At 46.2% G+C, this 71,175-nt stretch overlaps 2 protein-coding genes across 2 annotated transcripts; one reads left to right on the top strand and one right to left on the bottom strand.

Moving 5' to 3' along the window:
- The first annotated feature begins 14,368 nt into the window (after positions 1-14,368).
- Positions 14,369-37,979, top strand: TMEM86A (transmembrane protein 86A). The gene is made up of 3 exons (XM_086472008.1): positions 14,369-14,812; positions 33,030-33,294; positions 37,552-37,979. Exons 1-3 carry the CDS (start codon positions 14,369-14,371, stop codon positions 37,977-37,979), a joined length of 1,137 nt encoding a protein of 378 aa, XP_086328134.1.
- An 8,248-nt stretch (positions 37,980-46,227) lies between these two features.
- On the bottom strand, positions 46,228-70,180 carry IGSF22 (immunoglobulin superfamily member 22). The gene is given in 30 exon segments (XM_086472007.1): positions 46,228-46,304; positions 49,711-49,731; positions 50,270-50,291; positions 50,293-50,454; positions 52,329-52,351; positions 52,544-52,834; positions 53,728-53,829; positions 54,193-54,247; positions 54,812-54,881; positions 55,324-55,456; positions 56,299-56,399; positions 56,401-56,584; positions 58,290-58,404; positions 59,502-59,669; positions 60,626-60,775; positions 60,778-60,882; positions 60,884-60,924; positions 61,165-61,439; positions 62,680-62,768; positions 63,396-63,499; positions 65,265-65,322; positions 65,324-65,541; positions 65,949-66,107; positions 67,198-67,258; positions 67,344-67,396; positions 67,676-67,698; positions 67,700-67,739; positions 68,820-68,894; positions 69,610-69,744; positions 70,138-70,180. Coding segments are annotated over 30 exon segments (3,153 nt in total).
- Positions 70,181-71,175: the final 995 nt, after the last annotated feature.

Raw genomic sequence — 71,175 nt, 5'->3', positions numbered from 1 at the left:
TGAGATCACACAGATTGGCTACGGTCCAGTGAGCAAGGTACAACTCTTGTATTCTTTCCTAAAATGAAAAGTGCTTGTTAAAAAGCAGTCTTCTGGTGAGGCAGTCAGAGAAGCAACCCTGAGAAGGGAACACCGGTAACCAGATTTTTAAGTTTCTCAGGGCCTGAAATTGTTTTGCAAAGACATCAGCTAACATCAGCTTTGCCTACTTCTGGTCTTGTTTCTAATGTTCCTCTGTATGTCACCCACAGGCAAACGTCTGAAGCTTGAACATTTCTAAGGTATACCTCCAGAGGAGCTGAAAAAAGACCCAAATGAGCTTAAAATATTTCCATACTTGCAAGAACAAAAATTGATTGAATTACCTCACATCCCCATGTTCCTGGGACAGAGCCTTTACAGGGGCAAATGTGAGCTTGCTGTCCTTCCTCTACCTGATGCCTGGGGAGCGTGAGGTGGGTCAGGAGGCACCCTGGCAGCCTTGCTGTGCCAGCCTGGTGCTACCGCACTGCTGCTTGACCTAAAATCTCCTTTTGTCTTCACTCTCCGCTCTTGGCAGCTGTGGTCAAGCCCTGGTGCACCAGGTGGGAAGGTCTGGCACCAGCACCTCCCCTTCCCATTAGGAGCCTCATGCCCTCTATGTGCAGCATTTGTCCTTCCTGCGCAGATGTAGGAACCACAAATGCTAAAGCAGTTTGAAGTCTAATGGCTCAGTAGCATACTGAAATGTAAAAAAAAAAAACCAACCCACTAAGGGTAGCAGGGGAAAATAATTGTCTTTGAGGTTGCTATCACAGATATTTCTGGTAAAGAAATGCTGTCCCAAATTCAAGGCTATGCTTTCCAGCTTAGCAGCTTAAAGCAGGTGAAGCACAGGGACATTGAGGCTGAAAAAGGAGCTCCTCCCCAGTTTGTGTACTGCATCATCTAGGAGACTCATAGACAAAACCTGCTATTCCAGGTAAGAGGGCAATGCTAGTAGCCATCCTAAGCCACTCTCCCATCTCTCCCTTCCTGAGACGTTGGCACACTGATAGTTTCTTTCTGAGGGGAGCTGCATGTGGATTCTGTCTCACTTGCCTTTTCTGAACACGCTTCTGATTAGAATGAGCAACGAGCGTCACCATGGGTGGCTGCATGGGTGCATGTCTGTCTGCATTTGCTTATTGAAAACTGCCATCGTGCACTTCTGGAGGAAACTGGAGCGCCCATGCTGCGAGCAGAAGTTCCCGGGCTGGGGCATGGCGCGACCAGCAATGCTGAACTGCACAGCCGGCAAAGTGCCCAGGGCCTGACAGCATGCCCAGGAAAAGAGAAAACCCTAAGGGAGAGAAAGCAAAACAGACCAAAAATAAATGTGAGTGGAAGGGGCCTGCAAAGGCTCCCTTACACGGGCTGGTAGCTGCTGGCTCACGCCTTTGGTCCAAGGGTTCCTGGGAGCTCAGAAAGCCCTTTGCACCACTGACTTAATCCTCTCCGACAGTCCCTGACCGTGTCATACAGGTTCCCACCTGCAGACAGTATGTTGGCAGCCTCTGACATTTGGACTGGGAATCACTCTGGTGCTCCGGAGCAGGGTCTGCACCATAATTCTGCGCATGAGCAGATGCCTCATTGCAACAGCACCTTCCTATGTGGACTTGCTCATGGTTCTCCCTGGGCTTCTTGCAGGTTCTCTGCAGAGCTTTGGGGTCCATGGTAAGATGCTGACACAGCAAGTAGGAAGGGGTGGTGAAAAAGCTTGAGAGGTCCAAGCAAGGCAGCATGGCCACATGATAACAAGCTGCATTAAGTTTGTTGGAAAAGGCAAGCCCAGCAGCTTACTTCTACTGCTTTTATGGGTCAGTACCATAGGGTGCTGTAACATTTCTGTTCTTCCATTTCTTTGTCCTAAACATGAACTTTTTGTTTCAGGATGTGATGAGGGAGTGTGGTTTGGGTGCTGAAATTTCAGAGAGAGAAGGAAACACCGTGCCTTGTCTTTCCAGCCCTTTATAATTACTTGGCTTTGTGGGTCTTCCCTGGGGGAGTCTTCATTTCCTTCTGCCAATTGTATATGGAAATTAATTACACTGATTCACATCCTGGACCCTGGCACCTGATAATTAGGTGTCTGTAAGGGCTGCAAGTGGGGTATGCCCTACGTAGGGCTTCCTGAACTCATCCCACAAAGGTAGTTAAGTGAGGATTTCCTCTAGTGCCGAAGTTCACTCAAAAACCTCCCTCCCTCTTTTCTCCACCTCAGGCTGCTCATTGACCCCCTCCTGGACTTCTCCAGCCCTCAGGTTTTTTTCTTCTTAATTCAGCAGAGTCCCACAGAGAGTTACATGGGCATGATGACAGATTCAAGGAGAGGAGCAAGCAGAGAAGTGCCTGTCCTCACACCGAGCCTCTGCAAAGGGCTTGTAGGTTCTAGTGATGCCTCCAGGGCTGAAAATACAGGTTGCAAGTGCTTTGCGATGACTAGGTGACAGTGTTAGTGTCAAGATTCAGGTGTGATTCTCTAGTGCTGGACAGCAGTGCATAAATACTGACCATTAAAATGCAGGCTGTGCCACCAGATCTAGTCTGGGACCAGCACCCACATGCGGGTCTCTTGTGATTTTTGCAGCGAGAAGCCTAAAATTCTGGGTTTTCCTTTCACAACTGGCTCACTGGAGCCAGGCATGACCTATCCAGAGTGTTATGAACACAGCTGAGTGAACTGTAGGCTCCAAGACAAAGCCATTTTCACTAAGCCTACCCATGGAAAGAAAAACCCTGTTGGTTGTCTTTATCTCCATTGGGTTTGAATTAGACTGCGAAAGGCCTGGCAATCAGGTATGCTGGGCACACACACAGGGGAAAGCCTCCCCATACTGTTATCCTGTTCCTTCAATAACAGTAGAGTTTGCTCCCACATCTAATCTTTGGCAAGACCGTAGAGAACAAAGCAATTTAAAGAAACATCTCCCAAAGTTGTTTAATGCTCTCAGATGAACCTGTCTGAGCTGCCCACAACTTTATTTCATGCCCCACGACTGTTGCTGGTGGGCCACATAATGGCAGGATGGACAGACTACATGTGTTACTTTGACACTGGTTTTGGTTCCTTTCAAGCTATTTTGGGGGTCTTTCCTGCTGACCTAACAGCTCTTGTGGTTTATGCCCATATCTGTGGAAAAATCAGCTGCTGATTCAGCTGTGGCTCTCATGAAGGGGAAGCCGTGTTTGGGTTTTCAGGAGGCAGGCCAGCCTCCAGGAGCCTTCCCTGTTCCCAGGGGAACCCTAGAGCCAGAAACGAAGACAAAGCACAAGTTTTGGTTTCAATTCACTTTTTTAAACTAGTGCCTTTTCAAAAAACAGTTTCCATAGTGACAGGGAACTGTGGCACCATTGTGAAGGTCCAAAAAGCTCCAGCCGGGTATTAGCCAGAAATTCAGCAGTGCAGCCAGCTCCAGAGCAACCTGCCCCCAGCCTCTGCTGCATTCACAGCATGGCTCTGCTTCAAGCACCTTCCCTGCCCACCAGCCACACTTCTAGCTGCCTGTGGGCTGTACTACCCCTGAGCACAGCTTCACGTATTCACAGGTAAAATGATGTATTTCCAAAAAAGGAATATGCTTTGGTTGGGTTTAGTTGTACTCAAGCTTACTTTGCTATAAAGGGAAAAGGCAGACTTGAAGACAGCTTTCAGCCATTGTTTCCTGATACAGGCTGGTGTGAAAAATATGAAGCGTGCTCATGATCATACGGTGAGTCAGCAGAGGAGCCCGGCTGAAAGCCCAGGTCCCATTTCATTCTTATTTACTAGAACACAGTGCCTCCCACCTTCCCTCTCGCTATCTGTCACACAGGGTACTTCCACCCTTGTGTATAATCCAGACCTCCCAAAAGGACCTAGGAAATCTCACACAATCATATTATTCTTCTGATCCTTGCTGTAACACCTAAGTGTGCCAGAGTGGCTCACAACATCCACCCAGCTCAGCTCAATGCCAGGCAGTGGAGGTTTGCAAGTGATGGGACACCATCACTTATTCAAAGGGCTCGTTTGCCCTCATCCTTCATTATCTGCTGGATTATGGTGCAGCCCTGAGTATGCAAAGAAATACAACCACAGCACTCCTACAAGTCACATCGTGGCTAAAATTACAGGTACCTGTTAAGTGCTTACGTTACTTGTGGCTTTTAGGTAATGTGCATTACACGTGTAAGAGGTAGAGAAGAGTGTGGTTGTGCTATTTGTACAAATCTTAGGAACCCTGGCACTTAACATCTTTCCTCAGGAATACTCGAGGCCACGGACATCAGTGAGGGTCTCTACGGCCTGTGGTGACATTCAGTGCACATACTGCTTTTCAGCAGACCCAGCCAACCAGACAGGGACAAGATTGCCTGCCTGAGCGCCACAGGGACATAATGGCATGGAGCAATTCCAAAACAGAAAGGAGCCATGGCATGGAGCCGGCCAAGGCTTTTCTGGCACAGAAGGCAGCCACCAGCCCAACTCAGAGTGTACACCAGCCACCTCATCCAGCCCCAAACCAAGCACTATCCCTTTCAGTTTTACAATAAACTAACATTTTTCTTAAATATTTTACAATCATTATTCCCTTCCTACTCCTATTTTTGCCTGCATATCCATCTGTCTACATTTAGCCTGCACCCAGGGCTAACGATAACAGTGGCTATCACCCAACAACCCTTCACCAACCAGGGAGGGGAATCAGGAAACAGGAAAGCAAACCCAAGGGTAGAAGTGAAACAGATTTAATGAAACCACCACCAATACCAAAAGAGATATACAAAGTTGTACTTAGCCCAATGACTATCCTGTCATCACAATCAACCAGAGAGCAGTGCTTGGGAGAAGCCAGAGGAGGCACAGGAGAAACCCCAGCAGGACTCCAACCCCTTCAGCAAACCTTCCCCCTTTATAATGACCATGACATTAGGGTATGGGCTACACCTGTAGTCAACTCAGGTTTGAGTTAACTACAAACTTTTCAAGTTTGGCTGACCTGAAACAGCTAATCACCTGCCTAGCATGGCTGGGCTGTGATCCTGTCCCAGCCAAACCAGGACACTGTGTGACACTTCCAGAGCTGAGATCACAGGCAAGGAAACAGCAAGATAACAAATGTAGTTTTTGTCAGAGAAGAATGTTTCACATATTGTTTCCTGTTAACCGATTGGAAATGGTATAGCCAAACAAAAAATTGTCCTTCTGGTGCAAGATTTTCTCTCAAATGAAAAAGGCCATGCTCTATAGGAAAGAAAGCAGAAATAGAGGTATGTTTAGACCAGTTCTTACAACAATTTTTCTAATGTAAGGGTAGATGTACTGCACCAGACCAGGGGTTCGTCTGTCCTGCGGCTGACAGCAGCTAACTGCTGCAGAGCCCCAGAAGAGGCCAAGAGGCTACACATACTTGCTTTGTACATGCCCAGCCTCCAGCAACCAGCAGCTCAGGGATTTAATAAGACAGAGGTGAAACTGTGTCCATATTGCCAAGACAAGCTGAATAAAATAGGAACTCCCCAAGTCCTGAAAATTAATCATTAGGATTCACCAAAACTTGAGAAGTGCACCACTCTGACTGTCTTATGATTGTGAGTGAAGGCACTGTCTTAGGGAGGCATTTCCTTGAGACCTTCAAGTGACCCTACTGAATTGTTAAAATTCCATTAGAAAGGGGCTGCTGGGAACATGTGCAATAAATAGCTGCTAAGATCAATGGCAGTCTTGATGATTTAAAATCAATGTATTGCTTGCTGATGGTGCTGGCAGTGTTTTCCTCTGGGAAATCTAACAGTGATTGGCTTTAAATAAACATAGCGGTAAAAACCTTTATCTGAACTCATTAGTGATTCAGACTGATTTCAGAGTAATTCAGAAAATGCCTGTTGCCCACAGACAAGACTTTGAGATGATCAGCGACTTTGGATACTGCAATTTGTGGTGGGCCACTGGAAAATATCATAGAACAGAGCAGAACTTCTGAAAATGCTTTCTGAAAAATTGGTACTTAAGGTACCTAGAGCATCCATGGAAAGCCACTGGTGAATTCTGAAAACCTGAGATGAACAACATCAGGTTACTAAGGCGCTAATGACCACCGTGCACCTTTTTCAGGTCCATTCCATGCTCCCCTCCCAGCCTCTGGCTGGCCCTCATCCTGTGTGATACCATGTATTCACAATGGGTATAAGCCCACCAAAAGCTAAAATGCCATGAAAAGTTGGTCTCACCCACCAGCTACCACCACTTAGCTTTGGGTTGGGCTGGAATCCTCTCCTGCTTCTCCCTCATCATGAGTACAGTTTTTCTGCCAGATGCTTAGCTAGATCGCTTTAATGAAAATAGACATTAAAGCATTTGCCCTGCCTATATTCTGTTTTGTAATCTAACTATTTAATTGCATCATGTTCTTTCCCCACGAATCATCTGATGATGTTTCCCAGGACAAGCCTTCACCTCTTTTTGTGCATGTTGTAACTCTCCAGCTATTACCACCTCCTGGCTGTAGAGAAGCGTATCACTAAATCACTAGTGAATTGATCGCTAGATAAATCAGAGCTCTTTTTGTTGGGTTTCTAACCTGGGAAATGGGGCACCTGAGTGAGGAACAGAAATTGTAACTGCATCAGAAATTTTATTTGAGGTAGGCTGTTCTGGATTTTTTCGTTTATTCAAGAGCTTCCATTGAATCCTTCTCAATTTCTTTTAACTTGCTACATGTTACATGCAATAGCTTTAAGGGATAGTACAGAGATATAAAACTGTTGGGTAACAAACAGGAGGAGTTGGAAGCCACCGTGCAGCTAGAAAGCTATGATCTAATCGCTATCACTGAAACGTGGTGGGACCAACCACACAACTGGAGCTTTGCAGTCGATGGCTATAAACTGTTCAGAAGGGACAGGCAAGGACATTGGGGCATGGGGATAGCTCTCCCAGTAAAAAAATGGATTGACTGCACAGGACTGTCTTTGAAAAACAGCGATGAACAGGTTAAGACCTTATGAGTGAAATTAGGGGCCAAGCCAACAAAGGAAACCTTGTGGCTGGTGTTCACTGCAGGCCACCCGAGCAAGGGGAGCCTGTTGACAAAACCTTCTTACTTTGACTACAGAAACATTGTGCTGTCATGCTCTGATCCTGCCAGGGCACTCCAACCACCCTGGTATCTCCTGGAAAAGTGGCACAGCAAGCTGTAAGCAATCCAGGAGACTCTTGGAGTGTGTGGAAGATAATTTCTTAATCCAGGTGATAGACAGCCTGACCAGAGGAGAAATGTTACTAGACCTGTTGCTACCAACACAGATGAACTGCTTAGAGATGTCAAGATTGGTGGCAACCTGGGCTGCAGTGATCATGCCCTGGTGGAATTCACAGTCTTGAGGGATATGGGCCAATGAAGAGCAGAGTCAGGACCCCGAATTTTAGGAGAGCAAAATTCCATTTGTTTAAGGAATTAGGGGATGGGACCCCTGGGAAACAGCCCTCAGGGATAAAGGAGCTGAACAGAGATGGCAGCTCTTCAAGGACATCTATCTTAGAGCTCAAGAGCTCTCGATTCCCACAAGTAAGAAATCAGGAAAGGAAGGCAGGAGACCAGCATGGCAGAGTAAGGCCCTCCTGGTCAAACTAAAGTGTAAGAAGGCAATGCACAGGCAGTGAAACCAGGGACATGTATCCTGGGAAGAATACAAGGGTGCTGCCTGGATGGATAGGGATGGAATCAGGAAAGCTGAGACTCAGTTGGACATGAATTTGGCAAGGGAGGTGAAGAATAATAAGAAGGGCTTCTACAGGTACGTTGGGCAGAAAAGGAAGATTAAAGAAAAGGTACTACTACCACCCAGCAAATAAGACAGGAGAAGTCATGACAACTGACATGGAGAAAGCTGAGGTACTCAACAATTTTTTGTCTCAGTTTTCAACGTTAATCTCTCTTCTCACATCTCTCAAGCCACTGAATCTCAAGGCAGGGACTGGATGAATAAAGTCCGTCCCATCATAAGTGATCAGGTTTGAGACAGCCTGAAGAACCTGACCATACATAAGTCTATGGGACCTGATGAGATGCATCACAGGGTCCTGAGGGAATTGGCTGATGTAGTTGCCAAGACTCTCCATCATATTTGAAAAGGCATGGCAGTCAGACAACGTCCTGTGCAACTGGAAAAAAAGGACTTTTTACCCATGTAAAAAAGGGTAAAAAGGAGGACCAGGGGAACTACTGACCAGCAAGCCTCGCATCTGTGCCTGGGAAGATCAGGGGACAGATCCTCCTAGAAGCTATGCTAAGGCACATGGAGGACAGGGAGGTGCTTTGAGACAGTCAGCATGGCTTCACCAAGGGCAAGTCCTGCCTGACCAACCTAGTGGCCTGCTATGATGGAGCGACTACATCAGTGGACACGGGAAGAGCTATAGATGTCATCCGTCTGGACTTCTGTAAGGCCTTGGTACAGGCCCCCAACTCCCAGAACAGCCATGTTTGGCCACATGCATCCCCATCACAGTGGCCTGCTGAAGTCACAAGCCACCCACCTCGCTGCTGTTTGTTCTGGGCCCTATAAATAAAGCTGGCCCACAACTCGCTGAGCTTTGAGGCCCTCAGGTTCCAAGGATGCCTGGAACCCAGAGGTCCAAGAGCAAAGCGGGTGGCTGCCCATCTTTGCATGGGGGGAGAGGAGACACGTGGCTGCAGGAACCACAGAGGAAGCGGCTTCAGATGGGGGAGCACCACGTACCATGTGGCTGATGGTCTGGAGCCCATGGAGGTGGATCAAGAAGAAACAAATAGAAGGGAATCCACCTCCAGCATGGCTCCCACCATGTCAGGGCTGCCTTCCACGACACCACAGCAGTGGCATTGCTGGAGCACCCAGCCCAGCCACCGCACCCCCCATTAGCTTCCACACTGGGCCATCCCGTGGCCCACCCGTTCCTCTCCTGGCATCCGCAGTTATTGTGTTGAGTGCCACGGGTGGTGTAAGCCCTTCTTTCCCATCTCCCATTCCCTCCTCCCAGCTAAAAAAAAAATCCACCTCCAATAAACCAGTAAAAAATGCTTTCCTCCTCTCCTGTTAAGTACTTTGGCAACTGCATCTGGGCTCCTCTGTCCCCTCAAGGTTCTGTACTGGGACCAATACTATTTACTATCTTCATCAATGACACAGACAGTGGGATCGAGTGCACCCTCAGCAAATTTGCAGATGACTCCTAGCTGAGTGGAGCAGTTGACATGCCTGAGGGATGGGATGCCATTCAGAGAGCCCTCAACAAGCTTGAGAAATGGGCCCATGTAAACCTCGTGGGGTTCAACAAGGCCAAGTGCAAGGTCCTGCACCTGGGTTGGGGCAATCCCAAGCACAGATATGGGCCAGGCAATGAGTGGATCGGGAGCAGGCCTGGGGAGAAGGACTTGGGGTGGTGGACGAAAGACTGAATACAAGCCGGCAACATGCACTCACAGCTCAGAAACCCAATTGCATCCTGGGCTGCATCAAGAGAAGTGTGGCTAGCAGGCCAAGGGAGGAGATTCTGCCCCTCTACTCTGCTCTGGTGAGACCCCACCTGCAGTGCTGTGTTCAGCTCTGGGGCCCCCCCAAGACAGACATGGACCTGTTAGAGTGGGTCCAGAGGAGGGCCATGAAAACGGTCAGAGGGCTGGAGCACCTCTCCTGTGAAGAAAGGCTGAGAGAGTTCGGGTTGTTCAGCCTGGAGAAGAGAAGGTTCCAGGGAGACCTTATTGCTGTCCTTTAGTGTGTAAGAAAGAGAGAGAGAGACTTTTCACCAAGGCCTGTAGCGATAGGCCAAGGGGCAATGGTTTTAAACTGACAGTGGGTAGACTTAGATTGGCTACAAGGAAGAATTTTTTTATGATAAGGGTGGTTACAAACAGGTTGTCCAGAGAAGTTATGGATGCCCCATGATCAGAAGTGTTCAAAGTCAGGATGGACGGGGCTTTGAGTAAGCGGAAGGTGTCCCTGCCCATGGCAGGGTGTTTGGACTAGATGATCTTTAAAGGTCCCTTCCAACCCAAACCAATCTATGATTCTATAAACTGTAAACATTTAAGATTTTGTTATTTAATTCCACGCTGTAGAGAAATTTAAAAACCAGAGAATATTTTTCCTTCCCTATTAATAATTTTTATAAGATTTTAATGTTTGTTTTGATGACTGTTAAGGTATAAACCAATTACAAACAAACAAAGTCCCATAATGGACCTGCACTCTGGATCCTGCTTAGCTATACACATGCTCATCTCTAGAAATACTAAATTTTTCATACACACACGCATACACACGTCATTTATTAATCCAAAATAGCAAATTGATTTTATGCCTGGGAAGAAAATTTTCAAATACAAAGTCTATGAATAGATGATGTGTTGCCTTTCTGGCTCAGGAAATAGCCTGAAGAAGTGCTATCAGGAGGCATGAATTTGCATTGTCCCCCCTTTATTTCACTGCGATGTTAATTCTGCAGTCTAAATTTAATACTTTATTCTCATTAAGGGAATTGCCATCATGTGGGAGACAAAGGCACTTTCTGAATTTCTCTAGGCATCATGAAGCAAATCTGTATGGAAAGGAAACATCCCAGTATGTCCTCCTGTGCAGGGGGAAACACCAGATTACTCGACATGAAAAGTGTCAGGAACTAGTATAGTGACCAGTGTGCAAACCACAAATGGGCCTAAATAGAGCTGGATATGACAAAACAGAAAGCCCCACTGGATCTATCCTGCAGCAGCTGGGATGAACACTGTCGTCCCAGGATCTTGGTGTGTTGTGCTTGGAGCAGCCAGCAAGGAGACGACTCAGGAGCACCTCATGAATGAGTCTCAAATAAAGCTTTTCCAGCACTTGATGACACACTTTCACTGGTTCCTCAGTAGTTTAATTCCCAGGCACTTTTGTATTAATAGTAAATCTGAAAGTGCAAAATGCAGCATGTGCCTCCATGGCCCGTTGGCAGAGCCCGTTCCAGCACAATTAGAGCAGATGAGGTCTCCCTCATTCCAGAGGCACCTGAACATGAGAAATGTTTTGCTGCTCATCCAGCCACTGCTGGAGGTAGGACAACCTCCCTGAATAATAAACAGTTAGAAAACATACATCTTTATGGTTCTCCCAACATCTTCCTATAAACACCCATATATTCTATCTCATGTAAATATCCACAGTATCCAAAGTGAAGGCAATCACTTTTTGGAAGACTATGTCTTTTTTGGACATGCTTGAACTGCGTTTAACGACTTAAGAGTTCTGAGTCTTCCTGACGCAGAGGGCTTCAGGGGGGACCCTGCTAGAAGGGACTGGTGGAGTCCATGGACTGACATTTCTCCAACAGGAGAATAAACCAGTGGGAAAAAAAATACAGAGAGGGGAAGAAAAAGAGTTAAGCTATTATTGAAATGTACGGCGGTTAATTTTAAAAAGAAATAATATGCCTGCGTGAGCCACAGAGCTACTGCACAATGGAGCCACAGGGATATGTGCAGTAGATTGAACAACATGGGATCCTTCAGAAAAAAATTGCCTGTGTAGCAGCCTTGCTGAAGATGTGACTTCTCTTGCTTTCTTTTTTTTTTTTCCCCAGCACACGACAAACATGGCCCAGCGGAAGCATTTTCAAGCACAAACATGCACAGAAGTACTTAATGCTCTGTTTTGCTATACCCAACCCCCATACTTTTAGGCACATGTAATTACTGCTCTCTGTTTGCCTACTGATAGCGAGTTAAAAATACCACACACACCCAAATTAGAACTATCTCCTATTTTTTGTTAAATCCTGCAGTTGATACAGAACAGAATGTTGTGATGAGCCACATGAGATCTCTTTTGCCTCCACTGGTCAGGACAGGAGACTGCAACACCACCAGCAAAAAAAAAAAAAAACAAACCACCACCAAAAGCATGCTTAGATCAACATAAATTTGACTGTTACAAAGCCATCGATCCTGTATTCCCTTTGCTTGCTTCATCTGTTGCTTGGTGTTTCTACATTGGGAAGGGATTTGTGCCAGGTCCTGTTCTATCAGAGCTTGGATTTAGATAAAGTGTAAAACCTTTCTGTTCTATCCAAATTCCTAATTTATACTCCCAGGTGTCCCTCACTTACAAGGAAATACTTATTGTTCAAGTAGCACTTATTTTGATAGTGAAAAAAATGGACATCATCCTATGAATAATCTTGTGAGTCCCATTAAATTAACCTAGTATTAAATAAGCAACAAAACCAATTTTTCACCTTATATTCAGGTTGTAAAGTCTTTGTCATAGGAGCCATCTTTTTATTACATATGAATAACCTATTTGTCGTTAGGACTTCTGAATCTCTATTTTTAAAAGGTCTGTGGAAGGAACTGTCTGGAAATCACAAACGCTCGATCCCCTCCCAAGCAAAACTAATGAGATCAAGTTCCCCAGTGCCTGTTTGAGATGGAAAGGTCAGGACATGCAGTTTCCCCTTCACTTCTGATAGGTTCCTTTGAGCTAATAACATAGCATGAAAACTCACTGCAAAGTGTTAGCATATTTTGAACGTGTGTATCAATGACACAGAGAAATACCTCATTTGCGAGACCAGGCGAAGCTTCAGCTGGTAACCAGTGAAGACAGACACTGCATTAGAAAAAAAGAATGAATGCAAAGCTGCATCCATCCTAATACCATCTCCCACTTTTGGAGCAGCAGAGACAACACCCGAATGCAAACACGCCCCTGCCTGTTGCACTGCCTGGCTCGTCACTTAAATAAAGGTCAGGATAAGTGGACAAAGAGTTTAGCTAAGGACCGAGGAGCAGATTATTTTTTCTTTAGGTATTTAAATGCCAAGACATAATCAAGCTCCCAGAAGGATTTTCAAAAGCAATTAGGAACCCAAGTTCTGAGAGTCCATTAGTCCTTCTGAAAATCTGGTATGGTATCAAATTAACTGCATCCTTGGACATCTAAATACCCCTGTTTCCTTGTGCTGCTTCTGCTAGGGACCATCCCCCTTGATTTCAGCAGGGCAAAGCCTTCATTGTGAAAAGCTGTGCAATTTCTTCCCATTCTCTAGTTCACCTTGCTCCCCCCCAAAAGGGAAAGCTTATCCTTCTCTTCTTGCTTAATGAAAATGTTACTGCCCTATGAACTATTTTAACTGAAATTCTAAGAACAGCACTCAATCTCCTGGCTGTGGCCACGCGGGTCTTTGCTGTACAGTTTTGATCTGATTGAGGTTTATTTGCCACAGATTTCACTGCAATGCCTTTCTGATCTGATGGTACAATTTGCAGTTTCTTTTTTTGGGTAGAAATCCCTCTCAAATTGGCAAATGACGCAAAGGTTGCAGTATCCATCCCAGTCCCATCGGATGGTGATGGGGCAAATGCTGCCCTCTGTTTACATTCTTCTATTTATATAAATTGGGTTGCCTGTGTAGGGTCTTGGGACTGCTGTTTGTATACATTTTGTCCTCAGAAACATGATACCAATCTATTGCACAAAGACTGCAAAGGAATTGCAGACTTTTATTTTTTACTTTATAGAAGAAAATGTTCCCTCGATGTGATAAATACCGAACATGACTTTTGCTCAGGCTGCAAATAGCAGATTACTTAATCATCTACTATTTAAGTACCTGTTTGTTTTGTTAGGAAGTGAAACTTTTGAGCAAGATCATATTACATGTAAAGCAGCCTCCTGCATCCTTAAGTATTAATCCTCAAGTACAAACAGATTGAAGGTAGTCCCAGGGTGACTTTAATAAGCCCGAACTGCTGCGTCCCATTCTAGTATCCCATATTACACGTTCTTCGCCCCGTCTTTGTGCCAAGACTAACATTTTTGGAGCATCTGGATGACCTTGGCAGCAGCATGGGGAGGTGAGCTGGAAGGGACCTGCTCTTAGGGGAGCACAGGGGCCATCACCAGCCGCTGGCAGCAGGGCTGGAAAACACGGCCAGCCCTGCAGGGAGAGGGTCTGCCAAGCACCTGCGGGTCTTAAGATGGAGGCGATGGAAAGTGTTAAGGGGGCAACTGTGAACGGAGAGAAGCCCCTGGAAAGGGAAAAATGGGGAAATGGGGGGCGGTGAGGAGTCAAGGTGGAGCAGAAAGGGTGGAAGGCCACAGGGGTCTGTGCAAGAAATAGGGACGTGGAAGGACAAAGCAGGAGCAGGGGAGTGGCAGGCAAGCAGCGGTAGAAAGGCAAGGGAGGAGAAAGGCTGGGGCTGGGGGTGTGCGGGCCCAGGTGGGCGAGCAGGCGTGCCGGAGGGGGCAGCTGGGACGGAGGGACCTGAGGCAGAGCGAGGGATACGGGGTGCGCTACCGTTCACCCCGTGCCTGGTACCGCTGGCACCGGCAGCTGCGGGCGATGCCGGGGCAAAGGCCTGCCCTGCCCTGCCCGGGGATGTCCTGCAGCCTCCGAGGCGCTGCCGTTGCGGGGTGTCTGCCCACGGGCGGGCGGCGGGCCCGGCCGCTGGAGCCCCTCGGCGGGCAGGGAAACCTTCGGGCTAAACGGGCCGACGCTTCTCTCGGCCGGAGTAGCGGGGCCTCGCTAGCGCTGCAGCGAGGAGGACGACGCGCCCCGCCACGGCGCGGGCTGGGGGAGAGGCCGTTTTCCGGAGGGAGCCCCTGCGCCTCCCCCAGGGCCCGGCAGCGGCCTGCGACCGGGGATCGCGAGGACCGGCGCAACCCCGCCGCCTCCCCCCGGGACCCGCAGGCCGCGTCCCCGCTGCGGCCGCCCCCAGGGAGGGGACGCGGCGCAGGACCCGGCCTCTGCCGGCTGCCCGCCGGGCGCCTCGCCAGGAGGGGGACGGCTCCGCCGCCGCCGCCGCCGCCGCCGCCGCCGCCGCCGGGGGCCGGGCGGGCCCGCCCGGCAGCCGGCCCGGGGTGCGTCCGCCCGCCCCGGAGGCGGGACCGGGGCCGCCCCCCCCACTCCCCGCAGCGCATTCGCCGCGGGGGCCCCCTCGCCGGTGACGTCACCGCTGTCTAAAAAAGCGCCCCGGCAGGCAGGCAGGGAGGGCAGCGGGCCGGGCAGCGGGCGGGCAGCAGCAGGAGCAGGACGCGTCCCGCCGACATGGTGTCCCCCGTCACCGTGGTGAGTGCGGGCCGCGCGGCGGGCGGGGGGAACGGGACCCGCGCCGCCTCCCACGGCCGCGCTCCCCGGGCGGTACCTCGCCCCCCTCCCCCCCCGGTGCTCCCTACCCGCTCGCCAAGGCGCTGTCCCTCCCCGAGGGCGGTGGGTGCTCCGCTCCGCTCCCGCCGGGGTGTGAGGCAGCGGCCGTTGGCGGACCCGGCCCCCCCCCCCCCCCCCCCCCCCGCGCTCCCGATGCTCCGCCGGCCCGCGGCTGCGCCTCCCCCGGCAGCTGCTGCCCCGGCGGCTCCCGCCTCGCCCTCCGCTCCTCACCGGCGTGGCCAGACCCCCTCCGGCACGGCTGCTGTGCCCGGGGCATCCTCCTGCCCCGCCGCCCGGAGGTGGCTTTGCCGCCCAGGTGACGGCTCGGGCTGAGGCTTGTGTCGGCCGCCGCGTCGGGCAGAGCTGTGCCTGGGCTGGGCGACCCCCCGCCGAGACCTCGTCGCCCGTGCCGAGCCACTCTGGCACTTCCAGCAGCTAATGACATGGGACGGGGATGGTGTCACCTGCCTGTCTCATGGGGGAGTCACGGTGCTTAATTAACGTGAGCAGCAATCAGGTAGGACTCGCCGCTGTCCCGTCAATAGGTGACGTGTGTGGCAGCACAGCTGGATGGACGGAGCGCAGCTGGTGGCTGAAGTGGCCGCGGCTCACGCCAGCAATACCGGGTCCTGGCCCTGCAGGTGAAGGGGGGGCGTTTCAGTGCTGACAGGCGACAACCCGCTTTCAGCCCGAGCCGCGGAGAAGCTGCGCTGTCGGCCAAGCTGCTCCGCAAGTTCCTCTTTCTAGAAAGAGAGGGATTTGCCTCGCAGGCTAACGCGGGCTGGAGGGAGAGATAACTGGCGGTGGGGAAGCTGCCTGGGGCTTTGCTGCGGCATGGAGCACCTATTGCTGTTGTCCTGCTTCCCCGTGGACCCATTATCATCCTGTTTTGAAATATTTTGGTTAATGGCCAGTCCATTGCGTTCCCTCTCGCAGGTAGAAATCCTATCTTTTCCCCGTTCTTAACTCACAAAGCCGGGGTTCAAAACTTTTAAATTCCTTTGCCAGTTCTGCACCGCAGCTTGTATTGTCTGATACTTCAGATGAATTTTCCCCCAGTTATTAACATGTACCTGGTAAGTTCATCAGCAGCCTGGGGGTGAGTTTTATCTTTAGAGACAGAGGGAAGTAGCTTGTAAATTATACTATCGTGGTGCCAAACTCGTTTTGTTTTCTTTTGTTGTGCTTTTCAGAAACAACTATAGAAGTTTGGTATCTTTGTGCTTCTGTGCCATAAGCTAAATTCATCCTTAAGTAATGCCTTTGGTTACAGTGAATTGTGTATGTGTACCTTTGAAGTAAAATCTTATGCTGCGACAATACTGGAATGGCTCAAAAACTGGCAGAATTTGTTTCATAATTCGCGGGAGGCGGTACTTGGCTGTTGAGGCTAGTGGTGGTCTTGCAGAGTATATTTCAGCTGTGCTTTGAGAGGAGGCAAATGACTAAAGCACGAGTATGTGTTGGGAAGGGTGTACATACTTCAGCCTGGAAGGCTTTACCTACACTAGAAATTACGGTTTAGGAAGGTAACTTGGGAAGGAAAGTGGAAAAAAAAAAAAAACCAACCCGCTTTCTTCACTTGCCCTTTTGACATGTAACAAAGCACATTTCTGCTCTGGCTTCATGCCTGACGTACTGACTCTTTGCTTCACCAAAGGAACTAATGCAGGTGTGAAGCTGTGAAGAGCTGGAGCTGGAGACCAGGAGCTGTGACCAGAGCTGCAGCTGTTTACCATGGCTGTAGAGGTGGGAGGGGAGGGCATCCGATCCTCCAAAGAGCTCGTCAAAAAAGAGTTGCAAACTTCCAGTCTGTGACGGAGCAGATCTTTGCACATCACCTTTGGTGGGTCTCCACATCACTGTTCCTCTGAGGGAGCGCTGTGCTGCTCCGGCATCGGCCGTGCTGTGGTCTGCAAAGGGCAGGCTGGGACGGTGTCGTGCAGCAACGTGCGCTGCTCGGGAGCGTGGTGCGGCCCTGGCGCAGCTGCCAGCTGGAGCTGCGCAGCGGGGAGAAGCAGGGTGGCTGTATGGCCATGGGCTCCCTCGGGCACGTCGCTGGCTGAAGGGAACAGCAGTGGGCAATAGGTCTGGCCACACTCGGGGTCCAGGCCCTGTCTCCGTACCGCCCTGCCTTTTGCTGCAGGGATAGCCCAGGTGTTTGGAGCCAGCGTGGCTATTGCTGCTGTGACACGTGATGGAGATGCTCTCTGTGGGGGCAGCACCTGAGGCATAATTGAATTAGCCAGAGGAATTGATTTGTCTACAGCGTATGTGCTCTCCCAGCGCACTGCAGCGTCAGCCTCACTGGGGAGGACACCAGAAGAGCACAGCCAATTGTGACATGATTTTGCTTCCCGTTTTCAAAGCAACGGCCTTTGTACATCACTGCAGCAGATGGCCCTGACTACTTACACACAACCTGGCCTCCTGCATCTCCCCCTCTTTCCTTCTTTAGGACACTCTCGTAACAAGAGTTAGAAACCCTAATCTCCAGGTCTGCTGTACAACTGATACCTGGAAGAAACCACGCAAGGAGGCGCGGGCTGTGGCGAGGAAGCTAGGGAGAGATTGTGGCTAGGACTGCTTGTCTGCCGCTGCCAGGTGTGCGTCATGGCCCACGGGGGGTTGGCACGTCCGCCCCATGCACGAGGAGAGACCATGGCATTATGCAGTGCCAGCCAAGCTGTTGTCTGTGGTGCTGCACAATTCGGATGTGCTGGGGCATGGAGGGCACCCACAAATAAACGAGTCTGGAGCCAACGTGCCTTTTAACGTATTGTGCCAGGTCCTCAGCTGGGATAAAGCTCTGGGGTCCCGCTGATGCCAGTCTAGACTTGTGTGACGCTGGGCTGTGACAGAGAAGATGCATTTGTCTGCCAGTCCTCTTCCAGCTGGTGAGCCACGCTCACTCTGGTTGGAAGTCACCTTGGAGGGAAGCTTTCACTGCTTACTCTGCTAGGCAAGCAGGAGCATCCTGCTTAAAAATTATTATTTTTGATACTGGTCTGATTAAGAACTGTTGTTTTCTGCATAAAGCTGTGTGGGCTGAGAGCCTGTGATTGGAGGGCAGTATTAATAAATGGCACATTTGCTTCACGGATATGTGAGGTTGAATTTCCTTCTTGTTCAGTCATCACTGGTCCCATCTTAATAAAAGTCCTTTCTGAGACTGCCTTGCTAGTGATTTTTGTCCTGTTTTTTTGTTTGTTCGTTTTTCACTATTGGTTAGCAGTTTTTAGCGTGAGCTTGTGGGAGACAGCCCTTGCCCTAAGGACCTTTCTGCCCAGCAGGCACCATGCTTGCAGGGGCCGCAAGTGTGCAGGAGATGAGCCTGGAGACACACAGTCATTCTGGAATTTACATAATGCTCCTTGCTCAAAGGGACCTTATTTTTCTTCTAAAATTTGGGCTAAACTTGGTATAGGGATTCATACCACCTTGAGGAAAACAGGGCATGGGAGATATAAAGACATTGGCTGAGAATAGGTCTCTTTCGGGGGGCAGTTATAGATGATACTGGTGTGTCTTTTTGAGCAAGATGAACTATGGGCTCTTGTCCCTGCAACATCCCCTCCTGACTTTTAGTTGGCCTAGCACAGTCCTGTGTGTGGGAGGGAGGTGAAACTCCCTGTTTGGGACAGAAGATGGACCTTAACAACCCCCAGCCCTTCCCTTTTGTCCTCTGATGTATTTGCATCTTTAAACAGAGATAGCTGGGTTGGGGAAGAACATGTTTTAGCTGCATCAAGCAAGTTCAGCCCTCATTGACCCCCTGGGTAGATGCAGGATGTCGCTATGGGGGCATATAAAGGTCGCTTACAAAAACTGGGCAAAAAACCTGTCATCTGGATAGGTATTTACCAGAAACAAATATTGAATAGGGCTGGAGAATTGGGTGGGTATCATTTGAGTTTCTGAAGAGGGGCCAAACCACACCGATCCAGATGAATATAGAAACCTGGTGTAAATCACATTGCTTAGAGACTGCGCTATGGGCAATTGTGGCAGGAGTAGGTCCAAGCATAATTTTAACGGTTTATTATTAGAAAGGGTGCTCCATAATCCTCAAACTGCGGTTGAAAACAAGAAAGCCAGATCACACTTCGAACTATTTCAGCTTTCACTTCTTAAATAGAGGATGTATTATTTCTGCATTAATGCATAAAGTGTTAGCCACCATCTAAGTCAGAATGGTTAATTTTACTTGTTCTCTTTGTTTATACGCAACATTGTTGCTTTCATTGTAATTTTCCCATTACATAAATACATCATAAATTGGGATTTTATTACTCAGGCGGCTTGTAAACATGCACATTTATATACCACATAGACAATTATGGGAACACAGCACTTGTGTAAAAACCAAGCCAATTTAAATGAATTATAGAAAAGATTTCTAAACAACTGAACTCAATGAAGTAAGGGAGGGGATCATCACTTTAGGTAAGCTTAGCAGGATCTCAGTAACATTTATGTCAGTCACACCTTTTAGGAGAAGCCTAAAAGCTTAGGTCCTACTGAGCAAAAAGCTGTGCTGATTTATGCCAGCCAGAGCCCAGGCAGAGCGTTACATGCCACGGTTTATTTTTTCAGACTGAACTTGCGTACTTTTGCTATGACATTGACATTCTTTGCTGTAGCAGTTGCTATGAGAGGGTGGGCTTAGACATGGGTAACTGAAATTGGAGGCTAGAAAGTGCAGGCTTCTCTCATGCTCTTCCCAGTCCCGGTGTGGTCGCACTAAGCAGTTAGTGCCGATCACTGCTGCAAGCAGTGCTGTAGATTAAAGGCTTAATTAACTCTAGTATATCACTCAAGTCACACATGTCTGTTGTTCAAAGTGTGCTTTGTGCATTAAGATTATGGTCCAGTTCAGAAGCCTCTACTTACACATAATTCCTCTGAATAGACAGAGATGCATTTCTTCCGTTCTCTTTCCCGTTCGAGTATCTATATCCAAAATACACCGAGTTTGACAGAAGAGCCAAAGTTATCTTTCTCTGTGGGTAACTGCATAATGCTGAGGAAATAATAACTCCAGTGAAATTAGACTCTTAGAAAAAGATGGCATCTGGAACCTGTCTTCTGCTAGCGTGTGGAAACTCTTGAATAGCAAAAGATTATTAGTTATATAACTCCCTTCCCTCCCGGAGGCCTAAGTGGCTATTATATTAGCACTTAATTTTTCTACTGCCCTTCATGTCACACAATGCCCGAGATTTCTCATTACTGTAGGTTTTGCTGACTGCGCAGGCCCAAAATGAAGGTGATGGGTATTGCTTCTTCTAGCCCACTTGTGCCCTTCCTATATCCATTTCTTACACTGCCATAACCTAAATAGCATCGAAGCTAATGACAGGTTCTGTATGACAAGTGTGTCAGTCTAGAGCATCCCTCAATGTAAGGCTGAATGTAGATTCAGTATCACGGCTTGTCTCATCTCCCCACAGTCTTGGAAAGTACATGATTGGCAGTAATCTACAGGAATTAGTTTTTGGGTATATCCAGGTATCCAGGTGACATGGAGCGGAAAACTGTGTCTAGATTACATGCCACCAGAGCTGAAAGGCAGTAGATGGGCTGAGCAAGAGCTTTCCTGGGAGATTTCAAGCGTGCTGGGGTGGGAAGGATTTCAGGTACCTACAGAGAGCCTGGCGGCTCACACCACAGCCTCTGACCCACAATTGCACAGGGCACAGTTTCTTTCTGTCTAAGTGCAACTTGTGTCTCATCTTGCATTAATTTAATGTTGCAGGCTGACTCTTGTGATGCAGATCTGCCTGTTAATGAGGACGGTGGCTCTTTTGATTCACCTTGCTGTGAGCTTATGGACATGCCTTGTTTCTACCGGCAGGCCATGCTTGCTCCCAAAAACTATTTCCGATTGTGTATCAACATGAGTACATTTCTGCTAGTTGCATGTAGCCTCTGATCGAATCATTGCTTGAGCTTAAGGGTAAGTTTGGGTAAGCGAGCTGCAGGTTTTTCAGCACATAGTAGACACACTGGGCAGATCCTCAGCCTTATGTGAGTCATTTTATCTCCCATGGCTTCAGCAGAACCGGGCTTGTGCTGGCTGAGAGCATAGCTTGGCTACCATATTGCTATTTGCTCGTGTCTTTTGGTTTTGTTACGGCATAAATCAGAGCCAGCCATGGTGTCTGGATAGCAGCGGTGACTTGTGCTCCACTGCAAGAGAAGCTAAGCCAGTTGCATGGCTTTTCCTTGCAACCCTGATATAAAAGGAGCGCGATGACAAGTTTATCACTTAATTGATGTTTGTGAAGTTTCCACTTGGCTAATGTCCCATGCATCTGCGGACTTGCATCCTCAGTATAAAGGGCATAACACTGGTAAGCAGCTACACACTCATTTGTGAGCGTGGTCCACATTTGTATATCCAGCCCTATTACAGCAGGGCTTTTGCAAGTGAAACCCTTGATATGCTAGTTTGAATCCTGGGAGTGCGTGAGTTAGTGTTTGTGCAGGTTAGTGTTCGCACCTGCCCACTCCACATCTGTTGAGATTGGCTGGGAAAGTCCAATTTATCTTCATGTAATTTGTGTCTGATACTGACTTGCCCAGGTCACAACATCTTGGCACAAGAATAGATATTGGAAACAAAATCTGTGACTCCACTGTCACCTTACATCCTCCTGCCTCTTAAAGCATATTGGTCCCATGATAACATGAGGAGGGCTGCTGCTTTTTTGTCAGGTACCAGAGTGGCGCCTCTCTAAATACATATTTTTATTGGGGTATATTGCTATTTTGCCTTCTAATTTTCTTTAACATCAGTGTTTCACAAGCTTTCAGCCTGCAGGACATGATACACAGGTAGAGCTTTTCATTCAGTTTTCCATTAGGCACAAGACAAGCTGAGCTGTCCCTCCTGCTCTTTCCCAGCACAGCCCTGCTTGCTTTTGCCAGATTTTGCTGATCTTATTGCAGCCCCTCGTGAGGTTTTGTACAGCGAAAGACTCTTGTGTAGAGCTGTGAGCTTTCCTTTTCCCACCCACTGGCAGCTGCCTTCCCCTCCTCTCTCACTTCTGCTTTCCTGTTGCTTTTGCAAAAACCTCCCCTGCCAGGCGTGCACGACTCTGATGTGTGAGCCAGAGAGGTGAGCTGCAAAAGTGGCTTTTGGGTGCCAGAGGCGTTTTCACCCTTGGCAAATCTTTGGAAATGGCTGGTAGGGCTGGTATAGCCTGTCACGTGCCACCTGCCTTCTCTGCTACGCTAATGGCTCCCTAGCAATAAAGGTCTGTGAGAGCACCAGACCTCCATTATTCCCCATAGATTGTAGGTAAAATGAGGTCTTCTCTGCTGAAGAAGTTGCTTCTGGAGGGAAGGGCCTCCCTTCCCTCGCAAATACCAAGCCCTACTGGCAAAGCAGCATGTGGCAGGGCAGAGCCTTACCAAGTGCCCGTTTCCCCTGAGCAGCCATTCTTCTGTGTATCTCCCCTGCTGCGGCCAAACGACGGGGTGGCTGGGGCCCTCCGACAAGTGCATAAATGTTGTGGTGGGTTGTGGGGTGCAAATAAAACTGGAGATGGGAGAGTGAAGGCAAAAGGTGGATTTCAGCCCTGAGGACTAAACACTGTGTGCAGACCCCTCACTGCTGTTACCTAGAGGCTCAGCCTGCCCTTGGTACTGACAAGGAAAGAATAGACGGTTCTCCCTTGAGCATTTTGGGTCTGCACCCATCTCAGAGAGACTGGAGAGAGGCCCCAGTCTTGCCACACAGCTTGTGGGGCAGATGTCAGTGTGTGGCACTTGTCTGCAGCAACGGGCCTTGCTTTCTGCTATGGCTCTGTGCCCCACAGCCGGCATGCTGGGCTTACCCAGCCCCTCCAAGGTAATGCTTAGAGCAACGCAAACCCTAACACTACTTTTTCCTGGGTAACAGCAATCTGCATTCTCTTTCACAGAAGTGTGTCATATAAACAATGTCAAGTCTCCTGAGAACGTGTGCTTGTAGCCTGGAAACCATCCCCAGGATGAGTTGTGGAGACTTTTCCATAAGCAGTAGAAATTTTTTATCTGGATTTTAGTGACACAAGCCAAATAACTGCCCCTTCTCATCCTGAGAACTGCCTGGGACAGCCACTGAATGTGCATTTCAGGGTGCTGGCTGGCTCCAGAAGTTCTCTGTGGCTTCACAGCATCCGCCTGAGGTCGTGGGCAGCACTAGGGGACACAGCCGTACCTGACCTCGCTCACCCAGGAAGGGTGTGTGCCCTTGCAGTGGCAGCACTGCAGTCCTGATGAGCAAAATGAAAAGACAGATCCATTGTGGTTCAAGTTTTTAAATATCTGCAAGGGGTTCTTTTGTGAGTTTTACAGCAAAGGAAATGTTCAGAGAGGCTTGCTTTCTGCTACACAAAAAAGATCTGGAATCCCAGGAGGGAAAAGCAGCCTTTGCTCTGAAATAAGATGCTGGCAGGCAAATGCTATTTTTTTGCTTTCATTTCTGAGAGCCAATGGACTACGCCGAAAGCATTAGACTGTGACAGCTCCTACAGCCCTGCAGAGACGTTTGAATTCTTGACTGGTTTAACATTGTTGGTCATTGGCAGTGGTACGTTGCTGACCATGCTCAGAAGGCAATCTCCAAAACTGCTGGCAGCTATAGGATTGCTACAGATGTGGGGTCAATCATTACTACCGCAGGTTAAGAAAAGCTTTTTAAAATAGCCCTGCCTGTGCTCCCGTGCCAGTCCAGTAGACAGGACAGATGATGCTTGGTAATGGGAAAAAGCAAAACCAACCCGAACAAACCAAGCCCTAGCAAAACCCACATATATCCTAGCTGAGTCTTCAGTTCAGGGTGAAATGTGTTTGCCTGTAATTCAATTTTTATGAGTTAACATCTCCTAAAGAAAGGCTTTGCCATTTTGAAGGCTTCCTTGCAGTCCCAGAAAGCCAAGGGCAGATATCCCAGTGACTGTAAGGTATTGGCTGGTGTAGCAGTATCTTACTTTGCCTGGCCTGATAGCAGTAGGTCCTGCATAGCTGAGGAAAGTCCGGAGACGCTGTTGCATAGCTTGTTGACCACAGTTAGCAAAGCTAACTTGATTTCTTCTTCTATTCAGTACAGGAGACACCTTTATGGATGTTGTAATTTCCTTAACTGCTGGAGGGAACACCATGTTCCAGTGTCTCAAGATAGGTTTGGGCAGTGTCATGGGTTAAAAGGCAAGAAGCATGTGTGGGCTCCTGATGCAACATGTGGCACAGGCAGTGCCCTGATGCGGTGGGGATTATTTCCTTGGCTCCAGAACCACCTGCCTCTAGGCTGTTATGGGACTGTTGCCTCACACTTCTAAGGCCCCCTGCAAGGAGTCTTTTGAAGGCGAGACTCCAGTTTCCTATTTGTGACTTTTTCCCACACTATTTTACACTCCACGTGTTTGTAGATGCATTTTGTTTAACTTGTGGGTATAGCAGCAGCGAGCTGCAATGTCCAAGAGCTCCCAGGTCACATTGGCTGCTGAGCCACACTGGTCTCGTCAGCAGCTCCATGAGCATGGTCAGTGTGACTGCTCAGCACACAGCGTTTTTTAATTTCTTCGTTAAACGACTGAAGACAAGACAGGACTGCCATTTTATTTGGATTGCAGCTTTCCTAACGTGGGCTTTGCCATTTCTAGGTGAGTGGCATTACTTGCCTTAACTTGGGAAGCGGGAGAAGTGAAGGCTGCCTGCCCGCTTTGCCTGTCACCACTCACCTCCCTCCCTGACCACTGCACAAGGATTCATGGTTGTAGCTATTCTGCTGTACTCTAGAGAAGGCCACAAAGCTTGTCTAATGCTTCTTTCTTTTACCTTCCTGAGCCATTTATTTAAATATCCATCATGCATTGTGTGTTCAGTGCAGTTTTCTCCTAAAACATATCCTAGACAATCCCCTTCAGAAATTTACTCCCGTACAACAGGTGATGGGGGTTTGGGGGTAGATCACAGCATGGCTAAGGCAAAGCATTGGGTAGCGCAGACTTCTCCTGAGCAGCGTCTGCGGCTAGGGACAGCCAGCAGTCTGCGGTGGAGAAACCACGCTCAGAGAGCAAACACCAGGAAAGAGACCACTGCAACAGCTGCGTCAGCAATCTCGCATCGCTGGCACTCCCACAACACGATGAGCCTTGCTCACGTGCTCCCCAGCTGCCGCGGTACAAAACATCCCGGTCTCGACGCTCGCCTGCTGCCGCTCAGCTGGGTGGCTGTGCCGTGCCCCCGCTGTGCCCAGGCGTGCTGCCGCACCGCAGGGACTTGAGCTGTGGTTTCCCCTGGGAGAGGCTGGTGCAGGCAAACGTTGCCCTGCTGCCAGGAGGCTGTGGGGAAACTGCTGCTCCAGACTTCCTCCCTTTCTGCATCTGAGGGGAAGATGCTCGTCTGGAAGACTTTAACCTCTGTGCTGATAGGTTTTTGTGCCCCCCATGGTTAATCCAGAGATGAGGTTGAATGTTTATGTGACTGGAAGTTGGGCAGGATTTTGGCTTGGAAATGAAAATTTTTGTTGTGGTTCTCGTTTCTGCATGCACCCATGTGTGGAGCAGCCCAGCCCTGCAAAAGGATCCTTGTTAGGTGCCAGGTTGATTAATCCTCACCCACTGCCTGCTCCTCTGTGCCTCCACCAAAGGGCAACTTTTCTGATGCCAAGAACTCGTGCAGCAATATAGCTGAGTTCACCACCCAAGGACTGTGAGGGCCCATGCCAAATTTTTAATTGCATTTTTCTGGCAAATAGCCATAGCTTGGTCTTAAGAAAAAGAAGTCAAGTATTTCTAGCTCTCAGCTCTGCGTCAGTCTGTTGTGGAGCAAAGCTGGGAAGTGCGGCTGGAGCTTACTTTGCTTAACTGGGGAGAGGAAGAGAGTACCCAGGCTATGGGGGTAGAGGGAGGGATGAGAGAAGCCAACAAACCAGCCCTATTTTGCAGGAGGAGTTGAAGAGACCCTGGGTGTAGAATAGCTGCCTTGGACCCACTGCTCCTGCCAACATGTGGCTGAGCTAGGAGGATGGTCCTTTTGCAGGTGGGAAGTGTTCAGGCTGAGCGCTGTTATTCTGGCTCGTGCTGAACAATGGCAGCTCTCCTGTCAGACAAAACCATGATTTTTTTTGACCACTTGCAAGCAGGTCTGCCTGGAGAGTCGAGCACAAGACAAGTTTCACTGTATTACCCTTGTTGGAGAAATGGAGGCCCTGAGTTGTGCAGTAGCTGCGATAAAGCATTGCGAGGCCTGGCAAAACTCATTGCATGGCAGAAGCATGATGGAGACAGAGGATTATCACACACACATTTTCCCAAAGGCAAATGATGTACCATCTTCTGGGTGATTTATTAGCTATTTTACAAGTCCATTTTAGATGAAGCCTCTACGATCTTGTCTCCACTGGGGGGGAGAAGGGTTTATCTATCACCCTGAGTTTCCTGCAGCATGTGGAGCCTATTCAGGAGCCATCTGCGTTGGACGTCTGGCCCGTGGCACCTCCGACACAAACATAAACCCTCATTAATTGCATGAAGAATATGTTGCACCAACAGAGTATTTCAGGCAGGTTGAGTGGCTGTTTCAGTAACTGTTCACCACCCTCAGAATTTTATTCAGGAACAACTTGGGGCATATAGGAGCCAGCGCCTTCCTTGACAAACAGCAATCGGTTTTCCCCCAGGGATGTGTTTGCTCCTGCAGAAGTGCAGAGTTGCACTCACCTGCACTCACCGGAGTGTACCGCTTAGGGCTGGCCCAGCCCGCCCGAGTATTTCAGCAGGCCTGCGGAGCGAAAAGCGCCAGCTGGCTGGCCCCTTTATGTCTCATCCATCTCCTCTCTCACCTCTGCAAGCTGCCCAGGAGAGCTGCAGAGCTGAGCGGCCAGAGTGGCCACTGGGGCCTTGGCTCTGTGGCCAGGAAAGGGCCCCTGCATCCCCTCAGGATAGGGAAGATGTAAATGGTGCATCTGGGTACTGAACAGCTGAATTCTCCCAACTACACACACATCTGGCTCCCTGCCTAAAAATTCCCTCTTTTATATCAGTTTCAGCGTGTACACATTCAGAAGGCTGGATGTTGCACCATCTGAGCAAAGGTGGGAATGTGCAAGCAAGCCCAGGAGGATGGCGGCTTTGCAGTCAGCTCGCGTGTGTTTGTGGCCAGGAATTTCCCAGCAACGCTGTGTTCCTCCTTGGTTCAGCAAAATCGGGTGGGTCGTTGAATTTAGGGGAAAATCGTCTGCCTCTGGCTAGGATCTGTGCAGACACAGGCTTCTCCTTATGGTCTGCTCATTTTGGTTAAGCACAAAGATGGGTTTTCTGTAGGCTCAGCCTGGTGGGGAATTGTGTTGGCTCCCCGTTGGTCCATACACGAGAGCCTGTTGCACATACATATACTTTGTCCTGACTGTGGTCCATCCCCAGGTGGAAGCAGCTCTGCTTCTGTGACTCAGGCTGCACAGAGGATTGTCAGTGCCTTGCAAAGAGCCACATATTCTGGGGAACGAGAAACACGAGCTATGGGCTTGCAGTGGCAGCATAATACATGGCAACAAAACCACATAAATATTTATTGGTGCACAATGGGGGTAAGAGCTATTGTCACAGTAGGGCAGAACCAAGGCAGGATCCATGATGCAGGATGCCAGAAGCCAGGAGAAAGAGCTCAGCTGTGGGTACACAAAACGGTACTCAGCCAGCCAAGGCCACTGGGAGCGATGGGTGGAGGATAACAGCTTTTTTTGGCCTGTGCACACAGTCATGCTCAAGTGTTGCTCAGTGGAATAGCTGGGGGATTATTTTTAAAACACTTTTCCTGGAAAGCAGCGTTTTACAGCCCAATGGGTGTAAGCCATATCCCCACAGCAGGCTGGCACACAGCTGGTGTCTGGAAGAGGCTATATACTCAATTTCTGTGCAGGCCGATTGAGGGGACTTGTGGAGAAAAGAGCATTATTTGATACTTCATGCTATTTCCTGGGACCCATGCGAGGCTTAGGAACAGTGAACATTGTCCAACTTTAGCAGGTTAAAGCAACAAGCTTCTGATGTTCTTCTGTACCTCGTGTGCAAGATGTCTCCCTCCCTGTGACAGCTGGATTTTCTTCATCCCAATTGCAATGTAGTACAGACAACTGACTCCAAAATGTTAAAGAAAATCAGGGCCCTGGCTTACAAATGCAGCCATGCCTCTACGGATGCAGCTTATTCTGGGATAGAGGAGCTAGCTGTAAAATTTTCGGCTCAGCTATGTGCCTGCAGCAGTGAGCGCAGGCCATCTGTGGTGCTGAGGAGCAGCACAGATGTCCCTCAGGTTACACCCTGTAGTGAATATTGGTTTATACAGATGTGAATCAGGAGCATCTCCCAGTGCTGCATAGCAGGGATGTGCAAGAAGAGATCATCCAGCAGGGACCTCTTGGCTGTCGGCGAGTCACCAATAACTAATTTGCAAGTACAGCTTAGGAGCTGTTGTATGAAGCTTTTGGTCATCTTTGTGTGCCACATCTTGTATGTATTTTTGCACATTGGGAACTTTTTGTCAGTCCTTATTAGTCAGAGTTACTTCTTCAGGTCTGCCACTTCTTCTGTAACTGGTTTCTTCATTGGCTAGGCTAACCTCTCAAGATGTCTTAACCCAATACTGAATCACAGCATGGTTGGAATACTTGTGTGATAGCATCATCTGTCACTGTTGAACAACAGCAATAAGGAAACGAGCAATATTTCGAACTGGAGCAGAATGAAAATAGACAAAACAAGAAGGGATACTGTAAACCTTTGAATCCCTAGCAGGGAGGTGGATATCCAAGCCCTGAGCCTCCAGAGAGCTGCATGTGCCAATACCTGGTTCTGTTTGAAGATCACAGAATGGTTGAGGTTGGAAGGGACCTCTGGAGATCATCTGGTCCAAAATCTCTTGGTGAGAGCCAGGACACAACTTCCTCCTAGTCTGCCTAAGTCTTGGAGGGTTTCATTGGACTTGGTTGGATACAGATAATTTAATAAATTATACTTTCACTGTAATTCCACAAATACAGAGATAGTGGCTTTGCAGCAATTTAAACTATTTTTAAAGACTCTTAAGTAACTTAGTAGTCATAGCAGTTGAGAAAATGCCCTAACTTATGCTCAATTTAGAAATTGAAAACTTGGAAGTACTGCCTTGTCATTGCATTCAAGATGTTTCTGTACTGTATTTCAGAACAGAGTAAATTAGCAGTAGAAGAAGAAAAGAAGTGGGAAGAAAAATGCAATAAAATTTGTAACAAAATGGCAAAACCCAGCTTAAACCCATGAAAATCACATACAAAAAGGATCTTGTCACCTGCATCAAGTGCTTCCTTTTCCAACACCACGGCACAGCCCCATCTCACATTCCATCTCTGAGACACAGGTGCAAAGGAGCTAGGTGATTTGATGCAATTTATCCATGGAGCCAAGAAATAATGTTCCCTTCTCTGAGGTACAGGCAAGTCCAGTCATGGATTACGTGCTTGGCTTTCCTCAAGCCACAGCCTCTACTTGTGCTGGTAGATGGTTTCCCAATACCAGCCTTGACTTGTTCTCCAGGTGGCAATTTGCCCCATCACCTCTTCCCAAACGGGGGATAATCCCCTAGCCTCACCCTCTGGTTGCCTCAGTTTTTCTTGGGAGACTTCTCCCAAGTATTTCCAGTGCCATCTCACCATCCCAGCAGGATGTGCTGCCCAGCCCTCAGCTGCACAGGTACCTCTGTCTCAGGAAGTGGTGTCCCTCAAAAGGCACTCATTTTGGTCAGAGCCAGGGGCTCCACTGAGCTGCAGCATTCAGTGGTGGGCAAGGGCACGTTTGGAAAGAACTCATTTGAAGTGTACTTGTAGAAAAAAGTGTAAAGGAATAAAGCGTTAATGATGAGAAGCTTGTAGCCCTTCTAGATAAACAAGGTTATTCTTATACAAGGACTCTGTAACACTGTAAATTCCAGGATTGTGGGTGAGTAACTCAGACTGGAATCTGATCCCTTATGCCTGAAAAATTCCTTAATTGTTATTAGGATGGAAATACTACAATCCATTATTTTAAAATAATGCTGCCTGAGCTTGGAAAATTCACATTCAAATAGTAAGAAACAGTAATTTTAAGTTACCAAACCAACATAATCTTTCTGCACAAGTGCATATCCTATGCTCAGTAAGGCAAGGTTCCTGGGGAAAATGACAAGTGTAATTAAAACCTGTCTCATCATGCATGCACTCAGGGGAGGGCAAGCTGTGATTGTAATGGTAACTGCTCCTAGCAGGTGTTTTTCTTTTAATATGAGGTACTAAATAAAACTTCCTGTGTTTATTAACCTGAATACTCTCCTGTACGCTTCTAACAGTGCCACTCTGATGTGTTGCAAACAAGGCTGAACTTGAACCTATAGATCTTTCAGCATAAACTTTTGTCTTCAGAGGTACAAAACAACCTACCTTAGCTGAGACTGTTAGAGGGACCTGGAGCACTGTTGATGCTGAAAATGCTTTTGCACTGTGTAGCTCTGGAGGTTATTAGTTTTCCGTGCTGAAGATCTTGGGCTTGTTACAGCATGGTGGGAATCCTGCACAACTGGTGGGTGAGAAGAAGCATTGTCATCTGTTGCCTGCAACTGTGAAAGGATGGATGTGGTCAACTACTTTTTTAATAAAAAGAGTCAGAAGGGAAGGAGGCAGAGCTGGAGCTGGGCACTGGCTTTGGATAGTCTGAGCCTGATGTGTCAGTTCAGAAGGGCAAGGTGCTGGGTCTGAAGGAGGGGGAAGCTTGGCTCCACTCTTCCCCCTGCGATACTTGATAGTTCCCAGGCACCCCCAGTGCTGTGAGACTACCTGGGCTTTTATGACTTTTATTTGAAGTTCATTTCTAATTTGCTGACAGAATTCTCCCAAGGAATGTAGACAAGTGGTAAATGGTGATTAATTTAGACAACCTAAGTAGAGGACTTACGACGGGCTCCCCATGTAATACAAGAAAGTTAACGGCTTGCTGATGTCCTTTTGTGAGTGAATTGTGTAGCCTGGTTGTTTAATGGAGTGTTTAAAAATTGTGTTGGCAATAGCCTATGCATAATGTATGCAGGAATAATGAAATACCTTACTGCTAAGAAACGGCTGATATGCTGGGGAAATTTCCATCAGATGTGAGAACAATTTTGAAAGCGCTGTCTTCTTGGGATGCCCTTTATTTATGGTCTTGCTGCTTCAGAGATTGCATTCCCTTTTTAGATACTGCATGTGAAGATGCCCTCCACTGCCTCTGCCTCTGTCTTCCAGCTTCACCTGACCCCCTTCGCTTGTGTCTGTAAAAGCTCCTGAATTGTGATGAGTTTAGGCTTTATTAACTGAGCACCGTAAGTGTGGAGTTATTTGCTTTGCAGTCTTCAGCCATTCTAGGTATCTGCACCAAGGCACATTGCAACAAAGGAAGACAGACACTGGTTTGTGTCGTGGCAATGTCCCATGATGCAGGAAGTAGAACCCTAAAAAAAAAAACCCAATGATTCATTTGCAGGTTTTTGGAGTACAGGTTCCTTGCGTGAGATAAGAAACCCCAGTGTCACACATGGATGTTCGGATTTTGATGGACTTTGCAGTATGAACCCAGCTCTGATGCCTCTAAATTTCCCCCCGTGTCCTCCTCCAGTGCAGGAGGCCTCTGTGTGCTTTGGCCATGAGTAGTGGGAAGTTGTGATACTAAGCAACTAAATCTTGCTTGACCAAAGAAATGTGAAGATTGAGAGTGAACCCCTGCTTGCAGGGGAGCTCTGGAGGTTGCACTGCCTTAGCTGCAGGAGGAAACAGCACTCCTAAAAGACCCCAGGACATAGCTCAGCAGGCACATGAGACAATCACAGTCTCTTCCTTTGCTCCTTGTTTTGTCCTTCAGCTGCATTCCAGGAGAAAATAAAATCATAGCTTTGTTTCTCATATGGACTTTTCCACTAAAATGCAGAAGTATCACAGGAGGGCAGATGAGCACAATATGTATCTTATCACTGCCCAGAGTGGTCTCAGCTAAGTGTGTGTTAAGAGGAGACCCAGCTTGTGCCCTTCCTCTGCTGTGGTTTTGTTAGGAGTAGCATAGTGCTCGTGCTGCATTTTTGTGTCTGGATTTACACAGTAGAGCCCTGAGTCAAGACGTTTCCTGCAATATGGGCAGTATATTACTAGTGTAATGCTAGGACAAAGCAACGTATGATTGATGTTGATATTAGTCAGTTGAGGAAGTGACATCCTTACCTGGGAGGTTGATGTGATGGGTTTTTGAAGTCATGTGGTGATGCCAACAGCAAGCTCCAGGCGTGAGGCTACAGGGCAGGAGAATGAGTTAGAAGAGAGATTGTATCCTCAGGGTCATCTGCAATTGGCTAAGCAGCAGGATTTGCCAAAATAGGAGGGAAGGTTTGCACTTTTGTTGGCTTGTTTGCTGCTGGGATATTCCTGGGGAGAACAGTATTTTCACAGCTACAGGAAAAGAGGTGTGTAAAAGGGGTCACTCTAAACACAAGAGAGGTGGCAAGGACCACCAGAGGAGTTTGGCTGATGGCCTAAATGTTTTCAGTAGAACAAATAAAGAGAAAAGGTATCTAAAACTTCCTCCGTCTCCACCACCCAAAACCCATCCTGCCAGCCAAGAAGTGTTTTCAGCAGAGAAGGTCACAAAGGTCTAGGCTGAGGATCATGGTCATCTCCAACCAGCCTCTCTCAGGGTAGAAATGCTGCTAGTGACAGTATACATGAAAGAGCAGCTTTCAAAAGGAAGGAGGTAGTTCTGTTAGGCAGTTTATGCCACTGATGCTTCTGATGATCCTATTAATTTATCTCTTTTTTAACGTTTGTTTCTTTTAGGTGAAGAGTGAAGGCCCTAAACTGGTACCCTTCTTTAAAGCCACTTGTGTCTATTTTGTCCTCTGGCTGCCAACTTCTAGCCCCTCCTGGTTCAGTGCCCTCATCAAATGTCTGCCCATCTTCTGCCTGTGGGTTTTCCTTCTGGCTCATGGAATTAACTTCTTAGTGTCACACCGGAGCGCCAGCCGCATCCTAGCGGGACTCATATTCTCAGCAGTGGGAGACGCCTTTCTCATCTGGCAGGAGCAGGGCTACTTCATTCATGGTGAGTGTGGGGTCAGTCCTAAAGGGATGCCACAGTGTCCAGCTGTTACCCTCTTTATTTAGTGATGAGTTGCCGGGCCACATATTTTGTTTATGCATGTACAGCTTAAGCCCCGGGCAGTGGGAAGCACTCAGCCCTTGACTAAAATCCATCATGGTTAGAGGAGTCATACCATAGATGAGTCTTTCTCTTGAGCTTCTCTTGAGGTTAGAGAGGTAATTGGGGCAGGTTTGGTTCACTGGCACGTGCTCACAGCATCTCAGATGGCTGGAGCTGAGAAGGTGGCATGGGCAGAATCCCTGCGGAAGAGAAGGAAACGCCTGTGGCACTCAGCAGCTCCTATGAAGCTATGGGAAGTATCTACCTCCTGTCTCTCTACAGGGAGATCTGTCAGCCCATCACTGCAAGGATCAGAAATAGGACACATGGTGCAAAGGTCCTCAGTGGAGAACAGGTGGAGAGGACCCTTATGTTTTGATAGACAAGCCCATAGCCTGGGGTAGGTGTTTAAGTGGATGCTAGAAACCAAAGCACCAGAAATCTTGTCCTACCTGCAGGTTCATCAGTATGAATCATGCAGCCTGTTGTGCAAGACATGTCTGTTTTGCAAGACATGTAAATGATGGGGAATCAAGGACAAGCCTTACCACAATGGCCTGTCTTCTCTACAGAAAGATCCACATCTCTCAGAGCAAAATAAGCTTGTTTTATTTTGCTAGTTTGCAGACTAGAACATGATGATTGAGATTAATAATTTAAAGCCACCTTGAACCTGCCTGCAGCAACACTCTTCTGGCCTTGGACTGTCCCAAGAAGTCAGCAGCAGTTGAGTCACTAAACTGACTGGTGGGGTTTCTGAAGTTAATTTAACCAGCACAGGGATCTCACGTAACACCCACCATTAACTGGCTGCTGTGACTGTCCCACTGGAAAATGTGATGAGACGAGGGAACTTTTCTGACTTGTGCTGTTGTCAGCTCTGAATGTCAAAGGCTTATTTTCTCCCCCTCTCATGAGGGCAGTATTTAGTTTTACTATGGGATTCCCACAAGCTCTTTCTTTATGAGAGGGAAGTGTGTGTAATGCCAGATATGAAAGGCCAAATGCTCTGAATCTGGTTTTAATCCTGCTTCCCAAGGGCTTATCCCAATCTCATTAAAAGTTCGTGTAAAATTTTTTACTGATTTTGGTGGGGTTTAGATTAGGCCCTGGATCTATCTGGCTGAACCTTGGGCATGCTGCTGAGGAGCTCCAGCCTTTCTCTTGGGGTGCCATCCCCTCTGTGCTGTGCTGGCATTCCCACTAGGGCATTCCACGGGCCTCCTCCTAACAGAGGTACCCAGCTCAGCACAGGCCGCCTCAGCCCGACTAATTGTGCTTCTGTTTTGCCTCCTGGAGTTGCTCCTTGAGCTTTGGCTTGGAAAACATTCAAGGCCTGATTCTCACCATGACTGCTTTTGTATATGGACTGTTCTGAGCTTCTCCATTCCCACATAGCTGGGATATCTCTGAGTTCCTGCTCCAATTTAGTGCTAGAGGAAGGCCAACCAGTCACAGCAATTCAGTATCTGGTTAATGTGTTTTAATCTGCAAATAAGTTGGATTTTTGACCCTAGTCTCACAACTGAGAAGTGTTGCTTTGTGGGTTTATTTTTCTTTTTAAGGAGAAGAAAAGCTCTGTTGGAGCATTTTGAAAATCTCAGCCTTCAACCTGGCTGTCTCCTGCCTGCCTCAGTCTGTGCAAATCCAAGTACCATCTTTTGTAGTGAAGTGTTAACATTTGCATTTCAGCTGTTAGCAGATAAAGCCCACCATCCCACTTCATCCTTCACCTCGCCTGCAAAACCTATTTTCTCCTATTTAGAACTCAACAGGCTGCTGTTGTTGAAAACTGACAACGTTCAACCTTTTGACATCATCGTTTGTGGGAATTTGAAATTTCAGGAGAATAAGAGGAAATACTAGATAAAAATGTACTTTCTGTTCAATTTCTACAGCTTTTGGGCTGAAAACAAAGGGTTGGGATCTGGGCTGATTTGAATAGCTTTTGAGACAATGAGTTTATAAAGGATATTTGTTCATTACTTATAGGGAAGTGAGAGCCTGGGAACTTACTCCTGGCACACTTGACTTTTTTCAGTTTTTGCTGTTTCAGTCCGCTAATAACACGCTATTTTCTGACTAGTGTCTTACTGCACATAGAAAATACTTCACAGGGTTAACATCCACCTCCTTTGATAGCAAGCACTTAGAAACAATTTATGCATTTGGTGAAGACAGGGACTAACAAAAAGACCTCATTGCCAGCCTGAGAGGAAAATCCAGGGGCAGGCAGGGGGAAGGAAACCCAGGGGAAGGAAGCGGACAGAGAGGAGAAGAGCCGATCTGCTTGATGTGGTTGGGAGGACCATGGCAAAGGCTGAGAAATGCAAGAGAAATGCAGTCCCCTTCCCTGTGCAGCCATCACAGGTTTCCCCAGTTCCTGGCTTGATTTGTGGGTGTTGAATGAGCAAACCTGGGAGCTGACTCGCTTGTTTGTGACCAGCCTCACCACATATCACAAAACTCTCTTGCCTTTCTGGGCTTCTGCTTGGCTGACACATCCTGTCCTCTCCTCCTCCTCCTCCTCCTCCTCCTCCTCGTTGCCAGCTGCCTGCATGTAGGACAACAAATTCTTCAGTTCCCTGTCCTAGAACTATTCATATAATGCCACTGAAGGACAAACCACTCCTTACTGCTAGGGTGAAGTAACCTTCTTCTCCTTGCTGCCCCCAGGGCTCTAACCTTTCCTGCACTGTGACATTATAAACAGCTTTTGTTCTAAATCCCTCCTCGGTTTCCTCACTGGTGTGCCCATGATGTGGAATAGCTCTGTGAAACATCAACTTCTTGTTGCCCTCCTTTGCACTTCTCTTCCCCTTCACACCGTCCATTTTCCCTAGCCTCACCTTAACCAGATCCCCAACAGCCCCCTCTCCTGCAGGTTCCCCTCTCGCCCCACCACAGCTGAGCTTGCAGTGGATGTTCAGTCTGGTCCTCCCAGAAGGCAGGGAGACACTCCCCTTCTTTGACCTGCCTCAACGTGAGTATTAGGATGAAGAAATGTCTGCCAGCGGCAGGATTTAGTGATTGCCCTTTATACCGCAGCATCATGCTTTAAATGCATGCGTCCTGCTGGAGGACTCGGCTTCCAAGATCCTTTTCTCCATTTCATGCTTTAGAGCTGCATGAGAACTTCCAGCTACTCTAATAACCCTGCCAGGATAAAGTGGGACAGCCTGCAGCTGCACCATGTGCAGGTCCAGGAACCAGAGGACCAGAGGAGCTGGACTCAGTTTGGGGCCCATTATCTACAATTGGCGCAACAGCTAGTAGTCAGCAGCTGTACGAATACATTGTGACATTTTTTGTCAAATGGATTAGTGGCAAGGTAATAACATATGGGCAGTACCTTCCAACACCCACATCTGGCATTTCTCAGGGGTGTTGCACTTCAAAGGGAAGCCGGCATTTTATTTTCACTGATTGATTCCAGCTAAGGTTCATCTGAATCTTGCAAACAGCCATAAAATTGTTGGCAGATCACATTGGTGCAGTCCCTGAAATATGCCAGCTGCTTCTTTCCAGCTTAGGTTTCTCCTAGCTATGGTCCGAGATGGAGTAGAAGCCAGATTTAGTCCCTGAGTGCCTCTGGGTTTGTGGCTAAATACGGTCAGGCTTTGTGTCTGGGTTTGGAGGGATTTGTATCTTTTTTTCACATTTTGTTCCTACACTGCTCTGATTTCAGCCTTCCGGTTCCACACGTGACCTATGAGCAAAACACTTTGGATATTTAGAGGGGATGATCTTTGGTCTGCCTTGCCCCCACCCTTCCGTCCAAAGCAGGGGAGGAGGAACCACCTGAAAAACAAACTTTGTTCCTTCTGCAGCAGCTTAGTTCACCTGGGCTTTCAGCAAAAAGGCTTGCATCACAAGAGTTGTACTTGGCTGCAATTGTAGATGCACTGGGGCTTTTTCTTAGGGCGGGAGCTTGGTGCTAAAGCTGACCTCCTGTGCACAGATTTTTATATTAAAATGGTCCCAAGTGGTCAGTATGGCTCCCATTGAAAGCGTTGAGGGTTGTAACACTGCAAGGACATCTAAGCCTGTGCTTGTTGTGGTATATTTAAAACCCAATATAGCCACATGTTTTCTTCTGCTACCAACTGCCAGTCACTGATGAAAGGTCACACTTGGTATGTCAATGCCTCTTTCCAGGTCTGCTGATGTTCGCCATCACACACATCTTGTACTCTTCAGCCTTCGGCATGAAGCCTTTAGACCTCAAAGCCGGCTTGTTGATGGGCCTTGTTTCCAGTTCCTGTTATGCCTTCCTGTACTCCTACCTCTCAGGCCCATTCACCTACCTGGTAGCTGTCTACATCGCCTTGATTGGCTTCATGGGCTGGCGAGCGGTCGCCGGCATGCAGCTGTGCAACGACCTCTGGACATGGACGAAGCTCTCGGCCTGCATCGGCGCAATGCTGTTCATGGTGTCGGATCTGACCATTGCACTTAACAAGTTCTGCTTCCCTGTGCCCTACTCGCGTTTCATCATCATGGCCACTTACTATGCAGCCCAAATGCTTATTGCACTGTCAGCTGTAGAGAGCAGAGATGAAGAGGACTTCAGAAAGCGGAGCTAGGTGGAGTGCCAATAAGTCTGTGAACAACGTGGGTTATATCTCAGGTGCTGTAGCTGCATTCACCCCTGAGAGAGATCTCCATTTCTCTAGGCACATTGGTGATGTTGATTTTGCTTCTTTGAAGCATTACCTTTGGGGCTTTTTTTTTCAATGGCTTTCTCTGAATACAGCTTACTTCAGTGTGGAGTCCACATCAGAAAGCTTAGACTGTCCCTGCAGTAGCTACTCATCCAGCTTTTCCTCCTTGGAAGTGCTGTACTACTGCATTTTACTTGTTAGTCTTGAAACTGATGCTGAGTGTCTGGGAAGAGGAGTGCTGATGGAAAGGAGGTTTGGCCATACACTGCGCTAGAAGGCTTGCTTTCAATAGTAGGCAGACAGGCACAGATCTCTGCTGAAGTCATAGGTAAAAATGAATTTAACAGAAGTTTGTCTCTCTTTGTGCAGTATAAACTCACTACTCAAACTGGAGCTATTGCCTCTGCTGAAAGGAAGCCTGGTGGCAGAATAAAAACAGCATATCCAGATGAGGGCTGAGCTTTGGAGTCAACAGCAACATGTGGGGCAGCCCCCAGCAGAACCAGAATGAAGGCAAAATACCAAGCAGAGAGCACAGAGCAAGAGGTGTGCTGACATGCAGTGCTGTGTGCTTTGATCGTGGCTGATCACGGCTCCAGGGCAGGTCTGTAGGTGCAAGTCAGCACAGCCATGTGTGGCAGAACTAGGAGTGTGGTGGGATTTCAGGGACATGTAGGTAGCCAGGCCAGTGCGTTCTCCCCTGCCACGCGTGCACAGTTACATGGTGTCTGCAGCTGAGATGTAATGGGCACATGAGGAACTTTGATTTTTACAGCAGGACTTTGGGCATGTGTCTTAGTAATGTATGCCCTAATTGTCCTTAGTAAAGCAGACAGGAATCTAACCTTTATGTCTTTCTTTCCCAGTATCCTAACAAATAATATTCCACACACTCATCAAGCTTTACAGTACTGCTGCTTGCAGTATCTCTCCTGAATCTTCATGTGGGCATTTCCTGTGGTCAAGGCCCTGATTTTGGATGTAGATTGTTGTCGTGTTTTGTTAGCTGGCGGTAAACAATCAGCTTTGCACCACTTGTTTTTTCCAAAAGCCCCTTTTCAGAGCAGAGCTTCCTGAAAAGCACTGTCCTGTGTGTTCAAAGTGCCTGCTGCTTCCTTCTTGAACTGACATGGATGCAGTGAGACTGTGCCATCGGCCAGGAAAGCCAGTTTAATTCTGATCCAAATACTTTGGTTGGTTTGTCTGCCCATCTGCTGAAGCAAGATTACTTCTGACTTCAGAGTCTCTTAAAAAGATATAAGAAGAGGTTGCCCTGATTTTTAATCCAAGTTCATTTGTGATCATGTGTATATTTTTTCCTTTTATTTAGGATATCTGTTCCTGTTTGAAACTATCTTGAATCTGCTTTTTCCTTATGTCCGTCCTAGGGCTTCTCCCATGGTTTGAGATGCTCCCCCAATGGATTGTTTTAAGACACGAGGGCACTCAGGTGTGTAAAGGAAGCTTGCTGAGGGTTCCTGCACCTCTTCAAACCTGCAGCCAAACAGGGACAACCAGAGCAGACTGCACAACTCGCATCCATGCATGCCCCGACAGCCCCTTGCCCCAGCAGTCCCTTGCACACGCTCACATGGGCAGAGGGAGCAGGAGGGGCAGCCCTTCAGACCAGCCTCCTGGGCTAGAAATCACCACGGTCTCCATACCTAGCATGCCCAGACCATTCCAGGCAAAAGCCTGGCACTGAGTCCCTGGCACAGTTGGCAGAGCAGGAACTCCTCTTTGCAAGGAGTGTGGCAGGGTCAGGGGGCAGCTGAGGAAACCCTACCAACCCTGCTAGTTTTTCCCGAGGTGTTGAGAGGTGCTAAGTGGGTCTCCTGTTCCTCCCTGGCCTCACATGGTGGGACTGGGTGAGGAATGGGCATTGCCACCCCATGACTTCTGCATTAGGGCAAATGCAGCCAGTATCACAAAAATCTAGGTTAACCATCCTGACCCCGTGGACTCATCTGCTGCTTGTCAGACAGAGATCAGAAAGGTCAGCTGCATTATTCAGAAGGAAAGCATTGCAAATAGCACAGCCCGGTGTAATCTCTTCCCTTTAATGCTGTTGTGTAATATTGTCAGTATTCATTCACTGGCGCACCAGGGCCTGCCTGGAGTAAATTGCTAAGGGGATTGAGCGCCATAAAACATCTTCATTCATCAGCATTGCTTATTTCCTGGCCAAAGCTTGAACCCTGCAGTGTAGCTCTTTGCGGATGTCACCTGCTGTTACTCAGCTTGACTGTTTGCAAATCTCTTCCTGCAACAGATTGACCCAGCTAAGAGGAAATCTAAGCATTTGGGGTGAACCCCACCATCCTCCCAGCATGTGAGCAAACAGCACATTTCAGTCTGATTTACAGCTCCTTGTCATGGGTCAGTCCAGCACACTCAGTCCTTAGCTTGCAGTTCTTCAGAGCAGCTTCCCATAGCCTGAGCTTCCCTTTGCTTTGAGGAAAATGCGTGTATGATAAAGTAAGCTTTATTTAAAAGTTAGTATTTTGATTATCTCTTTCTTCCCCTTTAGAAATCAGTAGTCTTCAGTTTTCTAAAGATGTCCAAGGTGCTTTTCTGTGTGCTTTTTCATCTTGGCTTGCTTTGTTATCCTGATCCATCATCAGCCACTGGATACTTGCAGAAAAGGATCTTTTAAGTGTTATTAGGAGGCCTGCCCTCTCCTCTCCGCTGGCCATCAGAGGTGCAGTTTCTGGTGGCAGACGTCTCTGGGTGCCTGTAGCTGGGACAGCAGAAACATGTGTTGTTCCCTCGCTGTCCCCTCACCTGGACGGGGCTGGCTGGGATGCATCCTGGCCAGCCGCGCTGGCTCTATCCCAGTGCTGCAACGGCTTCAGCCTTCCCAGGAACACAAGGCACAGCCCTCAGCATACAAAGTCAGGGAGAGTCCTGGCTGGCTCAGATGTTTGCCAGTAAAGGCTCTTAATCTTCAAAATCTCTCTCCTGCTCTGCATTCCTCCTTTTAATCCATATTACTTGAATGAGACCGTTTTCCTGGAGGCTCTTTCCTGCTGGGAAGAGATCAGCTGCTGCGGACACTGATTTGACACAATGTTCATAAACCCTGAGAAACACTAAGCAGTTGCTGACAGTCTGTTAAATACCTTTTCTTGGGATTAAACCTGTTCCCTCAACCCCAGCAAGGGCAATCTTCACTTTGAAAGAGAGCAAACAAGAAGTGGGAATGACATGACTGTCTGTGACACTGCCTTTGTGGACCTTCCTGTTGTCTTTGCACTGTGAAACTGCGAGGTTTGATCCATCCTTCTCCTTTTCAGGGGTACGGCCTTTGAGAAGCACACAGTCTTTGGCTCAGGGAGATTACAGAGGGCATGAAGCACGCCAGCGGCGCAGTGTGCCTGGCCCCAGCAGTATCAGCTCCTCTGCTTTCTTTTCACACTGCTGTATTCAAACACCCCTCTGCAATTCCCGTCTATGGTCACTTGAGGTTACACACATGGTCCGATTGCTTTTGCTTTCTTTCCTTTCTGTAGTTATTACCCTCTTGGAGAGCTTTTGGCTCCTTATTTGGACATATAAAAGATGTAGCACATTTATTTCAGCCTTGTATCTCTTTCTGTAGATAGATCCTCCTCACACAGAACTGTCAATGAAGCAATGCTAATTGCAACTGGTTTTAAAATGCTAGTAATGCTTCTGGGCTGTGCCAGTCACACTGAAGTCAGCAGGGTGAAGCTGATGTAGAAATGGCAGTGGGTTGAGAAGAATAAAGCCAGAGGATTTTGACAGCTTTACTCCTGCTCTACCAAAAAAAATGTATTCATGCTTAATACCTGGCTTCTTACTCCTGTGTACTGAGGCACTGATTGGTTTAAAAATTACTGTAACATGGCTTTTAAGTAGATATTGCTGAAGGTTTCATGTCATCAGTGGAGGTACTTGATATATTTTTACACAAGTATATAAAATTCCCAGGACAAACTTTGCAGAATTTTTAGTGGCTCTTCCAAGTTTTCCGGTCCTGTAGTTTGACACTACCATCTGTATGTTTTCAGCTTGCTATCATGGTAATTTTGGGAGCTGTTCTGGAAGAAGCCTATCAAAGCAAACAGCAACTGTAAAGCTCAGTGGCAGGTGCCTCTTTCTCTTTGCTTGGTTTCTGGATACAGACAGGGGCTCTTTTAAGCAGAGGCATCATAAACGGCATTTTTGGAACAGGACGGGAAGTTGCTGACTTCTCATGACAGAAGTCCTCCTGGGTACTTCTCCTGCCTTTTATTCATGCTTGCTCCTTTTGCGGCCTTGGGTAAGTCACTTCTAAATTTTCTGAGGCCAGGTCCTCATCAGGTGTAAAAAGGCACAAGTGTCTAAGGGCCAGTGCTATGCCATGTTACAACAGGGGACCGGGCCCTCTCCCCTTTTCTAAAATGCGGATAGTAGCACTTACCTACCTCACAAGGATGCTGTGAGGATTAATGCTCATACAGCACTTTGAAGATGTAAAATGCTATGTAAGTCCCAAGTATTATCCTACCTTAGTGTTAAAAATGCTCTTAGGGATCTGCAGGACTTCTCTTAAAAGCATGGAATGTGTGACTGCCTTTTCAATTTGCATCAGATGGAAAGCAAATGCAAAATATTTATTCATACTGGTTAACATGACGGGCTCAGCTGCACTTGAACTCTGAAGAGTGTTTAGCTTAAAAGTCTGAACTCTAATTTCAGTTTTGCAAATGGTTTTTAGTTCTTCTAAAAGCCTTAACCAAACTCTTAGATGTGAACCTTGCATCCAAATTTTGCAGTCTGGTCTTATCCCTGACTGTTAGCTAGAATAAATCTAATCCAGCCAAAACACAGTGCTCTCACAGTCTGCTATGGCTGTTGAAAAGACTGGAACAGAAAATGAAGTCATTCTGTTCAACCTTCATTCTGCAGAAGGTCAGCTAGGTTTCATGGGACAACTTGCAAAGGGATGTTTAATTTCTGTGATTGTAAGTTTTACTGGCTTTAAAATCAGCAGAGAGGGAAGGCCTTGATGGAATCAATAAGGTCAGCACATCCTTCTTGAATTACTTCCTGTTCACCTGAATCAAAGAAATGGCAGGTTCTGTAGCAAAGGAAGTGCTTGTACCACCAGTCCTAGGGCCCAGAACAAAAGTTGATCTAGGAATACAGCTCTCAACCATCACCATGTTCTCAACTAGTATAAAAATGCCACTGTTCACTGATTTAAAATCTGGACCACAGCTAGAAACTACTTAGTTCTGGTAGCACTGGCTGCTGTACAAGCACAAATGAAGGTGAGGAATTACACACCAAGGAACGTGAACTGTGTACATGTGAAATGGACCATAATTTTGAAGCAGCTGCAGTAAAATCTTATCTTAATATGAACTCAGAAGCAAACACAATGCAAATTTTTACAGTTTCTTTAAAATGTTTGATGGGTTTAGTTTTCTTAGTTTGGAGGAAATTTTCTTAATGTTATTTTTGCTTTTATTGTAAAGAATAAAAATATACAACTCTAGATAGACTACAAATGAAAAAAGGTGGCCACTTGGCAGGAATGCCAAAACTTCTGTGGCTTGTATTGTTTCTGTGGTGACACTATGCTGCTGTAGGATGAGCTACTGGAGTGGTGTGATGGCTCAACAGTGAGGCTGAAGCACAAGGCCAGTTGCATATAAGAAGGATGCGGGGGCTGAGCCACCAAGACTGCAGTGGGAGCACAAGCGGGCCATTTCGGATCAGTCAAAAGACAGAGAGAGCATCAGGAAATCAAAGACACTTTGTCCTGACAGATAAAAAGCAAGAAACCAAAGCCAGCCCGTTGGGCGACGGTGCTGAATCAGTACGAACGCACGTATCTAGACCTTGCTTGTGCAGGCTCCTGCTGGACCAGGCCTTGCTCCCAATTCACCTGGGGAGGCTTGCTCCGAGGCTACGGTGCTGGCAGGGTCAGGGGAGCAGAACCTGATGCTTCATTAAATAAAACTCCAAAAACTAGAAAACAAAACAAAACAAAAACCAAGGAAGGAAAAAGCAAATGCTATCGGGAAAGTGGTGGTTCTGCCTGGCCGAGAACGCAGACTGGCTGCTCTGTCCTGAACACTAATCTCCGTGTCTTGTACCCATGTGAGCCTCTCGCTCCAGCCCCTCTCCCACGCATTCCAGGGAGAGTGCACTGAAAGATGTGACTGAAGCAGCTGCTCTCCCCCGGGAGTCAAGCACTTTGCCACGTCTGAAAGTCTCTAGCACTTACTTCCTTTACTGTGATTGTAAAGGTCACCACATGCAGTGCGGCCACTTGATCTGGGATCTTTTCTTAACACATTTTTATGCTGATTTTACTATTTTAATTCTTTGTTTGGAATGTATTTTTTTTTCTCATTTCTTCTGTGTGTAACAGCAATTAAAAATATTAATTTACTGGGTATTTTTACTGTGCAGATACAATGTCTCCTTGTTCATTTATGTTTCTGTGACCGTTTCAGCACGTAGCCAGCTAACCTCTGTGGTGAGCAGTTTTGTGCCACTGTTAGGCCCATCAGTCATGCGGCTCTGCCCTGGAGCTACCCAGTGCCCCACTGAAGCTGACTGACACTGTCACAGCCAGCTACAGCATTCCTGTCTGGGGAACCCTGAAATACAACCACGTGCACCCCACAGAGCACATCCAACACAAACCAACCAGGCACCACCGTGAGGATGGCACCTGGCTTGTGTTACAACACACTCCAGGTGCCCTGGGATGCGGAGCCTTGAAGTGTGCTTGCCCCTTGCTGCTACAGCTAGTCCCACATACAATGGCCATTTGTCCACACTTCCAGGGAGAAGGCAGCTTGCTGCAAAGCGCTGCTCTGGGAAGGCTGCTCACTGCCCAGACATCCCAGACAAATGGCCAAGAATCTCTATTTCCCCCTGCCCCAGCAAAATTTCCAGGAGGAAAAAGTAGGGTAGTATGGACATCTTTCTCCGCTGGGGACCTGATGCCAGTTTCTTCAGCTGTTTGATGCAGTGGCACAGATATTTGGTTTCATTAATCCTCAACTAGGCCATCTGTCACTGGTGGAACAGGTTTCAAGGATTTATAGCATAGAAACACAGAGTGAATAATTGCTCCCAGTCCATTAAATGGATCTGCTCGCAGGCTTAACAGAGACTCCCTCATACTGCCCTTCTGAAGTGGAGTGGTTCCTGATGTCAGAATGAATCAGTACCAGGCAGAAATACTACCAAATTCTTTTCAAAGCAGCCTAAAGGGGTTAACAGCAGGCAAAAGCGGGTGCTTCTTTCTTCTTTAATTTGGTCTTCTACAATTCCTTTCAAAAACTTAGAGGCTTGCTGGGAGGAGCATCCTGTTTCCTCACATCTCCTTCCTAGCCCCAGACAGCACAAAATATTCTCAGATTGAGTATGTGTCTGTGGCTGGCCACTGCTATGCTTTTATTTCACAACTGGCTCCTGGAAGAATTCACTCTAAATTAAAAGAACCAGCACCAATGTGTGTGTGTGTGTATATATATATATATATATATATATATATTTACCTTTCTGTCAATCTGTTGATCCTTTAATGGTTCATCAGATATTCCATAGTTCCTTATCTAGTCTTGGCCACCAGCAGTGAAGTTCCCGAACCCCTATGGATCTCAAGTTTTACCTTATACGGCCAGCTCGACTCCCTCATTTGCAAAGCTGCAGACTGTATTTACTTCCTTGGTATCACAAGGATTTAAGTACTTCAGATTTATGGCTTACTCTATGTTTATATACAACCCGACATAATGAAGCCTAGATCATCATGGAGGTCCTGCTGGGCTATCTGGGGACATAAGAGCCAGAACCCAAGTCTCCTCTTGAACTCAGAAGCAGGATTCTTACTGACCAGTGCAGAAGCAAACCAATACACAGAAGAGAGAACTGCAATCTTTGGCTCCTTTTATTACCATTAAGATACATTACCAGATGGTATTAGAAATAGCACCTTTAACATGTACTCTGCTCTCTGAAACCACTGAGAGGGAAGGAAGATGGAAACATCAGAAGTGTCCCTGCTGAGCAGAAGCCCCACTCTACCACCTGGTTTAACTGACCAAGGGCAGTCACGTTCTGAGCCACACAAAGACAAACAACACAGCCACAGCAGTGCTGTTCTGCATGCTGGACCAGGCAGAGCTAGTTCCACTAATTACATCTTATGTTTTGACTTCTGCAAACTTTCTGTCACTGTGTCCAGGAGGCTTTTATTGTCTTTTTCATAAGAAAAAAAAAAAAGTGCGTGCCATAATTACTGCAACCAACCCTACATTTTGAGTGCCAGTCTCAAAGCTCTACCTAAAAAGCTTTATAAAGCTTTCCACTGTATAAAGGAAAAAGCTGTCTGGTAAGTTTTTGTAGGAAGTGGACAGTTCAAATTTAGGGAGTTCTCATTTTCATTCTCATTTCCTCTTGTTCAGTTCATCACTGTTCCGAATAATTCACTTTGGGTCTAAGAGGCTTTGTATTCTCTGCAGCCTGCCACCTCCCAGCCTAAGGAAAATGATATTCACCCCTTCTGAGCTACAACAGCAGGAAAGATGCTGCTGTGTGTCAGAGATGGAGCAATGCCCTATTTGTTTTTGCAAGAAAAAGGCTAAAACTGAAAACATGGCTAAGCAGGAGAATGCAAGCGTCCTTCCTTAACGAAGAGAGACGGAGCCTATGTGTATAGGGTTTGCACGGCAAGGTTTTGGTAGCAGAGGGGCTACAGAGGTGGCTTCTGTGAGAAGCTGCTAGAAGCTTTCCCTATGTCCAACAGAGCCAATGCCAGCTGGCTCCAAGACAGACCTGCTGCTGGCCAAGTCCAAGCCCATCAGTGATGGTGGCAGCGCCCCTGTGATACCACACTTAAGAAGGGGGAAAAGTTGCTGCACAACAACAACTGTAGCCAAAGAGAGGAGTGAGAATATGTGAGAGAAGGAGCCCTGCAGACACCAGGGTCAGTGAAGGAGGGAGGGGAAGGAGGTGCTCCAGGCACTGGAGCAGAGGTTCCCCGGCAGCCCGTGGTGAAGACCATGGTGCGGCAGGCTGTCCTCCTGCAGCCCATGGAGGTTAATGGTGGAGCAGATCTCCACCTGCAGCCCATGGAGGACCCCACGCTGGAGCAGGTGGATGCCTGAAGGAGGCTGTGACCCTGTGGAGAGCCCATGCTGAAGCAGGCTCCTGGTGGGACCTGTGGCCCCATGAAGAGAAGAGCCCGCACTGGAGCAGGTTTGCTGGCAGGACTTGGGACCCTGTGGGGGACCCAGGCTGGAGCAGTCTGTTCCTGAAGGACTGCACCCCGTGGAAGGGACCCACTGGAGCAGTTTGTGAAGGGAAGGACTCACATTGGAGAAGCCGGTGGAGGACTGTCTCCTGTGGGAGGAACCCCACGCTGGAGCAGGGGACGGGTGTGAGGAATCCTCCCTCTGAGGAGGAAGGAGCGGCAGAGACAGCGTGGGATGAACTGACTGCAATCCCCGTTCTCTGTCCCACTGCTCTGCTGTTGGGGTGGAGGTAGAGAAAATCAGGAGTAGAGTTAAGCCCAGGAAAAAGGGAGGGCCAGGGGGAAAGTATTTTAAGATTTGGTTTTGTTTCTCATTACCCCTCTCTGGTTTGATTGGTAATAAATTAAACTGCCTTCCCCAAGTCGAGTCTCTTTTGCCTGTGATAATAATTGGCGAGTGATCGCTCCCTGTCCTTATCTTAACCCACGAGTCTTTTGTTATAGTCTCTCTCCTTTTTCCAGCTGAGGGTCAACTCACCACAACACATTAAGAGGAGTGGAGACAGACAGATATTTGAGAAACAGTTTTAGCTCCCATGGAATCAGCATAGAAATCAGCAACTGAGACTCCTGCACAACTATGCGAATCAGCAGATTTGCTCATTCCTTAGATCATTCCTTACTCCTTTCTCTTAGGACAGCTTGTAACCAGGTAAAGACCATTGAAAGTCTCTAAAAAACAGTCCCTAAAGAAAGTCTTCCAAGTCCTGGTCTGAAGGAGCTCCTGGCCTAACAAAGAGTGCTTTCGCATGAGGTACGATGTTCTACAGCACCCGACTCCAGGCAGTAACTAACCCTCTTCCAGAACTAAAATCAGCAAGAATATAGTTGCTGAGATCTAAACCAAACCTGCAGTTAATCTCACATTGAATTCCTTATCTCTGAAAGTCAGTTTTACAGTCTCAGTCTGACTCCTGCTTTCCTACCTCACTCAGCTGCAAACAACCCTAGCAGCAGAGAGACCCTCCCAAAAGACCGCCCAGGTCAAGGTAAGGAGAAGCCTCAGGAGGCCTCAGCAATAGGCTCCCATTAAGGAATCTGAATATCAATTAGCACCTCACCCACACAGTGCTTTTGCAAGCCCTGTTTCTTAGCCAGCTCTGCTTGTAAACAGGGTGCTTTGAATAATAGGTAATGTTCCTGTTGTAACAGTCCTCACCTCAACAAGCTCTGTGTGGGAAGGCAGAGAGAAAGTCCTACCCAGCAATCAGATCTCCGAAGGGATGGAAAGCTGTTCTCGTGCCCCTCAGGCCTGCCTGCCCTCCCCGAACCGAGGTGAGGAGTGCTGCCAGGGTTCCTCTTGCGTCAGCCTGGCTGGCAGCGATGCCAAGCCAGGGAAAGCTCACAATGATTTTAGGGACTAGGAAACTGTCCTCCAGCTGTGGCTTGAAACTGTGGCTTCAGGGAGGAGTGTATCAGGGAGAGTGGGAAGTGGGAGACCCAATTACACCAGGAATTCTTAAAAAATGGTAAAGAATTGTTTTCAGTCTTTTAGGCAGGCAGTGGTTGGCTTCAGTGAAAGAAGTGTTGCATGTATACTACACACAAAGACTGATGAGTTTGCTTGAAAATCCGAGCAGGAAACCTAGTGTGTACATCCTTTCCCTCCACTGACCCACAGTGAGGGTCTACTTCCACATTAGCAGGGAGAACCAAACCGGGGCAGGGCAGGGGGGGCTCAGCAGTTGTCAGCAGGCTGTCCAGAAGCAATGATCACAGACAAAAATAACCTTAAAAGATCTTTCCAAATATAGTCCCTCATTATTGGTGCTGTATCAGTTTCATTTCAAGCTGTGCCTGGCAGTGTCTCTCTCTTGTTCCCTTCAAGAGAACACCAACATGTCCTGAGGCATCAGGGCCTTTCTCTAGAAAGGGAGAAGAGGAAACATACTTCACTGTCACGACAGACAAAAGGATGGAGAATTCTTGCTCGTAAATATTTAGCCTTGAAGGGTCTCTAGTTAATCAATCATAAGCAGGATAACCTTACCAGGGGCTGATGCAACTCACAGGACACAGCTGTTTCAAGGCACTACTGTACATATTATAAGACCGCTCTGCAAGCTCTGAGCATGGTGACATGGGAAAACCATGTGTGGGTGATGGGTTACTGTTAGTAAAAGCTCACCCCATGCACCTGTAAGTGTTCAGTCTCAGACAACCAATTTGAGCCAGATGGAACCAAGGTGTGTGTGTTACAACTTGACTTAAAGCTTCACTGGGTGGAAGCTTCCAGCACGGAAAACAGGGAAGAGAGAGGGGGATACAAAATGTCTGATGTTCTTCTTGTGTCTTGGAAATTTTTACTAGCTTTCATATGATGTTGGCAAAATCCTGCCATTTCACAAAGGAAGAGAACAGATTTACCCAGTGCAGTGTCTGTGGTACCTGCAAAAAAAAGCACAAAGCTGTTGTCAGAATGCATCAGTTGACTGCTTAGAGGTGCCAAGTATGCCATGGGTGCAGGGCAAGCCTGGTTAGGGACTGAGAAATGGCTGTATTTGCTTTTGAGACATCTGGGGAATTCATGAGACCTGCTAGCCAAAATATGCCATTTTAATGGACCCAATACTGCCTTCAAGCAACTGAAGAAAAATCTCAGTGACTTCAAAGGAAGACAGTTAGGCTGGATATGAAGGTAAGTTCTTAAAATGTGGCCCTTGCAGCTCCAGCTGCAGTACCTACAGACTGAGCAATCTCTTTCTCTATGGACAAGGATAAGAGCAAACTGGCCCAGGGAAGTGTGATCCACAATGCCAGTCCCAGTAAGTGTGCTTGCCCTGGAAAATAGCAGAGTGTAAACTACACTCAGAGACATGAAATCTACGGTTACTCAACCTGAAGGGAATCACCCCCGACAAATCACAGTGGGTGCAAATCTGACATGCCACAGATGATCAGGGATCACAAAGCAGATAGATGCTACTTGTTGAGTTGAATCACAACTTAAGACTCAGATGTGATGGTAATATTGCCCTTGTACAGGTTCACTGTTGGGTGGGGGTTACTGATGAAAGCACAGCTGATGGTGTAGTCGTTGCCATGACTCATGCCGTGGTTCTTCAGTAGTGCGATGAAACAGGAAGCACAGTCCTTCCTGGGATACTCCACCTTGAAGTCAAAACACTGCTGACGACAGAGTCACTATGGGCTGCTTCGCACTGCACTGTCTGTTGCACACACAAACATCCAAACACAGAGCCAGCACCATCAAGACAGAGAGTATTCTCCTGCCTGAATACAAATCCAAAGAGCTTGGATATGACATTTCACGACCTGGGCCACCTTTCCCACCAGGGAAAACTCAGGGAGAAGGAAGAATGAACAATACACTGCATTACTCCCAGCATCTGACCAGCATACCTATCTCAACATGTAAACAAATACAAACTGAAAAACAAGAGAGGAAGGAATCGGGAATCTCATTCTCCCATCAATCTGCTATGCAACTGTACGCAAGCAATTTGTTTCTTGGTCTGTAAATAAGGAGTCAGGTTTTTGCTCCATGGGAATATATCGATGCCTTCTCTCACTAATGCCATTAAATTCTGAAGTGTTTTTGGATATTTGGCTCCCAAGGCACTTTAGAAATGCATGATTAAATTACACCCAATTATAAACCAAAGCAGGTGATCTTGTAAAGGAAGGGGTATTGCTCTGCTGATGTTGCTCTGAGGCATTAATAGCCTACAGAATGCTCTGGGGGAATGAAGGGGAACTGCACGTGCAATTTCATTTTCAGCGTCCACTGCAAATCTTCCATTTTCAGCCTGTATTTAAATACATTTCTGGAAGTCTTTGTTATCTCCTTTTGCATTGGCATGAGGTCCCATCAGGTAACCCCCCTGGATCCTAAATGTAGCACTGTATGGCAAAATTCTCTTATGGGACCTCATTCTCAGAAAACAGCTTATCCTCCTCATCCTCCAGATTTTTTCTACTATCTCTCAGGTTTGTGCAAATAAACCTTGTGACTTGCCATTTCTAATGAAGAACAGGGAACAGTTCACACCTGCTCCTGTCCTGCCTGAAGACAGGCTGTTATCAAAGGAATGTTCAAGGGAATGCATTGCAAGGCACAACCAACCTAGCTTTCCTGCATTCTGTACTCACCTACATACACAGAAGTTCCTGAAGTTATTTCAGACTCTCTAAAATTCAGGCCTAGAGTACTTCCATACAAGAAAACTACAGCCACTGAACTGGAAGTGCTCACAGCTGCACAGGTAGCCAAAGTAATACGTCTATGGTCTAGTTGCATCGATCAAGGAAAGCTGATTTTTAAATACACATACACAATTTGACACCTGATTACTCCTTTTAGTGTATTACTTACTCTGTTATTTTAATGTACTGCTCATTACTCTTAATGGGATTAGAAGACTTGTAGCAGCATAGGGATAGGCTCCTGAAGAAATAGATGCATAGTCTGGTAATACATATTGCTATATAGTTTGTTTTCTATTACTACACCAGGCATAGGCCAAGCAAAAAAATTTGGCTCGGATCTCACTATTCAGAGTAACTGCATTCTGCTTTGCCCCAGACTGGGCAGAAGGACTGCTTACCATTTTGATTTGATGAGCTGGGGCATGTTGAGTTTTCTTTGGGAGTACTGCTTATGAGACATCCTTATTACTGATTAGGTCTGAGCAAGGAGCAACTGAACAAAGGAGAAGGTGTTTACCTGATGGGATGACCTCTGAGTGTTTAATTTCATGTTCTTTTAGGGACTTCTTATAGGTTCTGGCCCAGAAAGACTGTCACACAGTCTCCTACATGTGACAGATTTATTTGCTTTTCATTTAGGAAACAAATCACAGTCAGACTGGAAATATGCTACAAGACAAATGACTTGCAATGCCAATCTTCTGTTATGTAAGACATGACAGTATCACCCTCCCTGCACACGGATGGCCCCTACTGTCTTGAATTTTAATTCAAACAGCAGCTGTACGAACTGCTTTGTAACATGCTACACATACATGTGTTAAAAGGAAGCCTGGTCCTGAAGAGATTGCCAACAAACAGATGGATAGGACAGGTGGTATTGTTGTGTCCATTCCCCAGGTGGGGACCCGAGCTGCACAACAGGTTAGTGATATACCCAAGGCCACAAAGGGAGCCTGAGCTTAGCGCACAGTCTTGTGTACAAGAGCACCCACCTTCCTCCAGTACTGTCATGAATGTTTATGCTTACCTCTGTCTTTGGAGATGTACTACTGCTCTTGTGAATCCAGAGGGTCAGCGTCCCCAGTGTCATTGCAGGCAATAACTCAGAAGTATTTCCTCCCTGGAAGCAGGCCTGCAACAGTCTATTTACTGCTGTAGACCTTCTCTGCAGCTGTGAACCACATGGTGGTACTGACATCACATTTCAGGACACCATAATCAGTCTGCTAGTCGTCTTCTACACCTGAGCTATGATTTAGGGTCACAGTATCTGGGATTTCTTCAACCAGATGCAGATTAGTGGGTGGTTAGGGGAAATCTAAGAATTAGTGATCACATTTAAGTATTGCTTTCTTCAGTTTGGGACTCTCCCTCTGTCCTTTTCTAGGGCAAAAATTTCTCACTTCAACTCCTCTCTTCCAAAGTCCTTGTGTGTCTAGGAAAGTATTTCCTTCCTTGATTTCTTCTACCCTCAGCAACCTGAAGACCAATTTGCCCTGTGTGTGTAATTCCCTTTTGATGGAAAAAAAAAAGGCTGTTAGTTTTAAAAAGCATTCTGAAGAGATGACAAGTACAAAATACACTGCAAGAGTCCCTAACTCCCAGCAGATTGTTACAGTAACAGGAGTCTCTATAAGGAGCGAGCCAGCCTGCCTCCACTCGGCTGTCATAGTCGCCAGACTACTGAGGGGACAGACAGTTGTGTTAGTGCTGTTATGGGGATTTGCCCGCTCAAATAATGCAATGAAAAACAAGGCAGCATTTGGGGATGTCTGGAGCAATAACTGCTTTACCCTTTCCCTCCACACTGGACAGAGTGAGCACAGCCCAGCAGTACCTTCCTTACCCCTCAGCTCTGAACCATGCTGCTCCCCTGCTTCCCTCAGCTAACTGGCTCTGAGCTAGTGTGAAGGTAGGACTTGGGAAACACAGCGACAACAGGTAGGAAAATTCTTTCTGACCAGGGAGTCTTTCTCCTCTTGAGAGTAAACATAACATCTTGGATTGCTCCTGTGGCATTTTTTGGAGAAGAGATGTTTATTATTGGGGCAGGTTTTTTTCTTTTTTTTTTTTTTCCACCCAAGAAAAAACCCCAACCTTCCCAAATCTAGCATTGATGCAGAAATTGTGTGACCTTTCTGTCAGCAGAGGAACACCTCCTCTCGATGCCCAGAGATGACTTGAGATGCTCAGCTTTGCTCTATACTGTACCTGCAACTTGCATTTGAATGTTGTAAAGGGCTTCTCTGTAACTTTTCTTGAGGATGATCTGGTACAGGTGAGAAACAAATCACTTGGTGCTGTGGATAAGGACTGGGAATGGTTCTTCCCCTCCCGCTTGTTAATATGCCTTCTTTTTGGTCACTGGTGGTGAGCCCTGGCCAAGACAAATACGCAGCTATAACATTCTGCTTCTGGACCTGGGTGGCAACAAAAACAAACCATGTCTTTGAGCACAGAAGGGATATCTGTGCCTACAGGAGCCACTTGTACATGATCAGCCTGATAGAAGAATGTTTCAAGGACAAAGCTCTAAAGGCAATGGCAGGCTTTGTCCCCAGCAAAGTGCGTAGAGCTGGCTACAGTTCATTAGTTTGATCGTCTTGAAAGCTGAGGGAAAACAGCTGGTGCGATACAGATAAACTTGTACAATTTAGACTGAGGATGCATTCTTACACTGGGACTGATTCTGCATGAAACTGTAGAGCCTCAGCTGCTGCAGCAGTCTAGGCTTAAAAAAAGGGAAAGCACAGAAACTGCCCTCAGCCTCTACAGAAATGAGCTCAACATCCATGTTAATAGAAATCCTACCTCAGAAAGGACAGTGTTGGGACCTCAAGCGCTGTCCTTACAACCCGATCATTCCCCTAGGTCACTCGAGGTTTAATCAAGAATGATTTCACCTCAGTTCACATAGACTGTAATTGCATGCTTGAAAAATTCTGCTGCTCATGATGAATCAGAGAGCTTCCCCCATGTTTTACGGTTTGCTGAACACTGTTGCTCCAGCTGCAAAGGGACAAACTTGTGTGCACAGAAGTCCCTCTACCCTTACCACCACAGGGAGGCTTATAAAAAGACTAGCCATGAAAACAGTGAGCAGTTATGCAGGACTTCATGAACCTAAAGCACTGCATGAGTTTTCTCCAACTTCTTTTTATCAAAGTGACAGCCTGTGATAAAGGCCAAAGGACAACTACAGCCTCCATAGCCCTGCAGCTGTAATTCACCAGATGATCAAGAAAACTCTAATTGAAGGATTTCTCCTCTGACAGGACACAACACAGAATCTCACAGAGAAAGATGCATGTGCTGTCCCAGCACAAACTACCATGTGGCTCTTCAGCCTCACAGTCATCTCAAACCTATGGGAGGAATAAAAGAAAAACAGACAGAGAGAAATTAAAAAATTAAAAGAATGAGAGATTGCACAGAAAAGTAAAGCCATACTTCAGTCTGTTGAGTCACACCTGGAGAATGAAGAAGCCTTCAAACTGTTTCAGCAGAAGGCAGTTAGTGTAAGGGTTGCAATGTTGTCAGCTCTTTTGCTAATACCTGTACCACCAGAAGAGAAACGCTAATGCCTCGGCAACCAACAGCTTAGTGATGAGCAGCTATCCAGGACAATTTCAGGTGAGGCAGGTGGAACAGGAACATTCAAAAATAGTTCATGTAAAAAGTGAGTGAGAACAAAGAAAAAGAAGAGGCAGCTTTAATGCCTCATTAGATGATTTTACTGTCCACCTTCTGCCACAAGCAATTTTGTATAATGTCTCTTTCTTACAGAGCTTCTCATACTCTTAGTACAGTGCTGCATGTTGCCATTTCACACCAGAGAAAGTTGTCTGGAGCCTGAAGTCTCTCTGGGGTTTTACTCTATTTGGAGATGTGGTAACAAATCCATGCTGCACAGACATGTTGTGTAGTTCCAAAGTGAAGACTGAGAAGAGAAACAACCATTTTTTGTGTCACTCACCTGGATGTTGCCTTCTGAGACTTTCTCAGTCAAGCTTGACAGTCCTTCTACTCTACAGGAATCAGTGCTATATAACATGACTCATCAATCATGCATCTTTTCTTGCTGGCATTACTGCTACTGAGGGCAGCCAGCACCATGCTTAGTGACCTGGGACTATCTTAGACTTAAGAAGTCTGAATTTCCTAATTAAGTAATTCTAAGTCTTAAAAAAATAAAGACTTAAATACCTCCAATAGTCAGCTATCTAGGGATTTCATGGCAGGTCATGATACCTTCATTCTCTACACATAATTAGTATTTTTGAAGCATGACAGAGTTCCTGAAAAAAATCAGAATCCTGTCTCAGTACCACTGCATTTACAACAAACGGGCATTTCAAACATGATGGTTTATTTGCTGCAGTAGCTACCCTCCTAACCCATACTCAGACTACATTATCAGTGACAGGAATCAGAGAATCTTCTAACACCAACTTCTGTAATCACATGTGAGACATGATGTGAGAGGTCAGATGGTGGAAGAAACAACTGCCATTATACCTGACATACTCATTCAGGGGGCAGCTCAGCAAGGATGGCAGAATGATTTTAATTTGGCTCATGGACCGCACAGCTTGTGCTGCTCTCCATCTCCTCTCAGCACCTCTGAAAATACAGTTCTGCTTCTTTTTACTGAGATGCTAAACATTCTTTTGTGGAAGATGAATTTGATAACCCTTTCCAAAATATGGTATATGCTAAAAAGAAAAGAAAGTAACAGCTGATAGATCAGAGTTTCAGCTGGACAGATACTGCAGGTCTTACCTGAAGGTGGGATTGCCACAATTCCTTCCTGTAACTCCACTGCTTCTCCCACACGAGTTTCATTCACAGTTTGGGTGCAGAAGGAGTATTTGACTCTCCTGCAAGCCACCTGCAGTGTAAGTGGTACTAGAGATAGGGATCTTGGTGCATTTTGTCCATTTCTTGGTGTCCTCAGCTCACATCTCTAGCATATATCCTGAGAGCACATCTCCTTAGTCTGGCTCCCACCAGGCTAAGGAAATGCTAGAGCTGGAAAAATCCACCACCTCCAGCAGTCCTGGAGGCTCTGTGACAGGAGAGCTGTGACACACTATTGTACTTGCTGGTCTATGCTTGCATATGTGAATACAGAGCTGTTCCTATTTCAGGATGCTGAACCTGCAAGATTTTAGGGTAAAAGGAACCTTTATAAACACAGAGCAAGAAAACAGTGCAGTTCCTAACACGGCACATACATGTAGACCTTGTTCAAAGGTTGGCCATTTAAGAAAAATCCTCACAACATCTGACACGGCACCGTCCAAATTCAGCTTGGAAAGGCACCTTCTATGAGCACTGACCACCAGTCATTCTCCACATGTGTCTGGGAGGTGTCTAGCATTAAAAGTTTGCTTCTATCTCTTCCAAGCTGACTGGTGAGCTCTGCAGTATGTTTCCTATAACCTGTTTGTATGGCTTTGAGGGCCTTGTGCCTCTTCTTGTTTAATAAATCCCTCTTAGTCCTGTGTAAAGTGGTCAGGTGCTATCTGGACTGCTTGGATTAGTGAAGAAGAGCAAAACATGAAATATTAAAAAATATCTGTGTTTTTAACCAAATGAATAGGGAATTTTGTACCCAAATCCACGGTCTGCTCTGAAAGTCTCAGCTAAAATGCAACGACCTTCTCTCCGCCCCAAACCAAAAAAGTCAACCAGCGCAGCATTCCGTGACAAACTCGATGCTAACGGCTTTTATATAGAACACTCATATAAGCACACAGGGTCATAAGGAATATGGTGCATATGGACAGTACATATTCTCCCGGGCCTAATGTGAAATAATGCAAGTCTTCAAATAGAAGAATCATAGCTTCAGGCTTAAAATTGGCTTTGTGTTGTCTTTTGATGTAAAGGGACGTGAATGCTTTCCCATCTGAGTAACTATTTAACCTCAAGGCTCTTGTCTACTACATAGAATTCTCTCATTTTTTTAGCTATACCAGCTTCCACACTTGGCCAGTTTTTTTCTCAATTATGTGCAGCTACTAAGGCCCACTCCTGTATCTATTACAAGATTCTATCAATAGTTTAAGCTATTCATTGACGGCCTATGACAGCCTTCTGTTTTTAAAGTGCTTTAGTTACGTGGTCATATGAAGTAAGAATTCTCTATAACTGGCACAAAATAACATCTGCCCAGTTCAGCATTTCTGAGGATACTGTAATCCTTTGGCATTTATCTAATTTTGATCAGTCCAGAATTAGGCACAGATTCTTTACTACTAAAAATCCAGTATTAAAATAAAAGAATGTAAGCAACTTTCATGAATTCTGCAAGAGTTCTCTCTTATTTTAAAAGGGTTGATGGGAGAAGCGTGTTAATGTGTATGAGAAATTATTTTCTTTGTCATACATTAGGGCCTTTGGCAACCTATATGTGAACACTAAGTACTAAAGGTATCTACACCTCAGCGTACCTTTATCATGTTAATCTCTGCTGTTTGCATATACTCAATGCCCCCCACGTGGGAATCTCCTACTGTGTCCTTAGCTTAATAGTTACATATTTTAAGTGAGTAATATAGCACTTTCAGGAACTTATAATTACATTTATAGGCAACATTATTAAGGCCTTCCTTCATCTTTAGTTAAGCTGTAAACACAGTGCAGACTGTTACATTGAGCCAGGCTGGAACTGCCCCATTCCCTCACACTTCAGTCATAAATGGACAGATCTGGTCATCGCAAACATGTTTGAGAAAACTGGACATTAAACAGTGAAAGAAACATACTGATGGGATCCTTTGCAATGAGAGGTTGGTGAGAAGTCCAGGGCTTGCATGGTTCATCTATCACATGAAACTCATTCTGTATCCTCCAGAAAATCATCCACTTTGAAACTGGTACCTAGAAACACACATGTTGCAATTACACAACTCTCCCATTACCCATACAAGTGTTCCCAAGTGGTCAGAACTTTTGGGGTTTTTTAAACTGCTTTTCAACTGTGATAATCCAAGAAGAAATTTCAGCTCTCAGACTGCTGGAGAACAATATAAATTCCAGGGGTTCAGTAAGCCCCTTAAGTAGATCTAACCTTTACTTCTCCAGTGGTCTGCTCCATTTTCTTATCTCTCTCCCTAAGGAAGAGATGGAATTTTGATGCATACAGTAAGTGGAAAAACGCATAATTTGCTTTTCACTAGATTATGATCTATACCCCGGTATAATCATACACGCTGGGGGAAAATAGCTTCATGTCTTGCTCCACTGACTTCAGTGGGATTTCCCACGATGTAACGAATTCACTAGAGTGGCCAAGCCTGCAAGCAAGGTTAAACCTCCATTCAATTTTGAAAAAAACAGGAATTGAATAATTTGCCTTAAAAAGTGTTTCCATTATTTACCATGACTAATGTTGGTGCCTTAAGGAGGGTATTTTTGGACAGTGTGATTGACTGTAACTTAATTAATATATAAGTCCAACATTTTGAATGAGACAGAGGAAAGAATCCAAGAAAGAACCAAAATATTAACAGAAAAGGAAAACCAAAAGTCTCGTTAGTCAGCTGCTGCTGCTGATAGGAACTCTCCCATGTGTTATACAAGCTGTGCTAAGCACAGATCATATGGTTGCAATCTGATGGATACAACAAAATCAGTCACTTGTTTAATTCAGTTCCGGTCTAAGCCAGGGAAAAGCAGTCAAATTTAGGTAGGGAGAAATGTAAAATACAGACGCTTGAAATTAGGCACCCAAAATCCATAGGTGTGACTTTCAGAGGTGTTGAGCATTTTGCCCTCTCATTGTTGCTTGTGGGTATCAAGCCATTTCTATGTGAGGGATGAAAATCTCACTTTGAACAGCGTATGTCCAAATGTGTATCTTGCTAGATGTCACGGTGAAACTTTCTTTGATTAATCAACACTCCGCTTTGCATTCAAAGCTTATCTAACTTTCCTTCTGCCTAGATAAAACAGGTAATCTTGGTCTGACCTCAGACTGGCTCCTTGGTGACCGGGACACAAAGATTGCTGCCCTTCTTCCTTTTTTCTATGATGTAACTTTGCACTGGGGAGCCTTCATCCTGGGCTGGGGAGTTCCAGGTGATGGTGACAGCTTCTTTCCTGACATTTACAACTTGAGACTGACACACCTGTCTCAAGAGGCTCTACACAGAAAAGAAAAATCAAATTAGCACAGTACGATCAGAATTCATTGACTCCAAATTGTGTATATATGTTGTGTGTGTATGTATATAAATATATATATGTATAGCAAGAAGTCAAGGAGGGTAACTTGTCTTGTATGTTTAGGTTTATTCATGGCCACAACCTTTTTCTAAAGACTCTTTCTTTAACTTCTACTTCCCTTTTTAATTTCAAATGTTGAAACAATTCAATTATTGCACTTATTCCGAAAATAAGCTCTTTCCACATTGCATTATAAAGCGGCTCAGAAATGCCTTCCCTAATTCTTAGATGAAAAGTGATATAGATTAATTCAAGTTGCTAATTTTATTTCTGAAGTGCTTCAATAGGCCAGACCTGCTGTTTACACTGTATCTTCTGTGATATGCTCTGGTCTGGGGAAAGGGGACTACAAATCCCCTTTCACTGGGGATCCCAGGCCATAAAGGAAAAATAAGAACAAGAGGTACCCAAACTCTAACTCCCAGAAGATAGTTCAGCAGTGTTTTCTAACCAAGTTAGGTTTTGGCTGACATATTTTCTTTTTTGGCCGCAAAACAAAATGTTTTTAAGCATTCCCTTTTAAATTATCTTCTCTCCTCCCCCACAATATTTCCCAGAGAAAGACACTTTTCATCTCTGCTGTATCCCACTAAGCTTATGTAACTGACACCAGAACAGTGTGTTAGTCAGTCCTCTCTTGTGGCCAGTCCATGTCGAGGGGTTTCTGAGTCCACAAACACTTCAAGTGAAAGGACCTGGTTATTTGTTTGATCCTGGTTATCAGCCTAAGCACAAAGCAGCTTCTAAGCTCTGTTTTGGGAACTTGTCTCCTGAAGCACAGGGTACAGCATTCTTCTGGGGACTGGCAAGGAGGAAGAGGACAAAAACAATGCGAAGCGGGACTGTGAAACCACATTAAAAATAGTTGGCTAACACATTCTCCAGCAAAAATTTCTTCTGTTTCCAGGGGCTCAATGAGGCCCGCAGAGCTGACGGCACATATTCTGAATTAGTAGGCTTTCCCTTCCTCCACCTTCTCCATAGCAAATGTGATGCAGTTACTCTCCACCACCCCTATTTTGATCCGTAATTTTTTTCTGCAGCTACCCTCCTCTGGATGACAAGGCGAGTCACCTGCTTTCCTCCACTGCCTTTGGGTGCTCTCCATCTGATTTTACATTTCCCCCTTGTGTTGCAGGAACTCTGCTTCCCCCTGTGGGGGTTTTGGTTTGTCTGCAGTGTGAGCAGCTGACCAGAGGGACATGGAGGGCTATTATTTAGAGGGTCATATCCTCTCACGATGTAAATCAGTGTAGATTACAGCAAAACTAAACTGACTTGAATCACTTGATTTGATAACTCAGAGTCTGCCCCACTGCATGATTTTAAAGAGAAGGTCTGAATTACAGCATCTGTAACCAAACACATCTACCAGCAATTGTCCTGTTATAAAATTATTAATTTAGGATCTACCAACAAAGTTGAGGTAAGGATTGTCAGAAGCTGAGCCACAGCGATTTTTCAGATTCAGCATAATGGCTCCACTGTCTTCTCTCACACAGGTTTCGATTGTAATGCAGCCACTGTCTTTCTCCATCACCACTTTCTCTTCTGCTGCCACCTCAATACCATCTTTGAACCATGTGACTTTCGGCACTGGCTTTGCCTTGAAAGGCACCTTGATGCTTGTGGTACGCTTAGTCTTCACAGTAATGCTGAGTGCAGCAAAAAGCTTGAGGACAGATTCTCTAATAACAGGAGAATCTGGAAAGAACAGAAAACATTTGAAAGCTGCAGCTACAAATGTAGCTTGACAACTTTCCTGTGTCTGCGAGTTCCCAGAAAAGGTGGTCCAAAGCTGGGCCCTTCATACACTCCTCTGTGTTTTTACTATAAGGATTCTGTTCTCTGGGGACGTTCAAAATCCCCAGTGTGTTTTGATTCAGTTATTTTAGTTCTGTTTCTTGTACAGGGAGCCGGCTGCCCTCTTTTAGTTGTTCAGCTCAGCAGAAAGAGGGACCTCTGGGAAACAGCAAGCCCCAAAGCTCCTCACTTCCCTAGGGCCTGCAGGTTTGATTCCAGGCAGTTTCTCAGTTTTGCAAGGCACAAGAAGCAGCCCTTTGTGCTGCTGTTCCTAAGGCCACATGGGGATATATATCTATGACAAAGGTGGTAGAATCAAAGTTAGGTACTGCTTGTAAAGAAAATGCTCCTCATTTCTTCCAGAGCCATATGGGAAAAAGATAAGGATGTCCTGCACACAATAAAGAAAAATAACCAGACTCCTAAACACATTTGGTGGTTTTCCTTTTCTTTTTGTCACACAACATATACGTTTAGAAATTACAATCTTCTGCTGAAAGTCATAAAAAGGCATTCAAAATATTTTTTGAATGCAAGACAATCAACCCTTCCTATACCAAAGCTTTGCTGTGGATAGGTTTTACTGCAACAGAAGTATGATGAGTGTTCAGTGCTGCAGATAGAGCATCCTCACTGCTATGCTTGTCCCGCTGCCTGGGCAGCTGTATCCACCCCCTTGCCAAGGTTCAGCGGACGAGAAGAGGCTGCAGACGGTCTGAAAGTCCATCTGGCGCCACCTGCCTGCCCAGAGCCGAGCAATGCATCCAGGTCTGGATGCCGAGAGAGAATTTCTGAGAAGGTGTTCTTGTTGCTCCTGACAACTATGTCTGAAGTAAAGGCTCAGGCCAAAATTCTTGATCACTGATATGTAAACACATAGACCTACGCTTACTCACTTAAAATCAACCAGTACGACTGTTCAATTTTCTCCCCTTGGGAAACAAAAAAGCAGAAAGGAGAGGTTTTGATCATGCACATAGATAAAAGGGTACAGGCCCAGGCAGGTGAAGCACTGATTCTGCAAGTGTTTGTGTATGCCTAGTAAAGAGCAGTAAGGAAACAAGGTGGCTACCTCCAATGGCAACTGGTGCTCCACCCTCTGCCCCCTTGGCTCTGAACCTCTACCTCCCTTCATGCTCCTCTCCCATTCTGCCAGTGCTGAGTTTGTGGATGGCTCCCTGCTTCACTATCCAGATCCTTTTCAGGTCTCTAATCTGACAAGATTGAGGTAGGAAACAACCCACATTGCAACAAACATCATCTCCACATCTGTCCCTGAATCCTCAGATCAGGGTTTCCTGCTCTAAGACGACTAGGCGGCCAGGATTTCTAGCTCCTGCTCTGGTAAAATGCTCTGTGATCTACGGACAAAATAAATTCAGTGCTACATGGACAGTGTGATCTGTGCATCTGCCTAGATAAGCCTAGACAGCATGTAACAAGGGCCGTGCACTAGCAGGCAAAGGATACGTTTACTGATTACTCTGAAAATCAGAGTCTGGGAGAGGGAGAAGGGTGGGTGATGAGAAGCAAACACTGTGGGAAAGAATGAGAGTCTACAGGCTGAGAAAACGGGTTCGCAAATGTGAGAGCATCTTTACAGGAGACTGGGAAAGAAAATTTTGAAAAAGCCAGGATCCAAAGCCAAAACTTAGTAAGACTGAAGCTGTAGTAGACTGGGAAAGATTAGATCTGTTCTTGTCTGATCCGTCCATCTGTTTGTCCTTAGTCAGAAGCACTTCAGTAACACCAGGCCAAGTCCAACAGTAGCTATTTGGAGAAAAGCTCCCACTAGGGTTTTGCAGCCTTTCATTACACTGACACCACCACGGGCATTTTACCTATTTGCCATCCTTGAGCCATATTTCTTCCACCTTCGGACCATTCAGGACAACACGGAGCTCAGCAGGATCCCCAGTTAGAGCATGAACATCACACACATACTCTCCATGCTTTCAAGTGTCTCTGGAAGAAATCCTGGTGGAATCACGTGAACAGAAAAACTGTGCAGAATGACTGCCAGCTGAGCACTTTGAACACCAAGGAAGTATTTTACTGCAGGAAGACCTCCTAACAAAATGGACAGACCCTCACGATGAAAGTTTAGCAAACAGGACATCCTGGGAAAAAAGAGGGATGAAGAAAGGCTGTTCCTAAGTCATTTTTCCCCTTCTTCATGCTTGTTCACTGGAGGGAATACAGCTATAGGAACCCAAAAGCTGAAGCACAAGACAGCTTCCTGGGACTGCTCCAGACCCTTAGTTGGTCCAGAGAAGCTGTCAAAGCAGCTGAATGACTCCTCTACTGCCTACATAATACTTGTGTCTGAACCTGAACTCCACATGGGGAAAGATGAACCTATAACTAAGGCACCAGACTGCACTTCCAGCATGCACAGGAGTCAAGAGGCAGCTCAGCCACGGCTTTCCAGGTTATCTGTGCCACAGAAGTGTCTTCTGTCTCAGAGGAGTGGTCAGAGAAGGCCCCTACCCCACACCGTCCCTTTAGGCCACCCTGGCCATGGCCCACAGAGGGCACTCACATACCAGGCCTGGTACCCATCCTGCAGGAGTCAGGGCTTCCTTGCCCACCACCAGCCACACTCAATCCTGGCCACAGAATCCTCTCCAGGCTGGACACCTGGAAAGCCCAGGGCTGGGGATGCTGTTGGGAAACCACTCCCTTCTGGCCTCTTTTGGGAAAAGAAAATGAGAAATACATGGTCAAAATGCAACTAATGGAGTGACCTCCACCCAAGTCTGTACACCAGGACAGTGTTTGCAGGGCATCATCTGACACGAAAACGCAGGACTATTAGGAAGAGACCAGCCTCACAGAGACAGGGGTGGACACTAAGGCAGATCAGTCTTCCATGTGAGAAAATCTACCTGACCTCACAGCTGAGCTTCTTTTAGCCCCTGAATTTTCCTTCATACCATCCTACCAACTGAATATTCAGTTGTTCCCGAACTCATGAAGGATACACTGGTATAATTTTATCCTCCTTCCATGCAGTTAATTTTAAATTGGTCTTAAAATACTGCACTTTTCATGGAAGGCATAGTTCAAAGCTGGTCCACATCTAACAGAAGTCATCTCACATACTAACAGCCACTAAAATCCACACCCTAACTTTGAAATTCTTCTCCACCCTATGCTGAGAGCATGAAGCTAAGATTTCCAACTTGTCTTCCTGCGCTTAGCAGTCTTGTGTCTTTCTGTAAAGATCATTGACTCAAGTTTACAGCATCAATAACGCTACTTCAAAATTAATTCACAAAACAAATGCGATATTAAATATTTACCAGCCTCATGTTGTGCTGCTGGTCCTCAGCAGACCGCAGTCAAACATCCCATGGGTTGCTTTAAAGAATCAGGAAGAATTCATTAGGACAACCTGATTAAAACAAAGAACATGGCACACTTCACTAGGCTGGTTTAGGTGACACGTGCGAGGACTTAAATGAAAGATTTACTGCTTTATGCTTCTACTACTTTATACAGGAGAGGGAAGTTCTTAATTATTACCTTCATGCTACCAAGAGGGGGCGCAGACTAAGGCTCATTCCATCTTAACAAACAGACTTATTTCGTATCAGTTTCCTAGCTGTCACAGCAAAACAGCACTGCTCCTCTGCAGAGTTCACTGAAGAACAGTGTGAAAACTACTATTGCTCGTCCTCTTCCTCTCCTGAGCCGTTCACACTTACCTCCCACAGTTACACTGGCACTGCTGGACTGCTTACTAGGATCACTGTCTTGCACTGCCTATCACTGTGCAATCTCCTGAGTCACTCAGCTCAGCAGCATTAATGGTAAGCTCTGCTCTCTTCCCTTCATGCTTCATCATCTCAATCTCAATCATTTGTCCATTCTTCATCCCCTTCAGGATGACATCTTTATAAGTCAGCACACACTCCAGACAGGCTTTTCCCTTCTTTTTCACTTGGGTGTTCTTGAGATTGCTGACAAACTGAATTGGAACCCCTGGGAAAGGGGAAGGGGTTGACAAGGAAAAATTGTACATACCAGCAAGTACCTTATAAATCAGAACAAGTGGCTTTGCCTTTGCAGGATATAACACGGCTCCTGTACAGAAAAGATTCCAGGCTTGGGACTCTACTTTCAGTGTGAAAAGGAGGTCTTGATGCTCCTCTGCTTGCCCATCCACAGACTAGCTTTATAAGACTGTGGCTTCCAGTTTTCTCAGCCCAAGCCGTGGGGTTTTGTGTTTTAGCTTTATGGATTTTGCAGTTCAAACGGTGCTATCTTGTGTTTGATCCTCCCACTGCCCAAAGATGCTTACTTTGCATTATTTATGATCAATGAAAAGCAGTGTTCTGCACTAGATCTCCAGTCTCAACACTGAGTTCTTTAAAGTCACTGAACTGAACACCCTGTTTTCACAGTGTGGGCCAATCCATCATCAGATGTGATCATTTCATACTTACCATCCCACTTCAGCTCTTTACCATGGACCTTCTAGGTGAAGTTTTGCACTTTCTTTGGCAGGTGGATTTCAAACACTGCTCTGTCTTTCAGTGGTTTCAGTTCTGTCAGGAGTTAGAGGCCCACCTGTTAAAATACCAGAAAGACAAACATTAATTCTATTTAGTTCCTGATCTTCCTACACTAAGTATCAAGATATCAGTGAGGTCATTTTGATTTCTTTCTTGAGTGACAGCAGAAAGGTCTATTCATTCCTTCAACTTCAGTGGAAATTAAGCTAACTACCGTTTGTAATGTTCACTAAAACTTGCATGTAATCATACAAAGCTGATTACCAACAGACACGGTTTTTCTGTTTGGTCTTAGCTCTGCTTTCCCCCCCCCTCTCCTTTACTGTAGGTCACTGTAAAGTAAATGGTTTCAGGTAACTGCAGATGACATCTTCAAGTGTAGCTGGAATCATCTAGCAAGCTGAAGGACTGACATCTTCCTGTGTTATTTGTCAAGAGTGCTGCAGTGCCTGGCACAGGTTCACTATTTGGCATAAGTAAGGCCATCTACCACACTACCAAACAGCATGTGTCCAAGCCCTGAGCAGGGCTTTATCAAAAAGGCAAGTATTATACTTAAAAAACCAGTACTTATGGCTTATCTTTAAGACATGGTCCTACTGCAATAAAAGATAAGGCAGGTGGGAAGCATTGCTTTTAGTTAGCATTGATTTAAAGCAAGTTTGCTGGATATGATGTGGTTGTTTTTCTTTCAAACAGCAGGCACACATTTGGCTGGTTGTAGGAAGCATATGCAGATGAAAAAAGATCACTCTCATTATGCCCAAGCCCATCCACTCACTCCCAAGTCCTGTAACATGGTTTGAGCAAAGTTCACTTCCACTTAAGGACAGTGCCAAGGCGCATTTTATCGCTCCCATCTTTTCCACTAAAACTGGTCCAAATTCAGCAGTGACTCACACCTTGCCACACTGACGTCAGTGGAGAATTTGGCTTATGTGTAGTAACTAGGCTACAAACTGAACTCTGCTATCTCATGAATGGTGTTTTCACATGGGCGGTCTGGTTGTTGTGGGATGGTTTATGACTTGTACAATGTTAGATTTCTATTTGAGCCTAAAAAGACCAATGAATTATGAATGTTGCAAAGACATATAAGAAAGCAGGTCACAGTTTGGCCCACCAACTTTGACCCTCAAATGTTTATCTGCAGACGTTGACATTGTACACAGAACCTCATGTATCTGAGAACAAAGATTACCTATCAGTCTCAGTGTAACAGAGGGTCTCTTGTCAGCCACAAGAGGACTACAGGTCTTTCCCATTCACACTGGTGATGCACAGCATGTATTTCACACCCATATGCTTCATATCATTTTTTCCTCAGGGAATACAGAGAACACAAAGGCTGCTCCCCATAATAAGCACAATGCTTGCACCTTTGGAAACTCTTTTTGTGCAGTGGACACAGAGGGCAAGACACACAGTGCTCAGTTTAAAGACAGCAGGGGCCAGATTCTTTCATCCTGCTTCACCCCACTCTACTTGCAGGCAAATCTGCCTTGCAAAGACTTTCCATTTTGTCTGACTTCAAAATTCTTCCAAGCTTATTTGTTAGCAACTGGTCTAGTCACTAGTCAAGCTAGATCTATAGAGCTTACCTTGAGTCATGACCAAGGATACTGTGGGTATTGGACACTACACACTTGTAGTTATCTGTATCATCTCAGGAGAAGCATTCAAATTGGGAAGAAAAAAAAAACATAGAGAAAGCAGTAATAAAAAGCTCCACATAGGCTGGGGCAGTAGGGAGTGGATATAGCAAACGTATTAGTGAATCCTTCTTTTTATTGGTTTAAATCAATATTTTTTTAATCACTAATAGAACTGATCTGTTGAAAATCCAGAATCTCTGAGGGCAGAGATTTTGAGGCCAAACCCCTCCTCCCTGAAGATCCCTCACAGCCTTCCCAAAGCCCCAGAAACAGAAGTCTTCCCACTGACAGTGATGTATTTTGGATCAGCTTCATTCTTGGCCTAAGGCAGCAAAATGAAGCCACATTTCTTCTCAGAGACATCCTTTTATTCTGGTGCTCTGCACTAGAAGTGAGTATCACCCCTGAACTGCATAAGCAATACAGACACCAGAGGAGGGTGAATGGAAGCTGTTGGACTTAAAGACTCTGGAGTACTGTCGGAAAAGAAAAAGAGTTTGACCTGCCCTCCTGGCAGACCTGTAAACAAAGGACTGCCTGAGAGAGGAGATAAGTTACAGTGGACTAAGAATTAAGGAAAGAGGCGAGACAGGGACAGAGCAAGGGTAGCAAGGAAAAGCACAGAAGAAGGGCAGAACTTTTGCAGCCATGGGATATTACATATCAAACAGGGCTGAACTAGGACATGTGTTGTGAATAATATTATGAATTAGTAAGATTTAGTGTTGGTTTTGCCTGAACGACACACAAGAGGCATTAGGGCCTCACTATGCTAAACACAAAACTAAGTTAAAAAGAAAAAAAAAAAGAAAGATTTCTGCTCTGATGCTCTTTTTCTGTTGATCAGAAACACTGCTCTATAAACCCAGAGCAGTATTTGAAAAGAGCACTATTGCAGTAGGCTGACTGCAAATGGGCCCAGTTTTACTGCTGCTGAGTACTACTACAGTGCTTAAGTTTTTCATTTATACAGCTTTTATTATGGGAATAAAAAAAATGAGCTAATGTCAAGACAAAAAGGTGTGTTATCTTAGCACATCTTAAAAATACTCTCAAAAATAGTCTGGATCATTCTTCTATTGGTACCCACTCTGTTTTTCTGTTTTCCATGTTACATTAGGCTTTGGTTTAGTTTTAACTTTAACTCAGGATATTGCTTTGTCTCCTAAAATTCAAGAAACATTGGAATTAATGCATGAATGAGTGAAATGGATCAGGGGCCTGTTACCTCCTTTCTCTGTTTAGGTTTATTTTAAATTAATGACTTCCTTTCCTGTCTGCTTTATGGAGGAGATTAGATTAACCTTGCTTTACTTTTCTTACTGTACCTCATACAACTTTACATCCATCATGGATACCACCCTGGGAACGACATTTGTTCATTAGCAGTGCTCTGCACAGTGACAGGAATGATTTGTGATTTTTTGTGATATATAATAAAGACTCATACGATCTTTCTGTCACTTTAGACAGTCAGATCTGTCATATGGGAGAGATTATACATGATGGAAAGGCTTATTTACTTATGCATTAAAGGTCACATTCTTCCAGCCCCAGCCAAATCATTCAATCACGAGTTTTGCATAAACAAGAACTGCTGTATTTAAATCAATAAGGACAAGTTTCCAGCAGCTAAAATGAACATCAGCTTTCACACTCATTTTGATTTATCCATGACAGGTCTCTAAAAGCAGTGAGGATGAATATAGGTAGCTGCAGTTTGCACCTGGTTTTGATTACCACTCTTCCAGTTGTAGAAGATGATAGTCCATATTTCCTTGCACGAAGTGGGGAATATTACCTAAAAGCATCTGAAAATGCAGTCAGTTGTTAGCATGAACTAGGTAAAGAACTGTCTTTCACGAGAAATTGTTACTCACCCTCGGGTGTTGTCAGTGGACATGGTTTTTCCACAAATTCAGGAATGCTTTCTCCAGCAAGGATCTCAAAGGAGCATGACACCATGCTAAAAGACTCCAATAAGGCAGAAAACTTCCTAGAAACAACTTCTTCAGCTGGGGAAAAAAATACATTAATCAAGTGAACAAAGAGGTACTGTTTGAAGGACTTACTGGGAGTGGGAAAGGGTGGATACAATCACAAGCCCTGAACCATAAAGTTACACAGAGAACTGTCCCAGCCAGCTAAAACTTTTGGGAAAGAAAGGTTTGTGCAGCAGGAAAAGTGCTAGCTGCCCACAGGAGACTGCTGATCAATTCCTTGTTCCTTTCCAGTCTTTCTGCAGGATTTTGGGCAAGTAATTTGCTCTCTCTTTAAATGTCTTGTATTACCCAATGGGAAAACTGGCCTGCCTTGCTGCACAGAGGGGCTGCAAGGTGCTTCGATGCTAGATGTCATTCAAGAAAGGTATCAAAACTGGACAGATCGAAAGGCCCATTAGGACTTACTCTGTTCTGCACAAGCTGTACTAAGTTCCTGAGTGCTGCTCATGCCCTATGCGTAGACAAATGCCTATAGTTTAAGACAAATCCTCCTCCTTTAAACTGTTCATTTCAGGAGATGCCAAAGAGCTGCCTTTTTCTATCAGAATGAAGGCATTTAGTTTTAGAACTAGTTCTTCAGTGCAGGAAAAACTGTATTTTTTTCCAGCCAGACTAACCAGTAAGGAGCTGGCCCTGAATAATAATTTCTAACTAGGCTCCATGCAAACACTGGAACTGGGATATTTCTCTGTGGTTAATAGGAAAAGGTCTCCATTTTACACCAGCAAAATCAACAGAAACTCTACTACCAGCCTGGATTATTCCATTTTATTAATTTAGACTATTTCATGGCACTTTTCCTTAATCGGGGACCTGTCCAACTCTCTTAAGTGTACTGCATACAGTAGTACACTTGGATGCTACAAGGGCCTGTGCACACTGTGCTGTCAATGGATGTGGCTGAGAACTGTGTCCTTGTCCTCACTGCAGTACTGAGACAGTAAGTAGGTTACTTTAAGCCAAGATAATCGAAGCAAGACAAAATGTTTCTAATCAAAAGCTTTTAATGAAAGCTGATACAGGGGCAATCCCTGTAGTCTTGCAGTAGCAGGTAGACCATGTGCTGGCCTTTGAGAAGAACAAAAATACTTCCCCCTCAGCAGAAGGCAAACTCCACCACACAGCTGCAGCCCACCTTTTGTCAGCTTGGTATGCATCACCTAGGGAGGCCATGTGAACATACTATAGGAAAAAAAAATCTGTCACCATACAGCCTGTTTCCAGTGGGGACTCTGCTGCCTATAGCTATGTCAAGACTAGTCCCTGTATGGAATGTGGTTTGGAGAAATGGGACTATTCCCTTCTAGTCCTTGAGGGATAAGCACTAGTCATCTAGAAGTTGACCTTCCTAGTTTTAAAAAGTGTTCCTTGGCAAGACAAATACAGTAAGGAACAGTAGTCTCTGACACAGTTGTGTGCTGCTGAAGGACCTTGTAGCAGAAG

The sequence above is a fragment of the Leptosomus discolor genome, chromosome 12 (genome assembly GCF_034619465.1).
Source record: "Leptosomus discolor isolate bLepDis1 chromosome 12, bLepDis1.hap2, whole genome shotgun sequence".
Taxonomy (NCBI): domain Eukaryota; kingdom Metazoa; phylum Chordata; class Aves; order Leptosomiformes; family Leptosomidae; genus Leptosomus; species Leptosomus discolor.
Note: the sequence above shows the minus strand (reverse complement) of the source record. Positions and strands in the feature narration are given on the sequence as shown.

Coding starts and splice junctions, on each gene's coding strand:
- TMEM86A (XM_086472008.1), top strand. CDS start 14,369: ATGCCGGGGCAAAGGCCTGCCCTGCCCTGCCCGGGGATGTCCTGCAGC. Junction 14,813..33,029: donor GCCTCGCCAGGAGGGGGACG/GCTCCGCCGCCG, acceptor TGTTTCTTTTAG/GTGAAGAGTGAAGGCCCTAA. Junction 33,295..37,551: donor GCAGGGCTACTTCATTCATG/GTGAGTGTGGGG, acceptor GCCTCTTTCCAG/GTCTGCTGATGTTCGCCATC.